General features: G+C 35.2%; 3 protein-coding genes across 3 annotated transcripts; 1 reads left to right on the forward strand and 2 right to left on the reverse strand.

The window, feature by feature from the left end:
• Positions 1 to 25,254: 25,254 nt before the first annotated feature.
• LOC125810012 (RNA-binding NOB1-like protein) lies at positions 25,255 to 28,609 on the reverse strand. The gene is made up of 5 exons (XM_049489533.1): positions 28,222 to 28,609; positions 26,785 to 27,886; positions 26,426 to 26,594; positions 25,642 to 25,755; positions 25,255 to 25,525 (listed from the first exon to the last, which is right to left on the reverse strand). Exons 1-5 carry the CDS (start codon positions 28,607 to 28,609, stop codon positions 25,379 to 25,381), a joined length of 1,920 nt encoding a protein of 639 aa, XP_049345490.1. The 3' UTR covers positions 25,255 to 25,378.
• A 7,108-nt stretch (positions 28,610 to 35,717) lies between these two features.
• On the reverse strand, positions 35,718 to 39,885 carry LOC125810002 (cellulose synthase-like protein E6). The gene is made up of 8 exons (XM_049489521.1): positions 39,530 to 39,885; positions 38,071 to 38,392; positions 37,706 to 37,846; positions 37,478 to 37,609; positions 37,185 to 37,397; positions 36,865 to 37,092; positions 36,402 to 36,749; positions 35,718 to 36,293 (listed from the first exon to the last, which is right to left on the reverse strand). Exons 1-8 carry the CDS (start codon positions 39,802 to 39,804, stop codon positions 35,748 to 35,750), a joined length of 2,205 nt encoding a protein of 734 aa, XP_049345478.1. The 5' UTR covers positions 39,805 to 39,885; the 3' UTR covers positions 35,718 to 35,747.
• A 13,249-nt stretch (positions 39,886 to 53,134) lies between these two features.
• LOC125810158 (cellulose synthase-like protein E6) lies at positions 53,135 to 60,636 on the forward strand. Its single transcript, XM_049489684.1, is given in 9 exon segments — positions 53,135 to 53,428; positions 57,993 to 58,158; positions 58,160 to 58,315; positions 58,540 to 58,680; positions 58,777 to 58,908; positions 58,989 to 59,201; positions 59,295 to 59,522; positions 59,640 to 59,987; positions 60,095 to 60,636. Coding segments are annotated over 9 exon segments (2,196 nt in total). The 5' UTR covers positions 53,135 to 53,153; the 3' UTR covers positions 60,632 to 60,636.
• The last annotated feature ends 312 nt before the right edge of the window (positions 60,637 to 60,948 follow it).

The following is a 60,948-nucleotide window of genomic DNA, read 5'->3' on the forward strand; positions in this document are numbered from 1 at the left end:
CTCTTAAGTTTGGACTCCTCAATGGATTGAGCATACACTATGAGCCTAGAAATGTTCATGTCATTATGGAGCATTGCCGTATGGCACTCTTCCTTGACTAGGTCGGATACGCCGGTCACAAACCTACTCATCTCATCCCTAGGGTTTGACACCAAACATGGGGCATACTTAGACAATTGGGTAAACCTCAAGGAATACTCTTGCACACTCATATTACCTTGCCGAAGATTGATAAACTCCTCAACCTTACACTCCCTCATCTCACGGGGAAAGTACCTACCAAGGAAAGCTTCCTTAAACTCCTCCCATTCTATAGGATCCGCTCCCACCGGCCTATTAGCCTTCCATTGAGTGAACCAAATTTGGGCAACATCTTTCAATTGGTAGGAGGCAAGCTCCGCCTTTTCTCTTGAAGTCACCCCCATAGCACTCACTACCTTATACACTTCATCCAAAAATTCTTGGGGATCCTCTCCCACCTTAGAACCTAGAAACACCGGAGGATTCATCCTCACAAAGTCTCTCAACTTAGAAGCCATAGTACCCTCATTAGCATTCACCCTAGGCCCCATATCTCTAGTCGCTTGAGCCGCCATGGCTCGGGCCAAGATTAAGAAAGCCGACCTAATCTCTTCATTGGTCATATCCGGGGGAACCACCGGAACCTCATTCTCTTGCTCACCTATAGGAACTTGATTGCATTGCACACCTTGACCATTTTGCACAACTTGGGGAGGAACTTCCTCATTCACATCCTCTTCTCCTACTCTCCTTGCGGGTCTCCCTCTTGTATTCATATCCTATAAACACAAGAGAAGGATAAGGATAAGAACACTTATAGAACCACACTCTAAGGCACGACTTTAAGAATATGAAAGAAGTGTAACTTCTACCGTCCTATAGCCTCTCGCTCATAGATGTGTCGCGACTCACACCGATGAACAAGACTCTACTAGACTTGGCTTGTGAGACTTTGATCCTAAAAACCATTCCCAAAATCTTATGCTCTGATACCATGTTTGTCACGACCCGAGAGTACCCCCTAGTCGTAACATGGCGTATTCGACCCCGAAAGGGCCTTATACGAGCCACATAGTCATTCATTGCATTCAATAATGAAAATAGTGCGGAATAAAAAAAAAAACTTATTTACATCCACACATTTAAACTTCTTAAAACAACTTTAAAAACACACAGCGGAAGTCTAAGTCTCACATGGCCATCTTAGACACAGTCGCAAAACATAAGTAGGGACACGGCCCTTTACAATCAAAAGAAGTCTATTAAGTCTATTACATGAACAAAAGGACTTAAAAGTCTTATCCTCGAATCCATGAGGACATACCAAGTCTTGGAGGAAAGCAATCCAACACTTCAAACTAGCTAGGAGTGATCACTTGCCGGAACCTACACTTATAGAAAATAGAGAAATATGGAATTAGCACAATTAAGTACTAAGTATGATGACCATGCAAAACATGCTTTAAAAAGGGACATTTTAGTTAGAAACCATGCATTATGCCACCTTTTTGAAATATCATGAACAATAGTATAAAAGACATACAAGACAAGCATAACATCAAGTAAGTCATAATATCACCTTTAAACAATATCAACATGAAAACCTTTACCTTGAACCTTCACCTCAAGAAACCCTTATGCTATACCTCGTGCAATGTATGGGTGACGTCCCATACCACCATCCATACTAAGGCACCACATTTAGGTCACTTAAAGTAACTTATCATTCCTTCTTTCACCTTTGCACAATATTCATACATAAGAGGTATATCATTAATTAAGACATGACAAGGGAAAATAACTCATAATATAACCCAAGTATAGCATGCATCTCATATTAAACATTTGAGAGCCAACATTCTTTAATAACCTCATTTAGGGCACATTTGTGTCACATACATTAGGATTTAGAGAAACTCACTATGACCCTCTCCAAGCCTACTCGTGCAATGTATAGGTAGCATCCCATACTACTACCTACACTTTGTAGAGCTTATCAAGAAACCATAATAAAATCTCACATGATGGGAAGTAAGCGTTTAACCGACATAGACCATGAGAGCTTGTCATGGAATCCGGTGTCATAAGTCCCCACACCGTAAAGAGGTGGTCTACTTGCCTAAGGAAGACCGGTATATAGCTTAATGGATCCACTAGCTTCCTATGCGGGCACATAGTTTATGGGATAAGGTAGACGATCATTGAAACTCATGCCTAACTGTCGGGGGAGTTTCCATCTAACCAAATCCGCTCGGTGCTTAGCCTACATTCCCATAGAATAGTTCATTACTTTGACATCATCACACATGAAAGGGTGCCATAAGCCTACCGATTCAAGGTACATTATTTAACACATGAAAGGGTGCCATAAGCCTACCGATTCAAGGTACATTTAGGAAAGCTCATTAACTCCTCTTGAAAGGGTGCCATGGGCCTACCGATTCAAGTCTCATCATTAACCTTTATGGAAAGGTGCCATAGGCCTACCGAATCCAAGGTTCATTACTTATCATTAATGGAAGGGTGCCATTAGCCTACCGATCCAAGGTTCATTATAAGCATGTGTGGAAGGGTGCCATAAGCCTACCGATCCAAGGATTCAACAATCAACAATATAATCATTTATACAAGAAAATGATGCATAAGCCCTACCAATTCAAGGTATACTTTATATTGAAGAATCCTTCATATTATATCATCAACATTCATGAGTGTCATCAACACATCTCTGGATTTCCATACATCTCATAACTCAAACTTTAAAGCATCGATTCATCAATTCTCCATAGTTGGACATTTTGTCAAACACCTTGAAGGCATGTAATAGAATCAAAGAGCATGGAAAAATAGGGTAGTAATTATGCAACCAAACCAGTGAACAACCTACAACAACACCTTTACATTCATAATTAAACACCTCCACCATAAGTGGATCAAACCAAGCAAGAACAATTTTATCCCTAATATGAGATTAAACCAACTTACCATCCTCCAAAGCCATAATAACCATTACTCAATTCCCAACAATTCTATCACCACAAGGTGATTCACCCATAATTTGCCCATAAGACCACAATCCTCAATTCATCCATATACCAACAATTCATCAACATTAAATCATAGGCATTAAACCCACTTCATAAGCAAATTCAAGTCTTTTAATGAAAACATGGGTTCTTGAAGAAGTTTCATATAAATCATCTTAAAATCATAAATACAATTTCAATTCACCAATATAATGACTTTGAAAACATTTTATCCATGAACCCATACCTAGAATAGAAAATAGAAATTTTGTTCTTTGAAGACTTTTGAAACCCTTTTTAATGGACTCCTTGAAGGAAAGATAATCAAGGATCAAGGGTCACCATACCTTTGCTATGATTCCCCAAGAAAATTGATGAAGAAAGCCTTGAATCCAAGCCCTAGCTCCAAGTTCTTCTTCTTCTTAATGAAGGATTGTAGAGAGGGAAATGTTTTTAGGGATGGGAATTGGATTATGGTATCTAGGAAATAATATAAGTCCTTTGAAAAAAAGGGTCCAACACTTAGAAAAATTTTCAGGCGGGTGAACAGTAATGAACAGTAACATTAGCTACTGGAATTTGCATTTTCTGCCGGACAGACTTTACGAAAATGGGCATAACTTCTTCGTCCGAACTCCGAATGAGATGAAACGAAGTGCGTTAGGTAGCTAACTCAAAGGGCTTTCCATGGATATATTATGGCCACCCAAATAATTTGTGTGCTAGGAGATATGACCCTCCAAAGTAGACCCTCGAAAAAGGCTTCACTTGGAAATTTCGGATTTTGATACGGTTGCTCTAAAATTTGGGTTAGACCCATTTCCCACTCAATTTGACCCCCTAAACAAGAATATGAAGTTGGATTTTCGAAAAACGAAACGGATCTTTTAGTATACCGCTAAACAAGTTTCCGGTAACTTCCGAAGCACATTTTTAAGAACTTTTGGGTCAAATTCAAATATAATCATTTCATTAAGTTCTCGACTCCAAACTCACATGTGAGGCTCTAGTTTCACTCTATCATTTTCCGAGTCGTTACACTTGGTAATCAGAGCACAAGGCTTAGAATGATTCCAAGATGATGTCTCATGAACCACGTCTAGTAGAGTCTTGTTCATAAGTGTGAAACGCGCCACACATATGAATGAGAGGCTATAAGATGTTTAGGAACTTTCACTTCTTTCAATACTCTTTATTTGTGTTGTGGTGTCCTAACTCTATGAAGTTTTTTCCTAACCCTTCTCTTGTGATTATAGGCAATGAATACAAGAAGAGAGAATGAAAGGAGGGTGCAAGAGGAGAGTGTCAATGAGAGAGTTCCTCCCCAAGCTCCTCAAATCCTCTAGCTCCAAATGAAGAAGGGGCTATGACCAATGTGGAGATAAAGAAAGCTCTCCAAACATTGACTCATGCTTTAACAACTCAAGTCACTAGGGATGCTAGGCCTCAAGTGAACCCCAATGCAAGTACAACCGCGTCAAGGATTAGGGATTTCACAAGAATGAATACCCCTACATTCTGTGGCTCCAAAGTGGATGAAGACCCACTAGGGTTTATTGATGAAGTGTTTAAGGTTCTTTATGCTATGGGTGTGTCTCACGAGAGAAGGCGGAACTAGCCACCTACCAATTGAAAGATGTGGCTCACGTATGGTATGACGATGGAAGGATGAGAGAACCGTAAGAGCGGGACTGATTGATTGGGGAGTGTTCAAGTCGACCTTCTTTGATAGGTTTTTCCCACTAGAGTTGAGGGAGAGGAAGATGCAAGAATTCATCAACCTTCGCCAAGGAGGTATGAGTGTGAAGCACTATAGCCTTAAGTTCACCCAATTGTCTAAATATGCTCCAACCTTTGTGGCAGACTCTAGGGCCAAGATGAACAAATTTGTTATGGGGATATCAGACTAGGTAGTTAATGAATACCATTCGGCAATGTTCATCCCAAGTATGAATATTTCACATCTCATGGTTCATGCCGAGCAAATTGAGGAACTAAAGATCAAGCAACCGAATAGAGAAGTAAAAAGGGCAAGGACCGATGATGGAAATTCTTCTAAGAGTAAATTTGAGGTTCAAGGTAAACCAAGGTTCAAGAAGAGGTTTTCCAACCAATGCTCATCTAGCACTCCAAGGGTCAACAAAGATAGGGTGTCTAACGCTAAGCCACAAGGAGGTAATAGTGGAAGCTCTTATGTTGAAAGACCTAGTTGTGCAAAGTGTGGTAAAAAGCATGAAGGCAAGTGCCTAGTTGGCACGGATGGTTGCTTTAGTTGTGGGAAGAGCGGTCATATGAAGAGAGATTTTCCTATGATAACGGTTCAAGGGAGCTAGGGCAATCATGTCCCTCCAAGTGGCTCAAATTCTGATGCTCCTAAGAAGAACCGCTTTTATGCTCTCCAATTAAGAGGTGACCAAGAGAGCTCCTCGGATGTTGTAACGGGTATGTTGCAAGACATTTTCCATTGATGTTTATGCATTATTAGACCTTGGTGTGACATTGTCATTTATTACATCTTTTGTGGCTATGAATTTCAAATGCTCCCCGATGTATTAGAAGAACCTTTTTCGGTGTCTATCCCGATTGGTGACTCAGTAGTGGAAAAAAGAGTGTATAGGAGTTGTCCTATTTGTTTGTCTCATAAAGTCACTTTGGTTGATTTGGTAGAATTAGACATGCTTGATTTTGATGTAATTTTAGGCATAGATTGGTTCCATGCATGTTATGCTTCTATAGATTGTAGGACCCGAGTGGTCAAATTTCAATTTCCAAAAGAGCCAATTTCTAGTGGAAAGAGGGGAATTCTATTCCTAGAGGTCAATTTGTTTCATATAAAAAAATCTAGGAAAATGATCTCTAAGGGGTGCATGTATCATATTGTTAGGGTTATGTATGTTGAATCCAAGGTCCTTTCTTTAGAGTCAGTCCCCGTGGTGAGTGAGTTTTTGGAAGTCTTTCTCGATGACTTGCTAGACTTTGGCATTGATCTTTTGCCGAATACGCAACCCATATCTATCGTTCCCTATAGAATGGCTCTGGCCGAATTGAAAGTGTAACACCCCATACTTCTAATGACCTAAGCTAGAGCCTAACGTGTAGTCTAATAGCCTAAGGAAGTTAAAACGTAAGGTGAAAGTCTTAAAGTAACTTCCATAACTTAGTCTTAAGGTCCTAGTACCTAAACGTCAAGGCATGGCTCCCATGAGAACCCCCATAAGGGTCCATGATGAGAGCCAATGGGGATGCTCTAAAAGTTGTACAAAACAGCCTCATCCACGAGAGGCAACCTATGAGACGTAGGTTGACTCACGCCCCGTAGGTGGGGATCATGAGTCAACACTTGGTTTCCTGCTAAAACCCCCTAAAGTCCATAGCCACAGTACCATTCCACGAGGATGCAGTATGGTCCGTGGACCCACTCAAGCCCCGTGAAAGGGTCTCGTGAGTTGAGACTTAGCTTCCTCACCCATGACATGAACCACCCCTCTCTGAACCAAACCACTGACACCCAGGACGGTCCGTGGACCCATCTACTCTCTGTGGTTTGGGGTCAATAGATCGTGCCTGAGTGAACTGTCTAGGTTCGGCCAAGTGGGGGTGGTTTGGTAAAATCACTAATTAATTAAGTTAGGGTGGGGGATGGTTATATTTAGATATTCTAGGTATATCAAAGTATGTTAAAGTAATAAACAAGTCTTTTAACTCTCATAACTCACAAACTCAAACTCAACCAACTTCCCTCCCAAAAATATTCTCTCTCTAAACTCAATTGAAGAACATAAAAGAAACTCAAGATTAGGGTTCAAGCTCCAAGATTTTCACTCCAATTTCGTGGGGAAACATCAATTAAGTTATGGGGATCTTGATTCATGGAACACTTTTCTCCATGAAACCCTTCAACTCTTGATTTCGAAATTGGTAACTTCTTCAAAAACTAGGGTTTCTATTCCAACCATGGGTTCTTCCTAAAAACAATTTTATTATGTTAATTGCATTATATTATGGATGATTTGATGTTTAATGGTGATTTTCATTGTAAAATTCCCCTGGAACCCATGAACACCTCCATAACCTCAATTTCAAGTATTGTGATGGGTGTAATGATGCAAGATGACTACTATGAATCGTTTCAATGTGAATTTAGTTATTGAATCTTGTTTTGTTCATGCCTATTGTAGTATCTTTAGGTGTAATTGTGGGACATGATTCATGACATTGTAAATGTGTAAATTGCTAGGATTTGTACATGTTGATGAAAGTTGTGTATAACGTATTGATTCACTTAGAAAGTAAATCTTCTATGACTAATGTATAAAGTATGGTATTGTTGAAAGGTTGTTCTTCCATTACCCTTATACTCAATGATGCATGAATACTCTAGGATGATGATGATGTATTGTGTTGATTGAAAGTCTATTTCTCATAAAAACACTATGAATGTAATGTGAAAGTCCTACTCACACACTAATGTTGATTCTAAAGTTGAAAGAACATTCTCACCTTTAATGAATCTATGAGCCATTTTGATGGATTGCATTAAATGGGGGATAAACCATTCCTTCAAACATGTAAATGCAATTCAAGACTTAATTATGTATAATTTGGGAAATAATGCTTAGCACCGAGTGGATATGGAAAATACGGTAAATGCCCTTCCGCCAATGCAATAGGGAGGGTCATCCAAAGTGAACTCATGAATTGGAAACCCCTCCGCCAATGCAATAGGTAGGGTTTCTAGAAGCAATCTCCCTATCCCTTAACTATGTGCCAACATAGGACTTAGCTAGTGGATCCACCTAGACGCTAAAACATTTAGTCCTACCTTAGGCAAGTAGGACACCTTCTTTCGGTGTGGAGTTACACGACACCGAATTCCATGTAGCTCACATGGTCTATGTCGGTTATGGCTAATCTTCCCTAAATGAAAGGTAATGAATGAGATATGAACTATACTATAACTTCTTGGTAAGTTTACTTTGTGGGAGTAGGGGTATGGCACTTCACTTCCACATTGCATAAGTGGACTTTGTAGGACGTGATGGGATGGTTCCTTTATATTGTGATGATAATACAAATGCATACATGTGACTTGAATGGTTAGTTGTCATGAATGACTTTCCTTGTATTCAAAGTAATGTTCATGACTATTTCCTTATTGGTGACTAATGATTATAATGAGGTTAAAAGATGATATGCATGACCAAGGGAGCTTCAAGGGGGGGTACTTAGTAGGGTTGGTATTATGGGATGCTAACCATACATTGCACAAGTGTTCCTTAGAGGTTGCTAAGGTGTTCATATTACCATGTTCATGAGTGTAAATGTGATTATCGCTTGTGTTGTACATTGTAAATGCATGTTGGTTTCTAAACTTGACAAAGGCATACTTTTCAAATGAAAATGTCCTTTTTATCATATTTCAGAATATTATGCATGTTTCCATACTTAGTACATATTATGTGCTAACCCCTTCTTCCTTTTACATCTTAATGAGTGTTGGTTTTGGCTAGGTGACTTTCACTCTCCTTTTGAAGAAGACTTACACTGCTTATCTCTAAGTTGTGGTGAGTCCTCAAGTTCAAGGACGGGATTTCCTATTTCTTAGTTTCTATTGTACTTCTCATGTTGAAACTTTTATTGATGTAAAAGGGCTAAGTCCCAAACTTTGTATTCATATGTTTCAGATGGTGGTATGAGACAAAGTCTAGATTTCCTATTACTTTCTTTTATGAAAAAGTGAAGTTGGACTTCGATTGTAAAGTTTTAAATTTTTCCACATTATTTCTATGTATTATGTAATGATGATACTAGAGGCTTGTATGAGACCCCTTTAGGGTCAAGTACGTCATGTTACGCCTAGGGGGTACTCCCGGGTCGTGACAAACGTGGTATCAGAGCATAAGTTTTTGGGATTAATATTTAGGTTGATGTCTCAAGCACCACGTCTAGTAGAGTCTTGTTCATGAGTGTGAAGTGTGCCACACTTATGAATAAGAGGCTATACGATGCTTAGGAACATTCCCTTCTTTCATTACTCTTTATTCGTGCTTAGATTTCTTACACTGTCAAGTCCTTTCTTCTAACCCTTCTCTTGTGATTATAGGAGATGAATACAAGAAGGCCAAACTTAAGAAGAAGGATAGAAGTGATGGTGAATGATGAGGGAGTTCCTCCCCAAGGTCCTCAAGATCCTTAAGTTCCTTAAGTTCCTAATGATGAAGGAGCTATGACTAATATTGAGATAAGGGAGGCTATCTAAACATTGACTCAAGTCATGACGGTGCAAGCACAAATCGTGACAACTCAAGCCCAAGCCATGACGGCTCAAACAAATAAGGAAAGTGGCCCCCGAGTGAATCCTAGTGCAAGCACCATGGATTTAAGGTTAAGAGACTTTACTAAGATGAACCCTCTTATTTTCTTGGGCTCTAAGGTGCATGAAGACCGACAAGAGTTTTTGGAAAAGGTCTACAAGATGGTAGATGCCATGGGAGTGACTTCTATTAAGAAAGCCGAACTAGTGGGGTATCAATTTAAAGATGTGACCCAAGTATGGTTTACTCAATGGAAGGATAATAGGGCTATAAGAACGGGTCCCATAAGTTGGGAAGTGTTTAAGAAGGCATTCTTTGATAGATTCTTTCCCCGTGAGAAGAGGGAAGCCAAGGTTGACGAGTTCATCAACCTCCGTCAAAGGGAATGAGTGTCCAAGAATACTCCTTGAAATTCACTAAGTTATCCAAATATGCCCCCTCTTTGGTCTCTAATCCAATGGACGAGATGAGTCACTTTGTCACCGGTGTTTCCGATGTTATTGAAGAAAAGTGTCGTGCAACAATGGTCCATGACAACATGGATATCTCAAGGTTAATGGTCTATGCTCAACAAGTTGAGGAATCAAGGCTTAGAAATAAGAATAGAGAGGTAAAGAAGACAAGGTCCGATGATGGTAATTTTTCTAAGGTTAAGTTTGAGGGTCAAAGTGGACCAAGGTTCAAGAAGAGGTTCTCCAATCAATGTTCCTCCAATGCACCAAGACCAACAAAGATAGGGTGTCTAACCCTAAGCCTCAAGAAGGCAATAGGAGTGGACCTCCCATGGAGAGGCCTATATGTGCCAAGTGTGGTAAGAAACATGAGGGGAAATGTCTTGTCGGAATGGGTGTGTGCTATGGATGAAGCAAAAGTGGACACCAATTGAAAGATTGTCCAACTCATGCGGCCAAGGGAAAAGAGGGTAACCAAGCTACACCAAGTGGTTCTAATGTCGATGCTCCCAAGAAGAATCGCTTCTATGCCCTCCAATCTAGAAGTGATCAAGAGGGGTCCCTGGAGGTTGTTACCGGTAAGTTACAAGTATTTTCAATTGATGTTTATGCATTATTAGACCCCAGTGCCACTTTATCTTTTGTTACTCCTTTTGTGGCTAGGAAATTTGAAGTACCTCCCGAAGAGTTAAAAGAACCTTTTTCCGTGTCTACCCCGGTTGGTGACTCGGTTGTAGCTACAAGAGTCACTTTGGTTGATTTGATAGAATTAGATATGTTGGACTTTGATGTCATCTTGGGGATGGATTGGCTCCATGCTTGTTTTGCTTCCATTTATTGTAAAACACGAGTAGTAAAGTTTCAATTTCCAAATGAACCCGTTTTAGAATGGAAGGGGAGAAATTCAATCCCTAGAGCTCAATTCATTTCATGTCTAAAGGGTTGAAAAATGATTTCTAAGGATTGTATCTATCATATTGTAAGATTTAAGGAATGGGGTCCGAGACTCCTCCTTTAGAGTTGGTCCCCGTAGTAAGGGAATTCTGGAAGTCTTTCCCGATAATTTGCCCGAAATTCCTCCCGAACGGGAAATAGACTTCGACATTGATCTTTTGCCGGATACTCAACCCATATCAATTCCACCTTACCGAATGGCTCGGCAGAATTAAAGGAATTAAAGGCACAACTCAAAGATTTGCTAGATAAGGGTTTTATTCAACCAAGCATATCTCCATGGGGTGCTCCGGTATTATTTGTGAAAAAGAAAGATGGGTCTCTTAGGATGTGTATTGATTACCGCCAATTGAACAATGTCACTATAAAGAATAAGTACCCTCTCCCTAGAATTAACGATTTGTTTGACCAACTCCAAGGGGCGAGTTACTTTTCAAAGATTGACTTAAGGTCGGGCTACCACCAACATAAGGTAAGGGAGGTTGACATTCCTAAGACGGCCTTCCGAACAAGATATGGTCACTATGAATTCCTAGTCATGTATTTTGGTCTAACAAATGCCCCGGTGGCATTCATGGATCTAATGAATAGGGTATTTAGGCAATATTTTGATTCATTTGTTATTGTCTTTATTGACGATATTTTGATTTATTCAAGGAGTGAGGATGATCATATGAAGCATTTGAGGATAGTATTGAAAGTCCTTAAAGACCACCAATCATATGCTAAGTTTAGCAAGTGTAAGTTCTGGCTAAGGTCGGTTGCTTTCCTTAGTCATATTGTGTCGGGCATGGGTATAGAGGTTGACCCTAAGAAGATGGATGTGGTCAAGAGTTGGCCTAGACCTCTAGCTCCTACCGATATTAAAAGCTTTTTGGTGTAGCCGGTTATAATAGGAGGTTTGTTGAAGGTTTTTCCTCGATTGCCTCTCCATTAACGGCCTTAACTCAAAAGAAAGCAAAGTTTGTGTGGTCGGAGGCTTGTGAGAAAATCTTACTAGAATTGAAGAATAGACTTACATCCGCTCCAGTGTTGACCTTACCGGAGGACACCGATGGGTTTGTGGTATATTGTGATGTTTCTCGAGTGGGTTTGGGATGTGTCCTCATGCAACGGGGTAAAGTGATTGCCAATGCTTCAAGGCAACTCAAGGTACATGAAAAAAATTATCCAACTCATGATCTCGAACTAGCGGCGGTTGTGTTTGCTTTGAAAATATGGAGACACTATCTATATGGGGTGCATATAGATGTGTTTACCGACCACAAGAGCCTTCAATATGTGTTTAGCCAAAAATATTTAAATCTCCTACAAAGAAGGTGGTTAGAGCTTCTAAAGGATTATGATATAAGTGTCCTTTACCACCCCGGAAAAGTCAATGTAGTTGCGGATGCCTTAAGTAGAATGTTAATGGGTAGTGTGGCTCATGTAGAAGATGAGAAGAAGGAATTGGTTTGTGATATGCATAGAATGGCCCATCTAGGTGTCCAACTTATGGATTCCACCAAGGGTGGATTCCTGGTTCATCATAGTTCTGAATCGTCCCTTGTGGTTGATGTAAAGTCTAAGCAACATCTTGATCCTATTTTGAAGGAATTGAAAGAGTCGGTTCTTCATAAGTCCGTTGAGGTTTTCTCCCAAAGGGGAGATTGGGTGCTTAGGTACCAAGGTAGGTTGTGTGTTTCGGATGTTGATGGTTTGATGGAGAAACTATTAGAAGAGGCTCATGGTTCGCAATATTCTATTCATCCGGGAGCCACCAAGATGTATCGTGACCTACAGGAATTCTATTGGTGGAATGGTATGAAGAAGGATATAACGGGTTTTGTGGCCAAATGTCCTAATTGTCAACAAGTCAAGGCCGAGCACATGAAACCGGGAGGTTTTCTCCAAGATATAAATATTTCCACTTGAAAGTGGGAGGAGGTGAATATGGATTTTGTTGTGGGATTACCTCGTACACGAAGGAAACATGATTCTATTTAAGTCATTGTTGATAGGATGACGAAATCAGCCCATTTCCTTCCCATCAAGACTAATTTCTCGGCGGAAAACTATGCTAAGTTATACATCAAGGAGGTAGTGAAGTTGCATGGGATTACTTTGTCCATCATATCAGTTAGAGGTACTAAATTTACTTCACATTTTTGGAAGTTGTTTCAACAAGGACTTGGTACCAATGTTAAACTTAGTACCGCCTTACACCCTCAAACGGATGGTCAAGCAGAATGGATCATTCGAACCTTAGAGGACATGTTAAGGGAGAGTGTGATTGATTTCAAGGTTAATTGGGACGATCATCTTCCTTTGATAGAATTTGCCTACAACAATAGTTACCTCTCTAGCATTATCATGGCTTCGTTTGAAGCACTTTATAGAAGAAGGTGTAAATCTCTGATTGGGTTGTTTGAGGTAGGTGAGTTTGCTCTAATTGGTCCCGAACTTGTCTATGATGCCATTGAAAAAGTTCGACTCATTAGAGAAAGGTTGAAGATGGCCCAAAGTCGGCAAAAGTCCTATGCCGACAATAAAAGAAAGGATCTTGAATTTGAGGTTGGTGATTGGGTCTACTTGAAAATCTCACCTATGAAAGGTGTGATGAGGTTTAGCAAGAAGGGGAAACTTAGTCCCCGGTATATGGGGTCATACCAAATCTTGAAGCATACTGGGAAAGTTGCTTACGAGGTGGACTGGCCAAATGACTTGGCTCCGGTTCACCCAGTGTTTCATCTTTCCATGCTCAAAAAGTGTATTGGTGATTCGGTTTCCATCCTTCCTTTAGAGGGTTTAGGAGTTGATGAAAACCTTTCTTATGAAGAGGTCCCGGTTGAGATTTTGGACCGAAAAGTGAAAAAGTTGATAAATAAGGAAGTAGTTTCCATTAAGGCTCCATGGAGGAATCACTTGGTTGAGGGTGCTACATGGGAGGCGGAGGCCGATATGAAGTCCCGTTAGCCTCATCTTTTTCCTTCTACTCCTATTCAAACTTAAGGAAAGTAATTCCTCTTGAATTTAAGTGTTTTGAGAATCATGTGTGTGGTATGGTTTTCCATGATTTCCCTATATTGTGCATGTTCTTGTGAGAATTCATGTTTTAGTATATATTGAGTTTTCATGATGTAAATGTTCCTCATGTTAATTTGCATTTTTGTATGACGATTGCATTATTGACTCCATGAGGTGAAATGATGAATATGCTTAAATGATGTGTTGATGAGATGACATGTTGGCCCTATATTGTTTTGTTGAGCTTACTTGAGTTGAATAAGTTAGTTCCTCCCATGCTTATGTAAATTAATGGTTGCATGCAGATTGAGTTAGTAGAAGTAGTTCCTACTTTCTTGCATTGCTTTGGCCATCTTTTAAAAAGGAGATGAGGTTCCCTCCTTTTGAAAATTACAAATTGTGAAGAGTGTATTTGTGAGTTTTGCACATTTTTAATGATTCATGCATAATGAGCTATTAGTCTATAGTTTCTAACTTAGTTTGGTGTCTTGGTCATCATTCGGGGGCGAATATTCCCAAGGGGGAGATAATGTAACACCCCGTACTTCTAATGACCAAAGCTAGAGCCTAACGTGTAGTCTAATAGCCTAAGGAAGTTAAAACGTAAGGTGAGAGTCTTAAAGTAACTTCCCTAACTTAGTACTAAGGTCTTAGTGCCTAAAAGTCAAGGCATGGCTCCCATGAGGACCACCCCAAGGGTCCTTCATGAGAGCCAAGGGGGCCGCTCTAAAAGCTGTACAAAACAGCCTCATCCACGAGAGGCAACCTACGAGGCGTAGGTTGACTCACGCCCCGTAGGTGGGGGTCATGAGTCAACAGTTGGTTTCCTCCTAAAACCCCCAAAAGTCCCTAGCCATAGTACCATTACAGTACAATCCGTGGACCAACTCAAGTCCCGTAGAAGGGTCTCATGAGTTGAGACTTAATCTCCTCACCCATGCCATGAACCATCCCTCTCTGAACCAAACCATGAACAGCTAGGATGGTTTGTGGACCCATCCACGCTCTGTGGTTTGGGGTCCGTGGATCGTGCCTGAGTGAACTGTCTAAGTTTGGCCAAGTGAGGGTGGTTTAGTAAAATCACTAATTAATTAAGTTAGGGTGGGGGACGGTTATATTTAGAAATTTTAGGAATTTTTAAGTATTAAACAAGTATTTTAACTCTCATAACTCACAAACTCAAACTCAACCAACTTCCCTCCCAAAAATATTCTCTCTCTAAACTCCATTGAAGAACAAAGAAAAAGCTCAAGATTAGGGTTCAAGCTGCAAGATTTTCACTCCAATTTCATGGGAAAACATCAATTAAGGTATGGGAATCTTGATTCATGGAACACTTTTCTCCATGAAGCCTTTTAACTCATGATTTCGAAATTGGTAACTTCTTCAAAAACTAGGGTTTCTATTCCAACCATGGGTTCTTCCTAAAAATGATTTTATTATGTTAATTGCATTATATTATGGATGATTTGATGTTTAATGGTGATTTTCATTGTAAAATTCCCCTGGAACCCATGAACACCCCCATAACCCTAATTTCAAGTAATGTGATGGGTGTATTGATGCAAAATGACTACTATGAATCGTTTCTATGTGAATTTAGTTATTGAATCTTATTTTGATCATGCCTATTATAGTATCTTTAGGTGTAATTGTGGGATATGATTCATGATCTTGAAATGGGGTAAATTGCTAGGGTTTGTACATGTTGATGAAAGTTGTGTATAACGTATTGATTCATTTAGAAAGTAAATCTTCTATGACTAACGTGTAAAGTATGGTATTGTTGAAAGCTTGTTCTTCCCTTACCCTTATACTTGATGATGCATGAATAGTCTAGGATGATAATGATGTATTGTGTTGATTGAAAGTCTATTTCTCATGAAAACACTATGAATTTAATGTGAAAGTCCTACTCACACACTAATGTTGATTCTAAGGTTGAAAGTACATTCTAACCTTTAAGGAATCTATGAGCTATTTTGATAGATTGTATTGAATGAGGGATAGAGCATTCCTTCACATATGTAAATGCAATTCAAGACTTAATTATGTATAATTTGGAAATAATGCTTAGCACCGAGTGGATATGTAAAATGAGGTAAAGGTCCTTCTACCAATGCAATAGGGAGGGTCATCCAAAGTGAACTAATCCTAATACAATCACCATGGCTTCAAGGTTAAGAGATTTTACTAGGATGAATCCACCTATATTCTTGGGTTTCAAGGTGAATGAAGACCCACAGGAATTTTTGGAAGAGGTCTACAAGATAGTGGATGTTATGGGAGTTAATTCTATTGAGAAAGCCGAACTAGCGGGGTTCAATTGAAATATGTGGCCCAAGTATGGTTTACTCAATAGAAAGATAATAGGGCTATAAGAGTGGGTCCCATAAGTTGGAAAGTGTTCAAGAAGGCGTTCCTTGATAGATTCTTTCCCCGTGAGAAGTGGGGAGGTTGAGGAGTTCATCAACCTCCGTCAAGGGGGAATGAGTGTCCAAGAATACTCCTTGAAATTCACTAAGTTTTCCAAATATGCCCCATCTTTGGTGTCTAACCCAAGAGATGAAATGAGTCATTTTGTCACTGGTGTGTCTGATGCTATTGAAGAAGAGTGTCGAGCGGCAATGCTCCATGACAACATGGATATCTCAAGGTTGATGGTTCACGCTCAATAAGTTGAGGAATCAAGGCTTGGGAAGAAGAGTAAAAAGGTGAAGAGGCCAAGGCCCGATGATGGAAATTCTTCTAAGGGTAAGATTAAGAGTCAAAGTGGACCAAGGTTCAAGAGGAGGTTTTCTAACCAAGGCTCCTCCAATGCCCCAAGGCCCAACAAAGATAGGGTGTCCAACCCTAGGCCTCAAGGAGGCAATAGGGGTGGACCTTCCATGGATAGACCTACATATGCCAAGTGTGGTAAGAGACATGAAGGGAAATGTCTTGCCAAAATGGGTGTGTGCTATAGATATGGAAAAAGTGGACATCAATTAAAATATTGTCTAACTCGTGCGGCCAAGGGAAAAGAGGGTAACCAAGCTACACCAAGTGGTCCTAATGCCGATGCTCCCAAGAAGAATCGCTTCTATGCTCTCCAATCTAGAAGTGATCAAGAGGGGTCCCCAGACGTTGTTACCAGTATGTTGCAAGTATTTTCAATTGATGTTTATGCATTATTAGACCCCGGTGCCACTTTATCTTTTGTTACTCCTTTTGTGGCAATGAAATTTGAGGTACCTCCCGAAGAGTTAAAAGAACATTTTTCCGTGTCTACCCCGGTATGATTCGGTTGTAGCTAAAAGAGTGTATAGGACATGTCATATCTGTTTGTCTCATAGAGTCACTTTGGTAGATTTGGTTGAATTAGATATGTTGGACTTTGATGTCATTTTGGGGATAGATTGGCTTCATGCTTGTTTTGCTTCCATTGATTGTAAAACTCGGGTAGTAAAGTTTCAATTTCCAAATAAGCCCATTTTAGAATAGAAGGGGGGCAATCCCTAGAAGTCAATTCATCTCATGTCTAAAGGCTTGTAAAATGAATTCTAAGGGTTGTATCTATCATATTGTAAGAGTTAAGGACATTGAGTTTGAGACTCCTCCTTTAGAGTCGGTCCCCGTAGTGAGGGAGTTTCCGGAAGTCTTTCTCGATGACTTGCACAGAATTCCTCCCGTATGAGAAATAGACTTTGGCATTGATCTTTTGTCGGATACTGAACCCATATCAATCCCACCTTACCAGATGGCTCCAGCCGAAATAAAGGAATTGAAGGCACAACTCAAAGATTTGCTAGACAAGGGTTTTATTCAACCAAGCATATCTCCATGGGGTTCCCCAATTTCGTTTGTGAAAAATAAAGATGGGTATCTTAGGATATGTATTGACTACCGCCAATTGAACAAGGTCACTATAAAGAAAAAGTACCCTCTCCCGAGGATTGATGATTTGTTTGACCAACTCCAAGGGGCGAGTTACTTTTCGAAGATTGACCTAAGGTCAGGCTACCACCAACTTAAGGTGAGGGAGGTTGACATTCCTAAGACGGCCTTCCGCACAAGATATGGTCACTATGAATTCCTAGTCATGTCTTTTGGGTTAACCAACGCCCCGACGGCCTTCATGGACCTTATGAATAAGGTGTTTAGACAATATTTTGATTCATTTGTGATCGTTTTTATTGACGATATTTTGATCTACTCTAAGAGTGAGGGTGATCACATAAAACATTTGAGGATGGTTTTGCAAGTCCTTAAGGACCAAAAATTGTATTCTAAGTTTAGCAAATGTGAATTTTGGCTAAGGTTGGTTGCGTTTCTAGGTCATATTGTGTCAAGCATAGGTATAGAAGGTGATCCTAAGAAAACGGGCGTTGTTAAGAGTTGGCCTAGAACCCTAAGTTCCAACGACATCTGAAGCTTTTTGGGTTTGGCCGGTTACTATCGGAGTTTGTTGAGGGTTTCTGCTCTATCGCTTCTCCATTAACGGCCTTAACCCAAAATAAGTCCAAATTTGAGTGGACAGAGGCTTGTGAGAAAAGCTTCCAAGAATTGAAGGATAGGCTCACATCCGCTCCGGTGTTGACCTTACCAGAGGGTACCGATGGGTTTGTAGTATATTGTGACGTGGCTCGAATGGGTTTGGGATGCGTCCTCATGCAACGTGGTAAGGTGATTGCCTATGTTTCAAGGCACCTCAAGATTCAAGAAAAAAATTATCCAACGCATGATCTCGAACTAGCGGCGATGGTGTTTTTTTTTAAAATATGAAGACACTATCTCTATGGGGTACATGTAGATGTGCTTACCGACCACAAGAGTCTTCAATATGTATTTAGCCAAAAAGACTTGAATCTCCGGCAAAGGAGATGGTTACAACTTTTGAAGGATTATGACATGAGTATCTTTTACAACCCCGGCAAAGCCAATGTAGTTGCGGATGCCATAAGTAGAATGTTCATGGGTAGTGTGGCTCATGTAGAAGATGAAAAGAAGGAATTGGTTTGCGATGTACATAGGTTGGCCCGTCTAGGTGTCCAACTTGTGCATTCCACCAAGGGTAGATTCATGGTTCATCATAATTCTCAATCTTCCTTTGTGGTTGATGTAAAGTCTAAGCAACATCTTGATCTTATTTTGATGGAATTGAAAGAATCAGTTCTCAACAAGTCCATTGAGGTTTTCTCCCAAGGGGGAGATGGGGTGCTTACGTACCAAGGTAGGTTGTGTGTTTCAGATGTTGATGGTTTGAGGGAGAAAATTCTAAAAGAGGCTCATGGTTCACGGTATTCTATTCATCCGGGAGCCACCAAGATGTATCGTGACCTCCGGGAGATCTATTGGTGGAATGGTATGAAGAAGGATATAGCGGGTTTTGTGGCCAAAAGTCCAAATTATCAACAACTCAAGGCCGAGCACATGAAACCAGGAGGTTTCCTCCAAGATATGAATATTCCCACTTGGAAGTGGGAGGAGGTGAATATGGATTTTGTTATGGGGTTGCCTCGTACTCAAAGGCAACACGATTCTATTTGGGTCATTGTTGATAGGATGACGAAATCACCCATTTCCTTCCCATCAAGACTACTTTGGAAGACTATGTCAAGTTGTACATCAAGGAGGTAGTGAAGTTGCATGGAATTCCTTTTTCCATCATATCGAATAAAGGTACTCAATTCACTTCACATTTTTGGAAGGCGTTCCAACAAGGACTTGGTACCAATGTTAAACTTAGTACCGTCTTCCACCCTCAAATGGATGGTTAAGCAGAACGGACCATTCAAACCTTAGAGTACATGTTAAGGGAGAGTGTGATTGATTTCAAGGGTAATTGGGACGATCATCTTCCTTTGATAGAATTTGCCTACAACAATAGTTACCACTCTAGCATTGTCATGGCTCCGTTTGAAGCACTATATGGAAGAAGGTGTAGATCTCCAGTTGGGTGGTTTGAGGTAGGTGAGTTTGCTCTAATTGGTCCCACACTAATTTATGATGTCATTGAATAAGTTCGACTCATTAGGGAAAGGTTGAAGACGGCCCAAAGTCGGCAAAAGTCCTATGCCGACAATATAAGAAAGGATCTTGAATTTGAGGTTGGCGATTGGGTCTACTTTAAAATCTCACCTATGAAAGGCGTGATGAGATTTGGCAAGAAGGGGAAACTTAGTCCCCGGTATGTGGGGTCATACCCAATCTTGAAGTGTATCGGAAAAGTTGCTTATGAGGTGGACTTGACAAATGAGTTGGCTCCGGTTCACCCGATGTTTCATGTTTCCATGCTCAAAAAGTGTATTGGTGATCTGGTTTCTATCCTTCCTTTGGAGAATTTAGGAGTGAATGAGAACCTTTCTTATGAAGAGGTCCCGGTTGAGATTTTGGACCGGCAAGTGAGAAAGTTGAAAAATAAAGAAGTAGCTTCCGTTAAGGTTCTATAGAGGAATCAGCTAGTTGAGGGTGCTATATGGGAGGACGAGGCCGACATGATGTCCCGTAACCCTCACCTTTTTCCTTCTACTCTTATTCTAGCTTGATGTAAATAGTTCCTCTTAAGTTTAGTGTTTTGGGAGTCATGTGTGTTTTATGATTTTTCCATGATTTCCCTATACTGTGCATGTTCTTGTAAGGATTCATGTTTTAATATATATTGAGTTTTCATGATGTCTATGCTTTCTCATGTTGAATTGCATTTTTGTATGATGATTGCATTTTTGGACTCCATGAGATGAAATTATGAACATGCTTAATAATGTGTTCTTGAGATGACATGCTGGCTCTATATTAGTGTGTTGAGCTTACTTGAGTTGGAGAAGTTAGCTCCTCCCATGCTTATGTAAATTGATGAGTCGTATGCCTATTGAGTTGGTAGAAATAATTCCTACTTTGTTGTATTGATTTGGACATGTTGTAAAAAAGAGTTGAAAGTTCCTCCTTTGAAAATGTGCATGATGTGATTATTGCATTTTAGTTTTTGCACGTTTTGAAGTTTCATGCATGATGGGCTGCTAGTCTAGTGTTCCTAACTTAGTTGGTGTCTTGGTTGACATTCGGGGACAAATGTTCCAAAGGGGGAGATAATGTAACACCCCGTATTTCTAATGACCTAAGCTAGAACCTAACGTGTAGTCTAGTAGCCTAATGAAGTATAAGCGTAAGGTTAGAGTCTTAAAATATGTTCCCTAACTCGGTACTAAGGTCCTAGTGCCTAAACATCAAGGCACGACTCCCACAAGGACCCCCAAGGGCCCTTGATGAGAGCCAAGAGGCTGCCTATAAAGCTGTCAAAAACAGCTTGTTTCATGAGGGGAGCATCCACGCCACGTGGACTGACTCACGCCCCGTAGATGGGAGTCATGAGTCAGGCCTTAACTCCCTCAAAGGACCCCCAAAACACCTAGTCTCAGCCCCATTCCACGAGCGTGCAGTACGGTCCGTGGACCAACTCACACCCCATGGAAAGGTCTCGTGAGTTGAGACTTAGTCTCCTCACAAAACCCTTGAGCCACCTCTCTCTGATCCAAACCACGAGTGACCAATACGTTCCATGGTTCAGTCCACGCCCCGTGGACGAGGACTCATGGATGGAGCTTGTGCGGGCTGCCTTAAGTCGGCCATGTGGGGGGTAGTCTAGTAAATTACTAACTAATCTAATAAGGGAAAAATGGTTATTATTAGTTATATTAAGTATTTTTAAGTATTAAAACAAGTCTTTTAACCCCTCACAACTCAAAAATCAAACCCACTTCCCTCTCAAAACATTCTCTCTCTAAACTCAATTTAAGAACAAAGAAGAAGCTCAAGATTAGGGTTCAAGCTCCAAGCTTTTCACTCCAATTTCATGGGAAAACACCAATTAAGGTATGGGAACCTTGATTCATGGAACATCTTTCTCCATGAAGCCCTTCAACTCTTGATTTTGAAATTGATACATTGTTCAAAAAACTAGGGTTTCTATTCTAATCATGGGTTCTTCCTAAAAACGATTTTATTATGTTAATTGCATTATATTATGGATGATTTGAGATTTAATGGTGATTTTCATTGTAAAATTCCCCCTGAACCCATGAACACCCCATGACACCAATTTCAAGTATTGTGATGGGTATATTGATGCAAGATGATTACTATGAATTGTTTCTATGTGAATTTAGTTATTGAATCTTGTTTTGTTCATTACTATTGTAGTATATTTAGGTGTAATTGTGATACATGATTCATTACCTTGAAATGGGGTAAATTGTTAGGGTTTGTACATGTTAATGAAAGTTGTGTATAACATATTGATTCACTTAGAAAGTAAAGCTCCTATGACTAATGAGTAAAGTATGGTATTGTTGAAAGTATTGGTGATTCAAAATTCTGACGTCATTTTTGCTGAATTTTTTCATGGACGCCGTTAAGACCTAAGCTATAGAGCCAGTTGGCCCTGATGGCCAAAACGGCCCATTTTCAAGGTCAAACGAACCCCGCAGCAGGTAAACCCCCTATTTTGCCGATAATCGTGTGCTATAGTGCATGAATTTTTTGTGATCCAGAATTCTGACGTCATTTTAGTCAAACTTTTTCATGGACGTCCTTTTAGACATTAGCTATGTAGCCAGTTGGTCCTGACAGACAAAACGGCTCATTTTCAAAGTCAAACAAGCCCCGAAGCTGGTAAATCCCCCATTTTGCCTATTTTTGTGTGTTATAGTTCACCATCTCTTTTGGTGATCTGGAATTTCGATGTCATTTTTGCCAAAAAAATTCATGGACGTCTATTTAGACGTTAGCTATGGAGCTAGTTGGCTCTAACGGCAAAAATGGCCCATTTTCAAGGTCAAAGGAGCCCAGAGCATGTAAACCCCCCCCCCCCCCCTTCCCCCATTTTACTGATTTTCATGTGCTATAGTCCATGAATTTTTGGAGATTTGGAATTTCGACGTCATTTTTGCCGAAATCTTTCATGGACGTCCGTTAAGACCTTAGCTATGTAGCTAGTTGGCTCTGACGGCCAAAACGGCCCATTTTCAAGGTCAAACGATCCCCGGAGCAGATAAACCCCCTATCTTGCTGATTTTTGTGTGCTATTGTCCATGGATTTTTGGTGATACGGAATCCCAACGTCATTTTTACTGAAATTTTTTATGGACGTCCGTTAAGACCTTAGTTATGGAGCCAGTTGTCCCTGATGGCTAAAATGGCCCAATTTCAACGTCAAACGAACCCCGGAGCAGGTAAACCCTCCATTTTACCAATTTTCGGGTGCTATAGTTCACTATTTTTTTTTCTGATCCAGAATTCCAATGTCAATTTTGCTGAAACTTTTCATGGACATCCGTTAAGACCTTAGCTAAGGAGCCAGTTGGCCCTGACGGCCAAAATGACCCATTTTAAAGGTCAAACGAACCCCGGAGCAGGTAAACCCTCCATTTTACCAATTTTCATGTGCTATAGTCCATGGATTTTTTGTGATCAGGAATTCTGACGTCATTTTTGCCGAGGAGAAGAGAGGGTAGGCGATGAGGGTGGTATTTTTAATGATCCGGAATTTTGACGTCATTTTTGCCTAGGGAAAAGGGGTAGGGGGAGGGGGGTAGAGGTGGGGTGGGGGTTAGAGAGGGGTGAGGAGGGTAGGGAGAGGTGGGGTAGGGGAATAGAGGTGGGTAGAGTGGGGATAGGAGGTGGGGATGGGGTGAGGGGGTAGGGGGTAGAGGAGGGTAGGGGGTAAGAGTGGGTGTAGAAGGGGTGGGTGGGTGAGGGTTAGAGAGGTGGGGGGTATAGTGGGTGGGTGGGTGGGGGTTAGAGGAGGTAGGGGTAAAGGGGAAAGGGGTACAGGGGGGAGCGGGTTATTTGGGTAGAGAGGGGGTAGGGCGGGGGTTCTCACCTCTGGACAGGACACCTCGAGGCCGGACGGAGGGCCTCGCCCTTGGGCAGGACGCCTCGAGGCCGGGTGTAGTGCCTCACCTCAGGGCAGGACACCTCGAGGTCGGGCTGGGGGACTCGCCTCGGGGCTGGACGGCTGAAGGCCAAGTGTTGGGGGCTCGCCTCGGGGCAGGACGCCTCGAGGCCGGGCGAGGGGCCTTGCCTCGGGGCTGGACGCCTCAAGGGCGGGCGGGGGTACTCGCCTCGAGGTCGGGCGGGGGTCCTCACCTCGGGGCAGGACACCTCGAGGTTGGGTGTGGGGCGTCGCCACGGGGTAGGACGCTTCGAGGCCGGGTAGGGGGTGTCTCGGGGTGGGTGGCCTCGAGGCCGGGGGAGCCTCGGGTAGGGTGGCCTCGAGGCTGGGGGGGCCTCGGGTAGGGTGGGTTGGGGGCTCCTCGAGGTAAGGGTCGGACCTTGGATGGGGGGCTACTCGGGGTCGGGTGAGGGGGGCTCTCCTCAGGGCAGGTGGCCTTGAGGTCGGGGAGCTAGCCTCGGGGTGGTCACCTCGAGGTGAGGGACAGACCTTTGAAGCGTGCCTCGGGGTAGTAGCCTCGCGACGGGTCGTTGTCCTCGGGAGAGTCGGCGGGCCGCCTTCTCTAGGGTGGCCTCGCCTCGAGTTGATTTAGTGGGTGAACTTGTCACAGACGCCTATCAAAATATCGGTCAAAAATACGCACAAATCACCTAAAACTCAATAAATGAAAAAAATCAATATTTTCTGTTTCAAGACTCGTTTGAACTTGAAAATGCTGACGTTTGCAAGCAAGCTTGTTTGTCGTCACATGCCTACAAAAATTTTCGGCCAAAAAATCATTGGAATCACAATATAAACTTGAAAAATAGAAAAATTGGTATTTCCTGTTTTGGTCCTCGTTTGAACTTGAAAATGCCGATATATGTCCGAACCAACTACGACATTAAATAGTTCGTCATGGACGTCACAAAAAAATTTAGCCAAAAAACCATCGAGATGAATATCACAATGAGTAATACGCACATGAAAAATTGAAAATTTGTTATTTCTCATTTCTGGCCTCGTTTTAACTTGAAATTTTCAACGCACGCCATTAAGGTTGTCACGGATGCCCACAAAAAATTTTGACCAAAATTCAAACGATGCCCGCAATAAAAAATATGTATTTTTCGTTTTTTTTCCGTGTGTTATTAATACATGGATTTTGGGTGATATGTGTGTCCGACTGTTGTTTTGGCCGAAATGATATTCCTCTAAATGATATTGATCTGTTCTCTTTTCCCAAACAGTGGGAGAAGGGGTAGGTAGGGGACATGGCGGTGATTTAGGAGGGATATAACAGCACCTATTTTTTCATCATAGCGACTGGGTTCTTAACATCCGCATTTTATCCCTTGCTAATATTAAATTGAAAGTAGCATGGAAAAAAAGTTTAGTCGTAATAATTACACTTTTAACGGCTAAATTCCTATCGTTCAAAGTCAAATTTCTTGCAGTGACAGTAGACTTGGAATGAAAACAAAAAGGACTGCAGAAACTCAATTTCATTTGTAATCAAACTGTATCCCATGTTACTGAGACCATCCACAAACAAGCCAAAATAATCTGTAATGTAAGTTTTGGTAACACATTAATCTTCAGGGCATCCAACCATAATATAATGGACTAGTATAGAAAACACAGACCGCTTGTACAAAAATGTGAACTCATGAGAGTGGTTTCAAAAAATTCAAACTAATGCTTAGCGTGAGAATAATGATTGTCATTAGGATTCCTCTTCCCGCTGAAAACAGCTAGTGCCTTGCGAACAGGGGGCTGCAGAGGAGCCTTCTTACTAGTATGGTTGAGAAAAATAGTGTCCGGAGTAAATATGTCGTCACCCTACAGAAAACAAATAAAAACTTCTGAGGCAACGTGGAAATTTAAACGTAAAATGTTCATCATAACACTTAAAAACAAAAAAGAGAAGATAAAGGAACATTTTTGCTGAAACCAACCTTGTTCTTCTTCTTTGTTTTAGGATAAAGATACTTCTGCGGAAGCTGGTCCTCACGTAATATTGGGTTCTTGGTAACAGCATCTCTACCCCCTTGAGGTAAAGGCAGGGAGAACTGCAAAGGGAGCAATCAGCAAAAAAGTTTTACATTCTAGCAACATTGCTCGGAATAAGTTCAAAAATATTGTCGAGTGTGTGCCAGATCCCCTCCAAAAGCTAAACATTTTTGGAGGATCCCACACAGATTTGACAACATTTTTAAAGTGTCCGAGCTACACAGATTCTAGGATATTTAGGTGAAATTGGACTGGAGAGGATTCCAAGCATTGGCTACCGCGTCTGATAAGACTCTTGAACTAAGTTGCTTGGAGTCTCCAAAATTGCTGCCGCACCCGTGTCGGATCCTCCAAATGTACACTACTTTTGGAGGATCCGACACGCACCGCAATGTTTCTGAAGAGTCCAAGTAACATAGCTCTTAAAGGATTGCTAAGCATTGTACACATTTGAGGTCCCCTCCACGTGTGTTATGTGCAGGGTGTAACTTAGATAACTTCATATTTGTCACTTTTTTTGTACATTGCTTCTGTTTTTCCCAATTGAATTACAACAGAATGCATTCAAGAATCAAATTTGAGTGGTCTGAGAAGCATAACCATGGAAGTTCTCTCTAAATTTTAGTTAGTGATTTTGTAACGAGTTACTGTTTTCAATTAGGCTGCGGGTTGTGATTTATAGAAGTGTAAAACTCGGACATTTTTAGGAAAGGAGATGTCATTTCTCACCTTTGTCCCTCGCAAGGATATACGTGGTCTGCGTGCCGCAATCACAATACCATTTTCGCCAACAGTCACTGCTACCTTGCGTAAAGTGCCTCCATTTCCACATTTGGGACAGAAAATCCTAGTAACATCTGTTGTCACTTTATAGCAGGCATGGCATTTCAGTACCCACCTGAAAATAGATATGCCACTATAAGCAAATGATGCAATCAAATATTAGAGTATTCCTAGCATCTAAGGCAGCCGTGTATTGACTGGATCATTAGGAATATGTCAATGGTCCGCTTGCAGCATTCATGATAATTCTGGCAAGTTTATGACATGAACAATAGACAATGGATATCACAGCAGCTTTTACATACCTGTGCAGCTCACGGATCTGCATTCCTCCAGGTGCCACAAGGCGTAAACCCATTTGAAGAATAACATTTTGCATTGCATAATCAGCTGTCACACAGGCCACACTTGACTCGGACAAGGATTTTAACATCCAACTTTGTTCACTACTGTTATCATCCACAAACGATGTCTCAATGCTCTCATCCACCTGGCTGGCCATCTCTGCATCTTCCCCTCCTCCATCAGCACAGTCGAAATTCTCCCCTTCATCTTCTTCAAATTCTTTACTGTCTTGCTTAGCATCATTTGATTCAGTCCCCTCAACGGAAATGATTACATCTGCATCCTCTTGGAGAGCTTTTGCAGAATTTTCTTCAAGCCGCATCTGACTCAAAATCGTAGACAAATGTTCTTCACCATCTCTTACTTCAGAAACCTTACCAGCCTCAGCATTCGCATTGGGATTTTCTTCAAGGTTATGGTGCATAGAGATATTGTCGCATTGACAGTTGTTGAGGTTTTCATCTACTGTATTTTCAGTTGCTTCTTGCAAATCATCCATTTTAGATGATCTCTCAGACATTTCACGTCTAGCTTTTCGTCTGAGAAATCTCCTATGAGTACTTCTGCTCACAGCGGGTAGCCAATCATCACCATGATCATCATATTGTCCCTGTGATGCATCAATTCCGTCAGCAACCATCTTCTTACCTTCAATCTTCACCTCTTTTTTCTGTGGCGAGTACTTTTGAGGTTTACTGAAGCCATCATTCTGAGAATCACCACCATTCACGACAGAACCATCTCTCCCACTTTGTTGATCAAGAGGGATAACATTCAAACTCAAATCTTTCAAGGGAAGAATTCTAGAGTTGGTGTTTGCTCCATTATCAAGTGCATGTTCTATTGCTTCCCATTCTCTCAGATTAGGGACGTTAGCGCCCCATCCAGGCAAGTCCTTCTCTGGCAACCTTTTCACATTAACCATGTGAATAGGTGGAGGGCAATCTCGGAGATGTTGAGTTCCATGAAATTGAGCCTCCAATGTGTGAGTTAAAGCAATGAGCTTGAGATCCACATCAGAAAGTGTGTGCAAATCACCAGTAGCCCTTGCAAAGCTGATAACTGCAAAGCGAGGTAACACATCATATTCAACAAATATACAAGATTTTTTCTATATTGACGAACAAATCTCTAACTAGACTATAAACACTATTGACTAACTCTACAATTTTTTCGATAAAGTTAGACTATTAACTCTATAATTGGGATCAGACATACCCATTGAGAGGCAAATTGACAACAAACAAACAAGATAAATAAAAAATTACCGAAATCAAAATCAAAACTATCCCACATATTTTCCCTGTAGTGTTTCTTTCGATGAATCAAAACTTGCATGAATAAACAACCATTCTCAAAAACAACACCAATTGTCTATCAAAGGAAAAGTTTCCAACCTTTCTTAAGAGAATCAGGGGAAGGCTCCATGGTATCAACAGTGAACGGAAGGAAATTGAGTGAACGACGGGAATTCGGGTCACGAATCTCTGAAAGCACTTCAGGTATCGAAACAAACCGATCAGCAGAATGGTTCAGCTTATCTCCGCCTTGAATTATAGCGTTTGTGTCCACCACCGCCACCGCTATCCCCTTCGTCGACTTGCAGCTCCCTACCAAAACTCCGTTACCTGCCTTCGCCGTTGCTGCAGCTGCGGCGGCGGTGACGGTGGCCGGAGTAGTAGTAAGTTGCGGCTGTGGAGGTAGCGGCGGTTGTTGCTTCACTATGCTGCTCCAACATGGTGGTGGTGGTGAAGGGGGCTGAGTATCCATGGCTGTGGAGCTCATACTGAGGGAGAAGGAAACTCTAAAACCCTATAAGGAGCCGTTTTGAATATTGGTTAATTGTTACTGTGTTTGTTTGATTATTGTTTAATTGTTAGCATTAACATCAAAAAAATTATTAAAAATCACTTAAAACAAAGTGCAAATGAACTATGTATGTGAGTTAAAAAATTATATCTTGATCAAAAGTAAATACTAATCACATTATAGAATAAGCGAAAATTTATCATCATTCGAAAGAAAAATATGAAACTGAACTCTAAGTCGAGGACTTTATATGTCAAATGGTATAAATATAATTAGTTAATTTACTATCGAGTTATGAGTTAATCTGTTAAGAAAAAAATCATCAAACCATTAAGAATTGCTAACTGAATAAAAAAAATCAAAATCGCTATCGAAACCTTTAAATCAATAACCCATTATCAATAAATTAATAATTTTTTTTAATTCGAATTATCGATTTCAGTTCGATTTTGAACAACCCTATTTCAAAGAGTAATTAGTCAATATTAACCGATTTTTTCCAAACTCTTCTTAAAATAAAGGGAAAATGGTCTGAAAAATACTTCAACTTTGGCCGAAATTGTTGTTACGATACCAAACTTTATTGAGGACCTTTTACCCCTGCACTATTTAATAGTGTATTTTAAAGGTATATATGTGCCCACGTGGACACATTACTATTTATAATGATGCAATATTTATGATGTCCACGTGGGCACATATATACCTTTAAAATACACTATTAAATAATGCAGGGGTAAAAGGTCCTTTCCAAAGTTCGGTATTATTACAGCAATTTCGGTCAAAGTTCGAATATATTTCAGTTGAGTGACTTTAATCAATAATTTTAATAGTTGAGTGACTTTTTGAATTCAAATAAATACGGTAAAAAACAGTTTTGTTTATTCTGGTTCATCAGTTTTGGTAAGAAGTATGAAATATTTTACTTGATAATTAATACACAGTTATTACTTGTAATACATGTTGTTATTTAAAATTGGACTAATTGCCTAGCATTAGGATAGTTAAAGGTATTTATTAATTATCTTGTTTGAATTCTATTGTACTTAATGATGTCAACTTTGTACCATTTTCTATTTAGACAATACAACCAAAATCTGATTTTTCGGAGTGTATCACTCATTTGATCACATTAATTCACACATTGTTGAAAAAATGATTCTAGTATCTCAAAAAGAAGTATTCATAATATTGTCTAGATTTATTCCTTAATATCTTGTTAATGAATATTGAATATGTTAATTATTCCAATATATTTCTAATTGACTATTCTTCCTTTCTTTTATTAATCCATTTCAATAATGAGAGGAGGTCAATTTTCTTAGGCATAATACATATATTGGACCCTAAACTTGGCTTCAAATTTTAACTTTGACCTCCAACTTTCATAGTGCACAAATAGGCACTTTAACTTGTATAAAGTAGAACAAGTAAACACACGAGTCCTACATGGCACAATACACGTAGGACACCTCGTAGGACAAAAAATGACATGTAGGATGCCATGTAGGACATGTGTGTCTATTTGTTCTATTTTATACAAGTTAAAGTGCCTATTTGTGCACTATGAAAGTTGGAGGTCAAAGTTAAAATTTGAAGCCAAGTTTAGGGTCCAATATATGTATTATGCCATTTTCTTATGGTCAAAAGTATTTTCCATAAGATTTCCAACACATATAAAATTCATTTTGGGGTCTGTGTGTTCAAACTGCTAGTTTTTAATAAGTAACGTTAGTAAATAAGATGCCTACTGTTATGTTTGTCCTAGTCTTTAGGAAGTACTTTAAAACGTGGACTGTTATCTAGTTTTTAGGAGAATTTTTTGGTGAAGTATTTTCTTTTGGCTTCAGCCGTTGCTGTATTTTTGCATTATAAAAAGACTCCTGCAGCAGTGTAAGTTAGTTGAGAAGCCAAGTTATTGTCTCTATTTTACTCTATATTTTCTGTTCTCCAGTTTTTTTTTTCTATCAATGGTATTCGAGCCAATAGATCCAACAACAACAAAAAAAAAACAGAGAGCAATTTCGCTAGCTTATGGCTTTGGAGAACAATTACGTTCAAGCAGCTATTCCCCGTTTCGATGGTCACTATGACCATTGGAGTATGCTAATGGAGAATTTCTTGCGGTCAAAGGAGTATTGGCCAATTATCGAGGACGGAATCGGAGCTCCGGCGGAAGGTGAAACCTTAACGAATGCTCAAAAGGTAGAGTTCGAAGCAAGAAAGTTGAAAGATTTGAAGGCAAAGAATTATCTCTTTCAGGCTATCGATCGTCCCATCCTAGAGACTATTCTTTGCAAAGAAACTTCTAAGGATATTTGGGATTCGATGAAGAAAAAATATCAAGGCACTACTAGAGTGAAGCGCGCACAGCTTCAAGCCTTGAGAAGGGATTTCGAAACTTTGCAGATGAAGGAAGGAGAGTCTGTAATGAGTTATTGTGCTAAAACAATGGAGATAAGCAACAAAATGCGATTTCATGGTGAAAAGATGACCGATGTCACAATCGTGGAAAATATATTGCGCTCCCTGACACCGAAGTATGACTATGTCGTTTGCTTCATTGAGGAGTCAAAAGATATAGATGAGTTATCGCTTGACGAATTGCCAAGTTCCTTGTTGGTACATGAGCAAAAGATGAACTGCAATTCATCTTCCGAAGAGCAGGCTTTGAAGGCTTCTACTAATACTCGTTTCTCAAATTTTAGGGGAAGGGGTAGAGGTAGAGGAAGAGGAAAAGAAGATCGAGGATATAGAGATGAAGGTAGCAAAGATAGCAATCGAAATTTCAGAGCCAATAATGACTGCGACAAAGGCGGAGGGAGAGATTTTGACAAATCCAAGGTAGAATGTTATCGTTGCCATAAATTTGGTCATTATCGTTCTGAATGTCGTACAAGGCTGCCTAATGAGAAAGAAGAAAAGTCAATTTTTGCTGAGAATAAGGAAGGAGAAACCTTGTTAATGGCGGTTCATGCTGGAAACGAGTCCGAGAAACAACTTATTTGGTATGTAGATACTGGCTGCAGTAACCACATGACTGGAAGTAAGTCTTCTTTTACTGTTTTAAATGAAAATTTTCGGTCGACAGTTAGTTTTGGTGATCTTTTTCAACTGTGAATGTGATGGGAAAGGGTAATATCAATTTTAGAACCAAAAATGGGTGTGTGGAAATCATATCCAATGTGTTCTATGTTCCAGCTTTGAAAAGCAATTTGTTAAGTGCCGGTCAACTGTTAAAAAAAGGGTATGTAATCACCTTAAGAAATGATGCATGTGAAATTTCTGATCCCTCCAAAGGAGTTATTGCTTTTGTAAAAATAAGTCAAAACAGGTTGTTTCCTTTGAAGATTGAAAATGTTCAATCTTTCTATATGGCAGAAGTGAGAAATCCTTCATGGTTGTGGCATTTTAGATATGGTCACTTGGGTTTTGGTGGATTAAGAACTCTCCAACAGAAAAAGATGGTGATAGGTCTTCCAGAAATCATCACTCCTTCTCAAGTTTGTGAAGAATGTGTTGTTGGCAAACAACATCGTTCTCAATTTCCAAAAGGGAAGTCGTGGAGAGCGAGTAGTGTTTTGGAGCTGCTGCATTCAGATATTTGTGGCCCAATCAACCCAATTTCGAATGGTGGTAAAAGGTATTTTATTACCTTTATTGATGATTATTCCAGGAAGACTTGGGTGTATATTCTGCAAGAAAAGTTAGAGGCTTTTAATGTATTTAAAAGCTTCAAAGCTCGTGTGGAGAATGAAACTGGAAAGTCCATTAAGAACCTTCGGACAGATTGCGGAGGAGAATATTGCTCTAAGGTATTTGATGAATTTTGTGAGACTCGCAGCATTCGAAAACAGCTCACAACAGCATATACACCGCAGCAAAACGGTGTGGCGGAAAGGAAGAATAGAACCATTCTCAATATGGTTCGTACCTTGCTGGCTCGAGGAAGAGTTCCAAAGGAATTTTGGCCAGAAGCAGTGAATTGGAGCATTCACATCTTGAACAGAAGTCCCACTTTTGCTCTTCGAGATATGACACCTAAGGAAGCTTGGAGCGGGAGGAAACCGGCAGTAGACCACTTCAAAGTTTTTGGTTCCATTGCTTATGCACATGTTCCAGAAGCAAAAAGGAAGAAACTTGATAATAGAGGAGAGAAATGTGTTTTTCTTGGAGTTAGCGAGGCATCCAAGGCGTACAAGTTGTTCAATCCATTGACAAAAAAGGCTGTGACCAGCAGAGATGTCGTTTTTGATGAAGAAAGAACTTGGGATTGGAATATGCAGCAGTCTACTCCAATCCTAATTAATAATGAAGTCGAAGAAGTAGTTGCGGTACCCGAAATTTTTGAAACTTCTACTCAAGAAGTTGCTGAAACTTCACCATCAGTTGTACCCGATATTTCTGAAACTTCTCCTCGTGCAGCTGCTGAAAGTTCAGCATCAATTTTGGAAGAGACTGATACAGCTGATCAGCCTCTTCGTCGTGCTCGCAGAAGGCCCGCGTGGATGATGGATTTTAAAGTAACAGGGATTGATGTTAATGAAGATGCTTCCCATTTTGCATTGTTTGCAGACTGCGATCCTACAACTTTTGAGAATGCTGTCAAAGAGGAGAAATGGCGTAAAGCCATGGATGATGAGATTGATTCTATTGAAAGAAATGGCACTTGGGAGTTATCAGATCTTCCCAAGGGGCACAAAATCATAGGTGTCAAGTGGGTCTATAAGACGAAACTCAAGGAAAATGGTGAAATTGACAAGTATAAGGCGCGATTGGTGGCTAAGGGATACAAGCAAGAGCATGGAGTGGACTACACAGAAGTTTTTGCACCAGTTGCAAGGCATGACACCATCAGAATGGTAATTGCATTGGCGGCACAAAATTTGTGGCCTATCTTTCAGTTGGATGTTAAATCGGCTTTCCTACATGGATACCTGGAGGAAGAGGTATTTATCGAGCAACCTTCTGGTTATATTAAAATTGGATCTGAGCATAAGGTATACAAGTTGAAAAAGGCTCTTTACGGACTAAAACAAGCTCCGCGAGCTTGGTGTAGTCGCATCGAGACTTACTTTCAAAAGGTTAGTTTCCTGAAATGTCCATATGAGCACTCTCTTTTTGTTAAATTTGAAGAACCAGGAAAAATGCTCATTGTGTGTTTATATGTTGATGATCTTATATTTACCGGGAATGATAATGCCATGTTTTCTCATTTTAAAAAGTCCATGATGGATGAATTTGAGATGTCTGATCTAGGTAAGATGCATTATTTTCTTGGTTTAGAAGTAGTGCAATCTGATGATGGTATATTTGTTTCCCAAAAGAAATATGTACGGGAAATTTTAGACCGATTCAAGATGAAGAATTGCAATCCAGTCAATACTCCCGTTGAGTTCGGCCTGAAGCTAAACAAAGTTGGAAGAGGAGATGTTGTAGACAGCACACTGTTTAGGCAAATTGTAGGTAGTTTGATGTATCTTACTGCCACAAGGCCCGATATCATGTATGCTGTAAGTCTTATAAGTAGATATATGGAGAGCCCCGGCGAAATTCACCTGCTAGCTGCCAAGAGAATCCTTCGCTACTTACAAGGAACTAAGGATTTTGGTTTGTTCTATAAGCAGGGTGAGAAATCAAGTTTGCTTGATTTTGCTGATAGTGACTATGCAGGAGATCAGGACGACAGGAAGAGCACATCAGGTTATGTTTTTATGCTGGGCACAGGGGCTATTTCATGGTCTTCCAGAAAGTAAAAGATTGTCGTTTTATCAAGTACTGAGGCTGAATTTATTGCTGCTACAGCTTGTGCTTGTCAAGCTGTTTGGTTGAGAAGAATTCTTGAAGAGCTGCAGTTTAAACAAGAAAGAGCAACTACAATTTTCTGTGATAACAACTCTGCTATCAAGCTATCTAAAAATCCAGTGTTACATGGAAGAAGCAAACACATTGATGTGAAGTATTATTTCCTGCGAGATCTCAACGATGAAGGAACGATAGAGTTGAAATATTGCCGAAGTGAAGACCAGCTGGATGATATTTTCACTAAACCTCTAAAGTTTCTGCTTTTTCAAAATCTCAGGAGGTTGATGGGTATCGGCACTATGGAAGAGTTCAAGAAGCTGACTCTAAACTGAAGCTTGAAAGCTTTCAGTTTAAGGGAGGGTGTTAGTTTTTAATAAGTAACGTTAGTAAATAAGATGCCTACTGTTATGTTTGTCCTAGTCTTTAGGAAGTACTTTAAAACGTGGACTGTTATCTAGTTTTTAGGAGAATTTTTTGGTGAAGTATTTTCTTTTGGCTTCAGCCGTTGCTGTATTTTTGCATTATAAAAAGACTCCTGCAGCAGTGTAAGTCAGTTGAGAAGCCAAGTTATTGTCTCTGTTTTACTCTATATTTTCTGTTCTCCAGTTATTTTTTTTCTATCACAAACTGCAGTGTATATATAATCAATAGATTACCAAGTGATTAACAGAAACCCTTCTCTACATCATTTAAGAGTGTTTGCTTTGCCAAAAAGGTGCATGAAACTGACAAATTGAAGCCTAGCTAGGTCTGTTGTTTGTGTAATTATATATGCTGAAACTCAAAAAGGTTATATCTGATATGGTTTTTTTGTCAACAGTCCATTCAAATTTCAAACTAGAGTTCCATACTGACACAAATCATGTACCAGAGAAGTTGGAATATCAAGGCAGTGCTCCTGAACAATCTTTTTACCAACATGATGGAGATCTTATCATGGAGGAAACTGCAGACCTGGAATTTAAGATTTAGGGGGAGAACAAAGTATTGAGAAACTTTACTACAAAAAGTGATCATCAAGATGCTTATCAAAGATTGATACGAAAGCTCCTCTTATCTTACTATGATATCTCATTTGGTGCTTAAACCATGAGTCAGTTTCTTCAACAACCAAAAAAGGAGGAAACTTTGAGAATTGTTGGATACATAATGATCAAGGGGTCCTATTATCCAGTACACAAGATAACAACATCATTAGGACGACAGACCTAAACAGATATTCTTCTTAGGGTTCATCAACAACCTTCATCTATTCTTCTACGTCTCTAAATCTACTAAAATTAACCCAAGTGTCATGTCCTATTACAATCTAAAAGATAGGTAGCATACATGCTATTGATACTAGGACGACAGACCTAAACAGAACGGAGGATGGAAAACTACCCTTATCACTCCGGAGAAAGAGTGCTTCATACACTGGCACATTCACTATAACTATTAATCCACATAGAATCACATGTGACACAACATTTCCCACTTCTTGTAGTGTTGCAGCCATTATAAGTTTCTTCATTCCCCAAATGAAACTAACTAGATTAAGCAATGCAAGTGTGGCTGTGATTGTGAACATAGCAGATGAGTTGCCAAACTCCATCATCTCTTGCTCGTATCTCCTCTGTACATTGTCATCTACTACCTTTGTCGTGAGGGTAAATGCTGTCTGAGAGAAGCCTAATTGCTTAATCACTGCATCTATGAACGCGAAGAAGTATGAAGTTGTCCTTCGAATCAACAACATTCTTTGCAAGTTCCACCATGACTTAGGTGTGTCACCACAGCTAATGGATTCAGCCAAGGAATATGCAAACTTGGCGATGAAAACATACGCAAAAGGCAAGAACCATAGACTTGACATCTGCAATATAATGAGTGATGAAGACATAATTAAGTAAATAACAGGTGATGGTTGTGAAAAAAGGTATAGTTTAAGCTTTTAGATAAGATGGTTACGTAAGTTGATTACCTCTGGAAATAAGGAGATGCCATGAAGCAGAGAAAGAGAAGTAACCAACACATAAGTTAGTGTGGGAACAGATAGAGGGGCCCAAAGAAGGTAAATGCAATATCCCATTTGGGCACCCAATTTGATTTTGCCATGGCCATATATGAAGGGACAATATTTGGATATGAAAATCTGAAACATGCCTTCTGACCATCTCTTATGTTGAACAAGAGCAACATCTAAGATTGTTGGAGCAACACCTAAAAAAGCAGGTTTACTTGGCTTATAGTATATTGATTTCCATCCTCTGCATTGGATTGTTAATCCTGTGATTATATCTTCCACAGGAAATCCATACAACAGCCCCATCTGGACAAAAAAATCAAACATATGTTCTCAGAGCTCGAACTCAAAACATCTATCAAAACAGGATGAATGTTTTAACATCCCACTACACCCTTTGACGGTATCTAGGAATTAGTACCTGTTTTCCCCATTGAGTCCCCTCTTCATAGCTACAATTTGCAACAACTTTTGATGCTTCCTCTAATTCTTCCACAGTTTTATAGGTGGATTTTTCTTGCAGCTTGTTATTCCATTCAAAAGTTTGATCCTCAGAGAATATTCGACCACAAAGACTTTCCCTTCTGTGTAAACACCCTGTGCCACAGTACAAAGCTGCTCCATAACCTCCCATACCAGCAAGTTCAATCTACATGTTGAGATTCGAAGTTTATAAATTGTCTTATATATACAAAAAAATTGTTAAAAGAGGGCTGTCAAAGAATCATTTCTACAACTTACCTCATGAGTAACTCGAGCTACATTTCCATAAATATCATTTTTGGTTGCATTATTGTAACGTTGAGGATACTGAACATAGGCTACCTTGTACCCTTGCTTTTCATCCATGAAGAAGCACAATGATTCTCTTATTGCATCTGGATCGTTCGAGTACATGTCACAATCCAAGTTAAGAATGATAGGTGCATTACTTATTTGTGACGAAACTCGTATCTACACACATAAACAAATTTATACTGTTAAAAAGATCGAGATAAGAAATTACTAATAATAAGTTTCATAGCTTAATTTACCAATGAGTTCATTGATCCAGCCTTGAAGTTATGTGGCCAATTTGGTTTTTTCTCTCGTGACATATAGACAAGCGTTGGCAGTCGATTTCCATCCATGTCGACCATGTTATGATCTCTTCCATCTATTAAAATCTGAAAAGATACAAATTACATCTCTCTTTTTTGTTTTCTGTTCATTTTCGACGTTAATTAATAACTGTTGTAGTAACAATAGCATATATAATGTACCTGAACAATTGAGTGGTGATCTTGTTTTGTAACTTTAGTGTTCCATTCTGAGAACCCTTTGTGCTGAGCCTTAATTTCATTGGGAATGCTACCATTTTCTATGGAGGCTTCAATCCTGCTTTTCATATCTTCATATAATTTCTGAAGAAAGTTACACATCAGTTTAGATGAACTAAGATATGACTCATTTGTTAATTTGAACTCGAAATGACTCATCAAATTGTCGTGTCAAAACTCTAAAGTATTAAACTTCCTTCGACTAGTTCATGTGTTTACTATTTTGAACCCCTAGTCAAATTATTTTGGCTCCGCCACTGATTGAGTCATGACTTATTTGTTACCTCTTCTTAATCTCAAGTTCTCACCTTGATATTGAACCATTCTTGTGCAAAAACTTTGTCATTTAAATTGGAGGCATCATGTTGAAAATAGGCAGCAGGGGACCTAGGCTCCACATTGAATCTCTTGCAGAAAGGTATCCAATATTTAGAGAATTGAGAGGCTTCAAGAAGAGCATAAAATGTATATTGTGAACCCCCATCATCAGAAAGGTAAACACTCAACTTTTGAGTAGGATAGTTATATGACATGGCTGATAATATTGTGTTGATCACCATTGTTGGAGGCTCCATTATTGGATCTGCTGTACAAACGAATATGTCTACGTCTGGCAAATTCTCCTCGTATCTGCAAACAACTAGTCAAAGTCAGGAGTCGGTATAGTTATGCAGGTATTAGTAATACATGAATCAAAGTTATGAATGGTTTTGCTATTCCATCTTCTATCATCTACAAAATTTCAAACAAAACGCCCTATTATTAATTTTATACATAGTCCTAACTCCTAACCAATTATCAAAATTATATTACTTATATATGCAACATCTAACATGTATAATATTTTTCCCAACAAGCTATCGAACAACCCCTTAGTACTCTCTCGTTTCAGTATAAGTGTTTTAATTTGACTGTGCATGGATTTTAAAAAATAAAAAGAAATTTTGTAGTCTTAATTAAAAATATGTACTGCCTTTTAAATCTCATGATTTTAAATTTGTCATGTAGAATCTTAGAATTGGAAAACGTAATAATATAGAAAGAGATATTTTTTTTATACAAACTTAAAAGGAAAGTAAGACACTTCAATTCGGATAGAGAAAATATTTACTACAAAGTTTCAACCCGACAAATCAAATACTCCCCATATCTCAATTTATATGACTTACTTCTCTTTTTATTCAGTATAAAAAAGAATAACACATTTTTACATTAAGTAAAAAAACTAATTTTAAAATACTCATTTTATTCTTAATGAAATGATTTATAGTCACACAAATATCTATCACTTATTTTAAACAACACTAATTTTAAAATACTCATTTTACTTTTACTGAAATGATTTTATAGTCACACAAATATCTATCACTTATTTTAGACCACAAATTTCAAAAAAAATATTTCTTTCTCAAACTACGTGCCTAACCAACTTATATAAAATAGAACGGGCCGGTGGGAGTAAGTTGTGATAGATACCTTCGAAGACGAACTAAAAAATATTTAACTCAGAAGTTGGAAAATCAACAAATGGAGATCTTACTACTTCAACAAATAATAGCTTTGGGAAGTTAAAAGGTAAAAGGCCAATTACAGAGCACCAAGTATATATATCTAAGTCTTATAAAAACATATTCGAAATTTAAAATCGATTGAATTCATCAAACTCTATAATTATTAATTAAATTCATTAGACTTCTAAAATTTTGAATTCAAAATATGGTAATATTTGTTGAAATCTTAATAAGTTTCAACGAAGAGAAGTCAAACCTGAGTGAAAGTCTGTTCTTATAAGGATAAGTATATATAACATTCCAACGAACAGACTGAGTGATAATCCAGTAGAAACCAAAGCAAAGCTCAGCTAAGAACATACATATCCATGCCAATCTACCAGATTCACCTTTACTTGGCATATTAATTAATCTGTATAACCATATTAAACAAATACCCACAAATATTGTTGAAGCAAATAACTTGTATATAGTTTTTCCTTTAGCTTCCTTTGTCTCAAATAATGGAAGATGCAAAGTTTGTTCACCCATCTCTCTCTCTCCAAGTTACACACACAAACAAAGGAGCAAAAACTTTATATACATGCTTTATTATTATATTATAAAGTTTAGATATGATTGACTATGGGTCATGGGTGGCTCAAGTTGAATATGCATTACATAAAATATATACACATCTGTTTCAATTCGTTTGATCTATTTTTTATTTGGAACTTAATACAATTTAAAAAAATAAAGAGAACTTTTGAATTTTATGATCTTAATATAAAAATATTACAATTGTACTAAAATATCTTTTAATCTTGTAATCCTAAATATGTCACATAAAAAGTTGATATTAAAGAGTTGTTGAAAAACACAAAAAAAAAAAAAATTAAATAGACTACGAAAAGAAAGTAGGTCAAATAAATTGAAATACAGAGAGTACTTTTTGGTTTAGTCGGTTAAAAAGGTATATCATTTTTTCTTTTTGATAATTTTTTTAATTTCAACTTTTTACCTGACATATTTAAAACCATAAAATTATATAATATTCTATTATATTTTTAATTTAAAATCACTCATTAATTTTCTTCACTTTCTTAAATTTCATATTAATTAAAATTAAATAATTATATTTAAAAGGTGGAAGTATGACTATTTTACTATTTGTACCTTACTAGATGCAGCAATAGGAGGGCCACATTAAAATAATTAGGTCCAAATAATTATACAAGGTGGGCGGGGCCGAATGTATTGTTCGATATATTGTTTTCTCCGTTCTAATTTAGGTGTCATTTTTTTATTATTTTAAATATTTTAACTTTTTGTTATTGTCATTTATAATAATATAAATTTATTTTAATATATCTAAATTACATTAAAAATTGAAAATATTTAATGTTCGAAAATCAGTTTCTATATAAATTAAGATAGAGATGATTAAAATATTATTGAATATTTGTTGTAAATTTATTTATTATAATTTTATTTGAGGTTGCTCTTGAAATTTATAAACACCTGATTTACTATATATTAGGAGCGAGAATGTTGAGGAGCTCATTAATACAAATAAGATATACATACAAAAAAAAATTATACATTTAACTAATAAATATAATTATTTTAACAGATGGAATAAATATATTAATTGTCTTTTTTAAAATAATGAGTAAAAGGGAGTGGCCAATGAGAATATAAAAGAATTAAAATGGTGAAGGGACTCTTGCCTCTACAAAAGGACAAACTGATGTTAGTACGTGGACAGATGATTATCTTGTAAATTTAATTTGGAGAATAAAAACATAATAACATGCTATGCCAAGTTAAAATATATTAACGAACGTCACCCTCCAATAGGTCCTGCAGTGCGCGATTTGAATTTAGTCGAAGCTTTAATGTAGACTACAAACATCGAATAGAAAATCAAAAAAAAATTACACTGTTAAGATTTCTTTATATTATTAAATATATTCACGATTTAAAATTTTCTTTAAATTATCACCATATATAAGTTAAAAATTAAAAACTAAACAGTTTAGTTTACCATATAAACAACATGAATTAGACTAACTTGGCAAATCTCTAAATTATTTGAAAAATAAAAATAAAAAACAAAAGAACCACAAATGTGGAGAGCTTTTTTATTTATTTATTTAATATTCAAAATACTAATATTTTTTGGAAATAAATGAGTTCATTATTCCAAAAATCATTCAACTATGATAAAAATATATTTATATTGATGTGAATATCAAATTTATAAATACATATCATGTGTATGAATATCCATGATTAATCCAAAGTATTACTTAATTATTTTAAGTTACATTAATTTAGTGTAAATGCCCAGCGCGAATAAATATTAGGGACTTTATAAAAATATACACTCTCATAGCTCTTTTTTTCTGCAACAGTACTTATACACACGATAAAATTACACACTTACATAATGTATAAATCTTGTATAAAAAGTATTTAGAAATTATATCAAAGTAAATATTTTTATGTATAAAATTTTTTAATTTATCTATATAGTGTCGGGTTGTTTGGTCTCGAGTTGTTTTTTTTAGTTAAATCCAAATCAACCCAAGTATAGTTAGATTATTTTTTTCAATATCAAACCAAGTTAAACTAAACCACTAGTTAGATTATTTTTTTCAAGTTGACTCGTGTGATTCGATTTTCAGTTCAATTAGGTACACCCTATATAGATATATAAAAAATATTATGAAATCTATATAATTAATGAGTAAGCACTTGGGAAAAAACCGTTGAATGTGGCCAATTTTCAGCTAGTTACATGGTTGAGTGGCCATTCTCCATATTTAATGATAATTAGGTCAATTTTGGTTAGTAACATAATTGAATGGTCATTCTCTTTAATTTCTATAATAAAATATATGACGCGACATTTCAGTAATTAGTAGTGCTCATAATTTTTTAGTTAGTTCCATGACTGAGTGGTCATTCTCCATATTTAATGATACTAGATATAGGACCCCGTGAATATATATTATTTTTTTATTTTAATTTATGTCATATTATGGAATTTGAGAAGTTATTGAAATTTTTATATGATTTTAAAAATATTTTAAATTTTTAGCTATTGTGATTTGTAGTACTTTTTTTTAACATAATTTTGAAAATAATATTTATTACTCTGTTTGTTCTAATTTATGTGGCACACGCAGAATTTCAAATATTAACCATTTTTTATATGTCTCTTTAATATATTAAGTTGTTAATTATTGTATTTTATAGTACATTTTGAACCTAATTTTTTAATAATATATGTTATTTACCATGTCCCAATTTATGTGGCATTAATTGATAGATTTGTTGGAGTCGAGAGATTTATTTTGTTAATTATTGTAATTTATAGTTTTTTTTTCCGTCAATTTTAAACAATATATGTTGTTAATTGATAGAATACTTTTAATGTAATTTTAAAAAAAAAATATGTGTGACTCTCCATTCCCAATTTATGTGGCACATGTAAAGTTTTGACAATTAACCAAAATTTTAATACATTTAAAAAAATATTTTTAAGTCGTTAAATTTTAAGTAATTTAAATTGTTGTATTATTTATTACAATTTATAATACTTTTAAAGTAGTTGAAATATTGTACTATTTATTATGATTTATAACACTTTTTTTTAAAATTTATGTCATATTATGGAATTTGAGAAGTTATTGAAATTTTTATATGATTTTAAAAATATTTTAAATTGTTAGCTATTGTGATTTGTAGTACTTTTTTTAACATAATTTTGAAAATAATATTTATTACTCTATTTGTTCTAATTTATGTGGCAGATGCAAAATTTCAAATATTAACCTTTTTTTATATGTCTCTTTAATATATTAAGTTCATAATTATTGTATTTTATAGTACATTTTGAACCTAATTTTTAAATAATATATGTTATTTGCCATGTCCCAATTTATGTGGCATTAATTGATAGATTTGTTGGAGTCGAGAGATTTATTTTGTTAATTATTGTAATTTATAATTTGTTTTTCATCAATTTCGTCGACTATTTTTTTTATTAATTATTGTAATTTATTGTTTCTTTTTCGTCAATTTCAAACAATATATGTTTATCATATAATCCATTTTATGTGGTACCAATAGAATTTAGAGAGTCAATTAAATTTTTTATATAAATTTTAAATAATTAAGCTGTTAATTATTGTAATGTATAGTATTACTTATATTATTTTTAAATATATTTAAATATTATATGTTAGGTTTTTTATCCTAATTTATATGGCATTGATAGAATTTAAAGTGTCAAATAATTGTTAATTATTGTAATAGATAATATGGAGTATTTAAATCATTTATAGTATAGTAATTAATATATAATATGTAGTATTTAAGTGGAAGGTGGTGGGGCCCACTTATATAGTTTGATAAATATATTGGATATTAGTTGTGATTTATAGTATAGTAATTAATAATATATAATATGTAGTATTTAAGTGGAAGGTGGTGGGGCCCACTTATATATTTTATAAATATATTGGACATTAGTAGTGATCTTATTGGACCATTGGTAGTCATTCCTAGACTCTTCTATAATATAGTAAATTAGGTCAATGTTGGTTTAGTAACATGGTTAAATTGTAACGACCATCAGTGGTGCATTGGTGATACTGCTCTATCCTTAATCAGAGATTTTGTGTTCGATTTCTGAGTATGGAGAAAATCTTATTAGAAGTGTCATCTGCAAATGAGCCCTACAGTTCGCGATTAGAATTTAGTCGGGGCTTCAATACAATCTCTGGACACCGAGTGGAATAAAAAAAACATGGTTGAGTGGTCATACTTCTGAATACATCACTGGACTTCTGGATACATAAGTGAGGGATATATCCGAGAGGGGAGGAATGTATCCGCGAGGAGATAGGACATCCCGATACATCAACATCCGGACACATCAGTGGACATCTGAATACATAGATGAGGGATGTATCAGAGACATGGGGATGTATCAGAGAGGGAATATGGCATCCCGATACATCACTAGACTTCTGAATACATCAGCAGACATCCGAATACATAGATGAGAGATGTATCAGAGAGGGGAGGGATGTATTCGAGAGGGGGATAGGGATGTATCAACGACATGAAAGTGATGTATCCGAAAGGGAATTTTTAAATGGTAAGCAATTTTAGAGATCGTGGTAAAATATGATGTGTATTTATGTAATTTTTCCTAATAAAATATGATGTTACATTTTGTTAGTGCACATGAATTTTAGATTAATTATATGACCGAGTGGTCATTTAACCTGTTTGGCATTGTTGTTGGGAGGTCAGATGTGTGCATTTTTTAAAAGTAGAAAGTAGGGGGGAAAATGAAGTTAAAAAAGTAAAAGACCAATCACAGACCAAACATATATACCTAAGTTTTATCAGAAGGAAAATGATTCAAAATTTAAAGTTAAAAAATAATTCAAACTCTATAATTCTATCGTTAAATTCATTAGACTTTTAAACTTTCAAATTAAAAATATAATAATATTTATTGAAATTTTAATAAGTTTCAACGAGGAAAAGTCAAATCTGAGGGAAAGTCTATTCTTGTAAGGATAAGAATATATAACATTCCAACAAACTGACAGAGTGATAATCCAGTAGAAATCAAAGCAAAGCTCAGCTAAGAACATACATATCCATGCCAATCTCCCAAATTTACCTTTACTTGGCATATTAATTAATCTGTATAACCATATTAACAAAATACCCACAAATATTGTTGAAGCAAATAACTTGTATATAGTTTTTCCTTTAGCTTCCTTTAACTCAAATAATGGAAGATGCAAAGTTTGTTCACCCATCTCTCTCTCCAAGATGCACACAAAAAAAAAAGGAACAAAACTATATATAGATGCTTTATTATTATATTATAAAGTTTAGATATGACTATGGGTGGCTAAAGATGAATATGCATTACATATAATATATATATATCCATTTCAATTTGTTTGACATATTTTAATTTGAAACATAGTTTTAAAAAATAAAAAGATTTTTTTTTAATTTTGTCATCTTAATTTAAAGATATTACAATTATATCAAAATGATATTTAATTTTATAATTTTAAATATGTTATGTAAAAAGTTAAAATTTTAAAAATATTAAAAAAATAATTTTTTTTAAAACAAACTAAAAAGAAATAGATATAATAAATTGAAACAAAGATACTTTTTTTGTGTAGTCACTTTTTAATTTTAAATAATAAAATTTTACGTAGTTAAATTTCGTATCAAATAAAAATTAAATAAATAAATTTAAAAAGCGGAAGTATGACTAGTTTACTATTTATAGCTTACTAGATAAAGCAATTTGTAGCATGTATCAAGTTATCAACTCAGGAGGACCACATTAAAATAATTATACATTTACGTGAATTTAGTAATTTCGTCTGATATATTATTAGTTTAGGTGTCATTTTTTTATTTTGAAATTTTTATATTATTTTTAAATATTTTCAATTATTATTGTAATTTATAATAATATAAATTTTAAATATATAAACTTTATTTTGAAATTTTATATCTAAATAACATTTTAAAATATTTAACTTTCTAAAATCAAATACTACATAAATAGGAGATATAATTCAAAATATTATTAAATATTTGTTGTGAATTTAATTATTATAATTCAAATAGTTTTTGCACCTATACTAAATAAATGATAACGATTTTATGTTAAAAAGGATAAAAACACCCCCTACTTCATATCCTAAATTCGTCATTGTATATAATATATATAAAAAATATATGCACACTTTTATACATTATTATTATTATTATTATTATTATAACATACTTTAATGTGTTTAATTAGATTCTTTTTCTCTTAGCTTTGTCAAGTTTCGTTTTCTTGTGATTTATTTCTTCTTTTTTTTATACCAGATGTGGAAAAAAAACAAAAGTTAATGTACTTTTAAAGTTTGGCATACAAGTTGGCAAGTGATGGTTGGAAAAGAAAATTGAATAGAAAAAATTGGGCCAATTTTATAGTGATTGAGTGGTCCATATTTTAATGATAATTGGGTCATTTTTTTCTTAGTAAATTGGGTCATTTTTTTCTTAGTAACGTTTGTGATAGAATTTGAGAAAAGACTCATTTATATTATTCGTTAAAAGTTTGGCTTATTTATGTCATTTCTATTTGAGAAAAGACTTATTCATGTCATTATTTATTAATGGATAACATTTTCGATTTGGTAAAATTATTTTTTTTCCACGTGATCAATTATGATTCGGCTGCGTCATTATTTAAATTATTTTTTAAAAGGAAAAAGGCTCAAATATACCATCGGACTTTGAGAAAGGCTCATTTATGTCATCCATTAAAAGTTTGAGTCATCTATGTCATTTCAGTTAACAATAAATAATACGAATGAGCCTTTTCTCAAATGAAAATGACATGAATAAACCAAACTTTTAACAAATAATACAGATAATCTTTTTTCAAAGTTTGATGGCATATTTGAGTGTATTTCCTTGTGGTTAATTTTCTCTAGTAAAATATGACGTGATATCTTATTAGTGCGCATGATTTTTTTTAGTTAGTTACATAATTGAGTGGTCATTCTCCATATTTAATATTAATTAGGTCAATTTTGGTTAGTAATATAATTGAATGTTCATTCTCTTTAATTTTCTATAATAAAATATGACGTGACATTTTAGTTGTGCTCATAAATTTTAATTAGTTAGATGACTTAGTGCTCATTCTCCATATCTAATGATAATTAGGTGAATGTTGGTTTTTAGTAACATGGCTGAGTGGTCATTCTCTTTAATTTCCTCTAATCAAATATGACATATAGTTTTTAAAAAAATATATAAAATTGCTTCTTTTTGTTTGAATCTTAATAACTCTTTTCTCCTAGAGATAGTGATCTATTACACCTTGTTTGAAAATAATCTACATGAGCAATGATGCTAAGAAAATACCGGGAAGGTTTTTAAATAATTTTATTGTTGAAATTTTTATGCTGGAATAACATATATTATTAAAAATTTATGTAAAAAATAATATAAATCACAATAATTAAAATTTTAAAATATTTAAATGACATATAAAACATAATATGTGCAACATAAATTGGAACAAAGTAAGTAACATACATTATTTTAAAATAATATAAAAGTACTATAAGTCACAATAATTAACAATTTTAAAATCTATAAGACATGAAAAATTTATGAGTGTCATGAATTGGCACAAACAGAGTAACATATATTATTGAAAGTTACAAATTTTTTTTATAAATTACAATAATTAATAACTTTAATGATTAACTCTTCAAATTTTATCTATATCACATAAATTGAAACAAAAAAATAATATATATTACGTTCGTACTGACACACACTCTTGTAACTAGTATTTTATAAAAGATAATTATGTATCTCATATTACTAATACGAATTATTTGAGGCTTTTTTTTGTTAGAATAAAGAAAAAGTCTGCACAAACTAATACTCCATCGATTATAATATTTTATTACAAAGTTTGTCCTTTTGTTTCACATGCTATTAACATCATCACTTGGTAGATGCAAGGACCATTGCACCTTGTTAATTCTTTTATATTCTCATTGGCCATTCCCTTTTTAATAATTTTTTTTTAAAAAAAGACAAGTTAAATATTTATCTAATCTGTCAAAATAATTATATTTATTAATTAAATATACATATATATTAAAAATTAATATAAATATCTTATTTTTTTAATATATATTTATTTACTGTTATTTTGATGAGCAGCTATATTTTTAATTTTTTAATGTGATTTGGATGTAAGATTTTAAAATAAAATTTATATATTTAAAATTTATATTATTATAAATTATAATAATAATAATTAAAAATATTTGAAAATGATATAAAAAGTTCATTTGGCTTTCAAAATCGAAAATGACACTTACATTAAAACGGGGAAAACAATATATCAGACAAAATTACTAAATTCACGTAAATTTATAATCAATAATATACCTTCATCCCCTCGGCAGTGTATAATTGTTTTAAGAGGAACTTTCATATATGGCCACTCAAAAATAACCTAATTACTCTCCATAGCTATAGTTTGATAATTACAATTCGTAACTCATGTTATAGGGAGGAGAGAGGCGAGCGAGACTGGGAGAGAGAGAGAGGAGAGAGGCGAGAGAGAGGGAAAAAAGTGGGAGAAAGGTGGATTATATATGTATATCGGTTAGATAATTATATTATATATATATATGTATTTGTATTTATGGCAAGCGAGATTGGGAGCGGGAGGAGAGAGGCGAACGAGAGAGGGCGGAGAGTGGGAGAGAGGTGAATTGATATGTATATCGGTTAGATAATTGTATATTATACATATGCATTTGTATATATGGCAAGCGAGATTGGGAGAGGAAGGAGAGAGGCGAGCGAGAGAGATAAATTGTATATGTATATCGGTTAGATAATTGTATATTATACATATGTATTTGTATATTCTGGCGAATTATACATATACAAACGTGGCTAATTATACAAACTCAAAGTCAGCCCACGTAATTAATGTATAATGTTAATCGCGAATGATAATTATAACAAACTATAGCTATGATGAGTAATTAAGTAATATAAGTTTGTTTAACCGCGTAATTTTCTCATGTTTTAATGTGGTCCTCCTACTGCTGCCTCTAGTAAGCTACAAATAGTAAAATAGTCATACTTCCACCTTTTTAATTTGTTTATTTTTATTTTAATTGATGCAAAATTTAAGAAAGTGAAGAAACTTTTTGAATTTTATAATTTTACATTAAAATATATATTAAAATATTATATAATTTTATTATTTTGAATATATCAGGTAAAAAGTTGAAATTAAAAAATTATAAAAAAAAAGAAAGAAAAGATGCGTTCTTTTCTAAATGAACTAAACAAAAAAAAGTATTGTCTCCGTTCAATTTTTTTGACCTACTTTCCTTTTTAGTTTGTTTAAATAAAGAATGATCTTTTTTCTTTTTAGTAACTTTTAAATCTTAACTTTTCACGTAATATATTTAAACCTAAATTTTTTTTATAAAAAAAATTAATACAATTGACATATCTTTAAATGAAGACAACAAAATTCAAAATTCCTCTTTATTATTTTAAACTCTATTCTAAGTCAAAATAAAATGGAACGGATGAGCATATATTATATGTAATGCATATTCTAACTTCAACCACCCATAGTCAATCCTATCTAAACGCTAAATGAACTACACACAAAAGAGTTCCTAATAAAATTATTAATTTTTATTAAGTTTTAATTATTTTATTTGTTCTTTTAAAATATTTTAGTTCCTAATATATTTTTTTATTATTATTATGGCTATACATAACGTATCAATTTTTTAAAAAAAAATTAATAATATTTTAACAAAATTTCTCATTAGTCAATTTAGGTTACAAATCAATTCAATTTTTAATGAATCGAAATAAGTTGAGCTAATAAATAGGCGGGTCAATAATCCACCGAAATGTGAATGAATTAAACGAATTGAGTTTGATTTCACCGCTCCGAACCGTACTGGTGCACCAACAAATATAAATTTCAAAAATCTTACACAAGTGAATTATCATGTTACCTAATAAGGACCTATATACATTTTAAAATCAAACATGGTCATCTAATAAAAATAAATGAAACCACATTCCATAAAACACTAAAAAAAAAATTAATGTTTTTCCTTTTACATCCATTTTCTTACCAAATCGATAGTCCATAAATCATTGAAAAATTAATATTTTCCCTTTACATCCATTTTCTTACCAAATCAATAGTTCATATTCCATAAATCATTGAAAAATTAATGTTTTTTTCCTTTTACATCCATTTCTTACCAAAACCAATAGTTGACTTCATAGATTCTATTAATTTACATCCAATTTTTTTGCCACTTTATAAATTCTTGATAATAACAGAGTAGAGTTATTATCAAACATCAAAAAGGGAAAATGGAGAGACAATTCTCAAAAATGCTTTTCATTTTTGCTTTATTTCTTATTTCATCTGGTATGAATTCTTACTCTAATTCATCTTCTTTTATTTTCTTCTCTTTTTAAATGCTAACACACATTGGATTAATTTTATATATGATCGATAAATTTTATCTGTTGTAACAGTAAAGTTATAAAATTATTATTTTTCTTTATAGTGCAATCAGCAGACAAACCATGTAATCAGGCTTCAGATTGTGTCAACACTTGTGGTCCAACATTGTTGCCTGCTTGTCTTAACCACGTATGTGTTTGTGTTCATGCGCAGAACAAGTTTGTAAGACGTATGATGAATGAAAATTACCATGCCCTTCATGAAGCTTCATAAATTTAATTAGTTTATTGTATTATTGAGAGTAATAATATAATGGTCATTTTGATTTATTATAATTGCATCAATAATATCGATTTGCAGCAGTTTGTTTGGGTCCTAAATATTGCAAGTGCTTTTATTATTTGAATTTTCATATATTGTTCAGCTTTTGAAATTGTAATTTATTTTGAGTCAATGGGTATTTACTGAATTAATTTGAATTGGGCTATGAAATTGTAATTATTTAGGGAAATTTTCACATATAGCCACTCAAAAATAGCTTATTATGCTCTATAGTTATAGTTTGTTAATTATGATTCGTAGCTACATCGCTGAATACGGCATCCTGTTCACTTTGCTGAGATACCAATTGGAATCGGAAGATACCAATTGGACTCAACTCATACCACAAGCTACAACTCGCACGAAAGGAGAGAAGAAATGGAACGAATTCCTAGAATGCTTCATAGCTTTCCGAAGATTAGATGTGGACGTCAACACACCAATCCCAGGAGTCTATTCCACATTTGCTCTTGTACTAGGAGACTGGTAACCTGGGCTCTGATACCAATTTGTCACGACCCAACCTATCGGGCCATGCAGGCACCTACTTTAACGCCTAAGTAGGAGAACCCTTAATTCCCAATTACAGTAAAGACATGCGGAAGATTAAGAAAACTAGAGATAATTTAAAATTCATGAGATTTTTATAAAATAAAGATATTTTGTCAACAAATCGAGTTAAGACTTGTAACTTATTAAGATTTCAATAAATATTACTATGTTTTGAATTCATTTTACTTTAAGGGTGTGTTTAGTATGAAGGAAAATGTTTTCCTGGAAAACTAGTAGATTTTTTACTTTTATATATATCGCATATCGACTTCGTATACATTCGTCAATGTCCTGATACATCGCATCTCAATTTTGAATACATCACTCAACGTTTTGATACATCGCGTAAAGTGATGTAACCGACCGATACATCACAATGTATCTGACTAATACATCACATAAAGTAATGTTTCGATACATCGCGTAAATCCTGGTATATCGCTTAAAGTGATGTATCCAATCGATACATCGCGTAAAGTGATGTATTCGACTGATACATTTCATAAAGTAGGAATTTTTGTAATTTTTATTTTCAAATGATAGGATATTTTAGAGAATACAGTAAAATGAATTGTCTATTTAAATATTTTTTTCCTTTAAAAAACGCTACACGATACGAATTTACTATTTGAAATTTATAGATTTCAGGAGCAGCCTCAAATAAAAATTATAATAATTAAATTGTACAACAAATATTTAATCTTTTTAGTTATCTCTATCTCTATCTCTATCTATATAGTATTTGATTTTCAAAAGTTAAATATTTTAAAATTTTAATGTCATTTGAATGTAAAATTTTAAAATAAAATTTATATTGTTATAGATTATAATAATAATCATCAAAATTATTTGAAAATGATATAAAAAAGCATTTGACTTTGAAAATCGAAAATGACACTCGAATTAAAACGAAAATATGAGACGAAATTACTAAATTCACGTAAATTTAAAATCAATAATATACATTCGCCCGGCCCGCTGTGTATAATTGTTTGTTTTAATGTGGTCCTCCTGCTGCCTCTAGTAAGCTACAAATAGTAAAATAGTCATACTTGGACCTTTTAAATTTATTTATTTTATTTTAATTTATACGAAATTTAATTTTGTGATTTTACATTAAAATATATTAAAATATTATATAGTTTTATAATTTGAATATGTTAGGTAAAAAATTGAAATTAAAAAATTATAAAAAAAAAAAAGAAGAAGAAGAAAAGAGACGTTTTTTCTAAACGAAAAAAGTATTTTTCCGTTTCAATTTATTTGACCTATTTTTCTTTTTAGTCAGTTTAAAACAAGAATGATCATTTTTCTTTTTAATAACTTTATAGTCTTAACTTTTCACATGTTATATAAAAGACCATAAGATTAATTTTTTTTTTTGATACAATTGATATATCTTTAAATAAAGACCACAAAATTTCCTTTTTATTTTTTTATACTTTGTTCTAATTAAATCAAAATAAGTTATAAAAATTAAACGGATGAACATATATTATATGTAATGCATATTTAACTTCAACCACCCATAGTCGATCTGTCATACATAAACGTTAAATAAACTACACAACAACAAAAAAATATCCACATGTTTCAATTTATTATAGTTATTTTTTCTTTTTAGTCCGTTTAAGAAAGAATGATTATTTTTTTTAAATAATTTTTTAATTTTACCTTTTCCTGTGACATATTTAAAATTACAAAATTAAAAGACATTTTGAAATATAATTGCAATACCTTTAAATCAAGATGACAAATTATTTTCTTTTAACTTTTGTTTCAAGCTATATATGGTATGTAATGCATATTCAACTTCATCCACCCATAGTCAATCATATCTAAACTTATAGTATAATAATAAAACATCTATATATAGTTTTTGTTCGTTTGTTCGTGTGTATCTTGGAGAGAGAGAGAGATGGGTGAACAAACTTTGCATCTTCCATTATTTGAGTCAAAGGAAGCTAAAGGAAAAACTATATACAAGTTATTTGCTTCAACAATATTTGTGGGTATTTGTTTAATATGGTTATACAGATTAATTAATATGCCAAATAAAGGTGAATCTGGGAGATTGGCATGGATATGTACGTTCTTAGCTGAACTTTGCTTTGGTTTCTACTGGATTATCACTCTGTCAGTTCGTTGGAATATTATATATACTTATCTTTACAAGGACAGACTTTTCCTCAGGTTTGACTTCTCCTCATTGAAACTTATTAAGATTTCAATAAATATTACTATGTTTTGAATTCATTTTACTTTAAGGGTGTGTTTGGTTTGGAAGAAAACATTTTTTGGAAAATGTTTTCCAATTTTTTCATGTTTGGCTGGCTTAAAATATTTGGAAAATGTTTTTCAAAACAACTCATTTTCCTCAAATTTAAGGAAAATGACTTCCCTTCCAAAATAAAGGAAATTTTTTTCCAAACTCTACTTCATCCTTTAATTGTTTTTTCTTATCCTACCATACCCTGTAGCCGACCTTCCCCATTCAATTTTTTATAAAAAAAATTCGAATTTATTTTTATCTCTACCCCCAAACCAGCCTCCCCCCAATCAAACAAAAGAAATATAAAATTTTAAAAAATATTTCCCCCCAAAAAAAAAAAAACCAAGTATTTCAAATTTAAAAAAAATCATTTTTACGCCACACCACCCCTACCCCCTAACCCCCCCCATCCAACCCCACCCAGGCCATTCCCGTAAAAAAATAAGTTTTTCTTTTTGGGAAATATTTCAAATTTAAAAAAACTTCATTTTTTACGCACCCCCTACCCCTCCCCCCCCCCCCCCCCCCCCGCGACCTTGTCAAATTTTTTTTTTTTTTTTTTAAATTCCTGGGTTCGATTGGGTCAGAGCTTAGGGTCAGATTTTGGAATGGTCATCGGGATCTTGTCCTAGTTTGGGTATCGGGGTCGGGTCCTAGATCAATTATCGGGGTTGATTTTCGGATCAGAATTTTGTTCCTAATGAGTACTTTTAGTCTCAAACAAAAAATAATAGATATTTTCTGAAAAATATTTTTCATTCACCAACCAAACATTAAAAAATATTTTCTACTCACCAACCAAACATGGGAAAATAAGTTACAAATTCATTTGTTTTCCAAGAAAACATTTTCTAGGAAAACATTTTCTTCATACCAAACTCACCCTAAGTGTCTTACTTTTCTCTTTAATTTGTATAAAAAAGTATATCTTTCTATATTTAATAAGTTTTTCAATTCTAATATTATACATGGCGTGTTTAAATTCATAATATTCAAAATGTTACACACATTTTTAATTTGAGACTACAAAATTTCTTTTTATTTCTTAAACTTTATGCACAATCAAACTATGACACTTCAATTAAAATGAGGAGAATAAGTGGTTGTTTGGTAGTTGGTTAGAAGAAATATCATACATGTATATTGTATCTTGCATAAGTAATATTGTTTTGGTAATTGGTTAAGATTTCAATAAATATTAATATTTTGAATTTGAAAGTTTAAAAGTTTAATGAATTTAACGATAAGAATCATAGAGTTTGAATCCATTAACTTTAAATTTTGAATTTATTTCCTTTAGATTTGAAGTTAAAATCTAATGAGATGCATATCATATTTGAAGTTAACATGCCTAATCTAACTTACCGTTCCCACTACATTACGAGCATTTTTGACTTAACTTAAAAAAAATAGCTTTTTAAAAGTCAAATGTTAGTAATTTTTAAGTTAAAATGAAATGTAGGGGAGTAGCTACTTTTAACTTTTTAAAAGTCATTTTAAATTTATTTTAAGTTATTTTTAACTTCGTCAAACACTCACAAAAGTTAAAAATAAATTGAAAGTAAATTTAACTAACTTTTAAGCAATCCAAACAGGCTCTACATTACTTTTGTGTGTATTTGAAGTTTTTCATAGTCGAGTCAAAATGTTTGTTGATTGTAAGATCCATATGTTGTATAGAGTAGAAGACTTTTTTAATGCATTTGAACTACCACTAGCTTAATTATCTACAAGTGACCTCTATTATTACAAATTTCATTAAATGAAAAAAAAGTGTTAGGTTTAAGGGGGAGAGAGAAATTGATCCTATGCTTTATTCCTGGTGGATCTTTTAAGGGGAACTTATAGAAATGGCTATAGTTTAGGGCTTAACAAAGTTTAGTAGCTATAAGTAAGATAATTACTAGTTGTAACTAACTTTTAATTGACTATCCTGTTGTATCTTAATGTATTCACTGTGTTTGTTAGTTGTATTCTAGTATACATATGTTGTTTTTAGGTAGTTACTCCGCATACAAATACAATATTTAATGCAGTGTATTAATTGTGTAGCAATATCTTTTAAGAAAGGAAATTTAACATAATATCTCAATCTTCCCTAATCAATGGAACTATGAAATCTCATAATATTTTTTCCATAATAAACAAAGAAATTGCACAACAAGATCTTTAAATCTTCATTGATTTTGTTGTATCACTAACTATTACGTGTACGACATTGATACAATTTTTTTTTTGTTATAGTGTTTTTTACTTGAATGCATTTGGTATGACATTGATATAAATGCATTCTGGTGATGAATACCCTATAGAAATACTCAAATACATTGATACAAATATATAATAGTGAACAAAAATATACTCAAATACATGATACAAATGTAAAATAAGGAACTAATGAGCTTGAATACATTGATTCAAATTTATAACAAGTTGCAAGATACACAATGCATTGATACAAAAAGAATAACAAAGAAGAGATACACTTTGATTCATTGATACAAATGTGTAATCAATATCAGATACAAACAAATACATGTGATACAATAATAGTGAAACGAATACACTCAAGTCATGAATACAATGTAGATACAAGTACATTAATATATGAATAGAATGCATATATGTGGCGTTTGATTCCTTGAAAAGTTCCCAAATTTGCACCAAGAATCCCTCAAATTCAAGATATGAACTCCTCGTATTATATAATCTTTCGAAACATCACCCATTAATTTTAGTAACAATTTCTTGAATTCGTAAATTTGAAATTAAGCTTCAAAGCTTTCTCTCAAGGTTTAGAATAAAGTTTCGTAAATCATCTTGATCCAATGTTAATGATGTTTTATGGAAAAAGGGAGAGGAAGCACATCATCATTAAATTTGAATTTGAAAAGAATTCGAAAGAATCGCCCATGGAAGAAAAGAAGAAGAAAATTAATTATTCATGAAAGAGGAAAAATGTGTTAATTTGGGGTTATACACTAATTTGGAGAGAGAAAAGAGTAAAGATAGATAATTGATAAATACAATGCCTAAAATTAAGCCTAGAAAGACACTAATTGAAAGATACAATTTTAAATTGAAAAATAGTTATTAAATAGATATTATAGCTGGAAATTATAATTTTATTAAATATATATATATATATATTAAATACATAACATATATTTGCCTTGCTATGTAAAAATGAATAAAAAAGGTGGACTGTTTTTTAACTCAATAGGTGAATGAGGGGCATATTTAAATCTTTTTAGATAGTCCAGGGTATTGTGGCCCTTTTCTGTATATCTATTAAGTTTTTCAATTCTAAAATTCTACATGGCAAGTTTAAAATCATAATATTCACAAGATACTACAAAAAAACTCTTTATTTCTTAAATTTCATGTATAGTTAAACTAAGACACTGCATGTTTGGCCATGCAATATGGTATCGAATCATGATATGATATCATAATATAGTATTATGTGATGAAATTGAAGTTTTGTTTGGACATGCGGTATGAAATTTTGGTGTTGTATATTTTCTCATAAACATAAGAATCTCATAAGTTGTAAAACTATTAAAATAACCTCAATTGTTTATTCAATCTTACCAAATAAACATAAATTTATAAAATCACATAATAAATTATTACATTGTTATTTGTTCTCCACTTAAGTAACTGTTTCATCTAACTTTAATTCAATAAAAAAATTGAACATAAATTATAGTGTACTAGTCTTTAATATTACTCAACAATTGGTTGGTGTGAGTTAAAGTGACTATATGTTGGTGAGAATAATTAATAAATTTTATGTCGATGAGAATAATAATATTTTAAAAAGTAATGATGTCGTTATAAATTTTATTTACATATAAAATAAATGGTTAGTAGATATAAATGTGGGGTTGTTTTAACAAATAAATTTGTGGATCAATTTTTGTATTAAAATTATCTCAAATCATGATATGGAATTCTATATCATGGTATTTGGAGATAATGGAATCACATCTCATGATATGGAATTATGAGATGAAATCAGCGTAAAATCACATGTCCAAACGCTAATTTCATCTCATAATTTCATACCGTGATATGGTATCGCATGACCAAACGCCTACTTAAATTGAAATAGAGAATACTTGTTTAGTATATATATATATATATATCATCAGAATCCAAAATATTGTGTTTTGGTTGAACCCAAGGGGTTGTTTGGTAGCTGGTTAGGAGAGCATAAGTAATAGTACCATTTTGGTAATTAGTTAGGACTATATATAAAATTAATATGGTGTTCTGTTTGAAATTTAGAAATATTCATAACTAATATCTATATAAGTTATAAGAGAATTATTGTATAGTTTTATAGTACATGATAGAAAATGGAATAACTAAATCCTGTATAACGAATTTCTGCATGAAACAATACATAAATATCCTCATAACTGATTAATGTATTACTCATAACTACACCGACTCCTGACTTTGACAAGTTGTTTGCAGATATGACGAGAATTTGCCAGACGTAGACATATTCGTTTGTACAGCAGATCCATTAATGGAACCTCCAACAATGGTGATTAACACAATATTATCAGTCATGTCATACAATTACCCTACTCAAAAGTTGAGTGTTTACCTTTCTGATGATGGGGGTTCACAATATACATTTTTATGCTCTTCTTGAAGCCTCTCAATTCTCTAAATATTGGATACCTTTCTGCAAGAGATTCAATGTGGAGCCTAGGTCCCCTGCTGCCTATTTTCAACATGATGCCTCCAATTTAAATGACAAAGTTTTTGCACAAGAATGGTTCAATATCAAGGTGAGAACTTGAGATTAAGAAGAGGTAACAAATAAGTCATGACTCAATCAGTGGCGGAGCCAAAATAATTTGACTAGGGGTTCAAAATAGTAAACACATGAACTAGTCGAAGGAAGTTTAATACTTTAGAGTTTTGACACGACAATTTGATGAGTCATTTCGAGTTCAAATTAACAAATGAGTCATATCTTAGTTCATCTAAACTGATGTGTAACTTTCTTCAGAAATTATATGAAGATATGAAAAGCAGGATTGAAGCCTCCATAGAAAATGGTAGCATTCCCAATGAAATTAAGGCTCAGCACAAAGGGTTCTCAGAATGGAACACTAAAGTTACAAAACAAGATCACCACTCAATTGTTCAGGTACATTATATATGCTATTGTTACTACAACAGTTATTAATTAACGTCGAAAATGAACAGAAAACAAAAAAGAGAGATGTAATTTGTATCTTTTCAGATTTTAATAGATGGAAGAGATCATAACATGGTCGACATGGATGGAAATCGACTGCCAACGCTTGTCTATATGTCACGAGAGAAAAAACCAAATTGGCCACATAACTTCAAGGCTGGATCAATGAACTCATTGGTAAATTAAGCTATGAAACTTATTATTAGTAATTACTTATCTCGATCTTTTTAACAGTATAAATTTGTTTTTGTGTGTAGATACGAGTTTCGTCACAAATAAGTAATGCACCTATCATTCTTAACTTGGATTGTGACATGTACTCGAACGATCCAGATGCAATAAGAGAATCATTGTGCTTCTTCATGGATGAAAAGCAAGGGTACAAGGTAGCCTATGTTCAGTATCCTCAACGTTACAATAATGCAACCAAGAATGATATTTACGGAAATATAGCTCGAGTTACTCATGAGGTAAGTTGTAGAAATGATTCTTTGACAACCCTCTTTTAACAATTTTTTTTGTATATATAAGACAATTTATAAACTTCGAATCTCGACATGTAGATTGAACTTGCTGGTATGGGAGGTTATGGAGCAGCTTTGTACTGTGGCACAGGGTGTTTACACAGAAGGGAAAGTCTTTGTGGTCGAATATTCTCTGAGGATCAAACTTTTGAATGGAATAACAAGCTGCAAGAAAAATCCACCTATAAAACTGTGGAAGAATTAGAGGAAGCATCAAAAGTTGTTGCAAATTGTAGCTATGAAGAGGGGACTCAATGGGGAAAACAGGTACTAATTCCTAGATACCGTCAAAGGGTGTAGTGGAATGTTAAAACATTCATCCTGTTTTGATAGATGTTTCGAGTTCGAGCTCTGAGAACATATGTTTGATTTTTTTTTGTCCAGATGGGGCTGTTGTATGGATTTCCTGTGGAAGATATAATCACAGGATTAACAATCCAATGCAGAGGATGGAAATCAATATACTATAAGCCAAGTAAACCTGCTTTTTTAGGTATTGCTCCAACAATCTTAGATGTTGCTCTTGTTCAACATAAGAGATGGTCAGAAGGCATGTTTCAGATTTTCATATCCAAATATTGTCCCTTCATATATGGCCATGGCAAAATCAAATTGGGTGCCCAAATGGGATATTGCATATACCTTCTTTGGGCCCCTCTATCTGTTCCCACACTAACTTATGTGTTGGTTACTTCTCTTTCTCTGCTTCATGGCATCTCCTTATTTCCAGAGGTAATCAACTTACGTAACCATCTTATCTAAAAGCTTAAACTATACTTTTTTCACGACCATCACCTGTTATTTACTTAATTATGTCTTCATCACTCATTATATTGCAGGTGTCAAGTCTATGGTTCTTGCCTTTTGCGTATGTTTTCATCGCCAAGTTTGCATATTCCTTGGCTGAATCCATTAGCTGTGGTGATACACCTAAGTCATGGTGGAACTTGCAAAGAATGTTGTTGATTCGAAGGACAACGTCATACTTCTTCGCGTTCATAGATGCAGTGATTAAGCAATTAGGCTTCTCTCAGACAGCATTTGCCCTCACGACAAAGGTAGTAGACGAAGATGTACAGAGGAGATACGAGCAAGAGATGATGGAGTTTGGCAACTCATCTGCTATGTTCACAATCACAGCCACACTTGCATTGCTTAATCTAATTAGTTTCATTTGGGGAATGAAGAAACTTGTTATGGCTGCAACAACACTAGAAGGAGTGGGAAATGTGATTCTATGTGGATTAATAGTTATAGTGAATGTGCCAGTGTATGAAGCACTCTTTTTCCGCAGTGACAAGGGAAGATTTCCATCCACTGTTATGTTTAGGTCTGTTGTCTTAGTATCAATAGCATGTATGCTACCTATCTTTTAGATTGTAATAGGACATCAAACATGGGTTAAATAATATACGGAGTGAGCAATAAGTACCTCTTCATCTTCAATTAGATATCTCATGTTCGAGTATTTAGAGGGAAGTTAAAAATTTTAATTTATGATTTCTAAATCATACCTCTCCCAATTTCACTCGCCTCTCTCCTCCCTCTCCTAAACTCGCTCACAAAATATACAAGTACATATGTATACCAGTTACATATATACAATTATCTGACAGATATACATTTACAATTCAACTCTCTCTACTCTATGCCCTCTCTCACTCGCCTCTCCCAATCTCGCTCGCATCTCTCC

The sequence above is a fragment of the Solanum verrucosum genome, unplaced genomic scaffold (assembly GCF_900185275.1).
Source record: "Solanum verrucosum unplaced genomic scaffold, falcon-dt-bn FXZP01000276.1, whole genome shotgun sequence".
Classification (NCBI taxonomy): Eukaryota; Viridiplantae; Streptophyta; class Magnoliopsida; order Solanales; family Solanaceae; genus Solanum; species Solanum verrucosum.

Bases quoted from the DNA above. Each gene is read 5' to 3' on its own strand.
- LOC125810012 (XM_049489533.1), bottom strand. From the start codon at position 28,609: ATGAGCTCCACAGCCATGGATACTCAGCCCCCTTCACCACCACCACCA. The intron at 25,756-26,425 runs GTGAGAAATGAC...CTCCCTTTGCAG, and splicing joins TATCCTTGCGAGGGACAAAG to TTCTCCCTGCCTTTACCTCA. The intron at 25,526-25,641 runs GTTGGTTTCAGC...TGTTTTCTGTAG, and splicing joins AAACAAAGAAGAAGAACAAG to GGTGACGACATATTTACTCC.
- LOC125810002 (XM_049489521.1), bottom strand. From the start codon at position 39,804: ATGGGTGAACAAACTTTGCATCTTCCATTATTTGAGACAAAGGAAGCT. The intron at 38,393-39,529 runs GTTTGACTTCTC...AGTTGTTTGCAG, and splicing joins AAGAACAGACTTTCACTCAG to ATACGAGGAGAATTTGCCAG. The intron at 37,610-37,705 runs GTACATTATATA...GTATCTTTTCAG, and splicing joins ATCACCACTCAATTGTTCAG to ATTTTAATAGATGGAAGAGA.